Source organism: Canis lupus, chromosome 4 (assembly GCF_003254725.2).
Source record: "Canis lupus dingo isolate Sandy chromosome 4, ASM325472v2, whole genome shotgun sequence".
In the NCBI taxonomy this organism is placed as follows: Eukaryota; Metazoa; Chordata; class Mammalia; order Carnivora; family Canidae; genus Canis; species Canis lupus.
Genome location: NC_064246.1, coordinates 32,196,835 through 32,268,923, shown reverse-complemented (window position 1 = coordinate 32,268,923; position 72,089 = coordinate 32,196,835). Strand labels below are relative to the sequence as shown.

General features: G+C 36.8%; 1 pseudogene; it reads left to right on the top strand.

Moving 5' to 3' along the window:
• The first annotated feature begins 36,078 nt into the window (after positions 1-36,078).
• LOC112651995 (serine/threonine-protein kinase MARK2-like) lies at positions 36,079-60,181 on the top strand (annotated as a pseudogene).
• The last annotated feature ends 11,908 nt before the right edge of the window (positions 60,182-72,089 follow it).

The window sequence follows — 72,089 nt, the reverse complement described above, 5'->3', positions numbered from 1 at the left end:
CTATTTGTTTTTGACCCATTTGAGATCTTTAGGGGTGTAGTTCAATTTCTACACAGGTTTGAATTATCTAAATTTCCTTGTTATTGATTACTAATTTAACTGTAGTCAAAATGATTTGAATCCTTTTAAATTTATTAAACTTCACTTACATCTTCTATATCCTTGTTAATCTTTTGTCTCCCTGTTAGATCCATTATTTAATGTGTGATAGTAAAGTTTCCAAATATCATTGTTGACAATTCTATTTCTGCTTTCAATTTTGACAGTCTATCCTCATGTACACTAGGGCTCCATTAGGTACATTTCTGCTTATAACTGTATGTTTACCTGATGGATTGATACTTTCATCATTACAAAATGTCCTTCTTGATCTCTAGGGACATTTTTTTTTTTTTTTTTTTGGTTTTGAAATCTATTTTTTTTTTTTTTTTTTGGTATTTGTACAGCTACCCCAGCTCTTTTAGGTTGATGTTTGTATGGTATATCTTCTGTCCTTCTATTTTCAATCCTTATGTATCTTTCAAATGGAAATATTTCTCCTTTAAACAGCATTTAGTTGGATATTTTTTAAAATCTAGTTTGATAATATCTTCCTTTGATTAGATTGTTTAACTCATTCGTATTTACTGTTATTATTGATATTGTTGAATATATATCTCTTATTTGTTTTGTTTCATGTCTCATGTCTGTCTGGTTCCTCTGTTTCTCCTTTACTATCTTCTCTTACACTAAATGAATATTTTCTAGTATAACATTTAATAATTTAACTTGGATAATTTTATTAATCATTTAACAAAATTTTTTTAGAGTTTATTTATTTATTTGACAGAGAGAGAGCACAAGGAGAGAAAGTGGTAGGCAGAAGGGGAGAGAGAAACAGTCTCCCTGAAGTAAGAGCCTGACCTGGGACTTGATCCCAGGACCTTGGGATCATGACCTGAGCCAAAGGCAGATGCTTAACCACTGAGCCCTAACTTGGATAATTTTAATATTTAAATAAGTTTTTATGATTCTCTAGAGCTTATATCAATATCAATCTATCAGAATCTATTATAGAGGGCAGCCCGGGTAGCTCAGCGGTTTAGCACCACCTTCGGCCCAGGGCGTGATCCCGGAGACCCAGGATGGAGTCCCACATCAGGCTCCCTGCATGGAGCCTGCTTCTCCCTCTGCCTGTGTCTCTGCCTCTCTGTGTCTCTATGAATAAATAAATAAATAAATAATCTTTAAAAAAGAAAAGACTTTCTACAAAAAAAGAATCTGTTATAGATTTACACTAACTTAATTCCACTGAAATATAGAATTTTACTTGTATTTCTCTATTTCTTTCTCTCCTTTCCCTTATTATTTTTGCTATTATTATTGCAAGTATGATGCCTATCTATGTTACAAACCTAACAATGTGATTCTCATAATTATTATTTTTGAGGGTTTTTTTTTTATAAAAAGGGACGGGAAAACAGAAATAGTATATGCTTACAGAGTTTTTATTTTTTTAGCCTCATAATTTGCCATTTCTAGTTCATTTCTTTCTCTGGATTTAGATTACTATCTAATGTCATTTTCTTACTGCAGGACAGCTTTTTTCCTAGCTACCTTCTATGCTGTTAATTTGTATATTTTAGTCCTGACAGTACAATTACATACATATTATTTTATGCTATGGCTTTTTAATTAGTTAAAAAAATAGAGAAGAGATATGTAATTCTCTACAAAGTTACTTAACTGGTACTGTTTATTTTTCATACAGATTCAAATTATTGTCTGCTGCCACTTGCTCTCAGTCTGAAGAACTGCCTATAGTATTTTTTGCAAAGTAGTTCGACTTGTAACAAATTCTCTCCATTTTTATTCATCCAGGAATGTCCTTATTACACTTTATTTTGGAGAGAGTTTTGCTGGAAATAAGATTCTTGGTTGATAGGGTTTTTTTTCTTTTTTTCTGATAGTGTAACTTCTATCAATCTATCTTCAGATGTGTTGATTACTTCTGCCTCAGATCTTCTGTTGAGGTCCTCTAGTGAATTTTTCATTTTAATTATGTACTTTTCAACTTCAGGATTTCTATTTGGTTACATTTTATAATTTCTACATATTTATTAATATTTCCTATTTGATGAACTATATATCATACTTTTCTTTAATTCTTTGAAGTGGCCTCCTCCAGTTCTTTTAAATATTTATAATATCTACTTTGAACTCATTGTCTGCTAAGGCCAGCATTTGGGTTTCTCAAAGGCTGGCCTTATTCCCTGATCTTTTTCCTGTGTATGGGTCACATATAAATGTTTCTTTGGATGTCATAATTGTTTTTGTTAAAGACTATATATTTTAGATAAAACATTTTAGCAACTATAGATACTGATTCTCCTTTGTGATTTGTTGTTGTTGTTTGTTTGATTTTACATTTTTTTTAGTGACAAATTCATTGAAGTTTGTTACCCTACAGTGCCAGCCTCTAATGTCGCTCTTTAGAGGACATATCCTACAGGATGCACCCAGTCTCCCAGAGTGCCTAAGTTGGCCTGTCTCTATTGGTATCACACCCAGATGTTAGCCTCCACTTGCTCTATTGTTTCCAGCAATGACTTTGGGCATAAACTGTCCCTTATCATGATCTGATTAAAGTAGATTTCTTTTGCAGGGGTAGGGTCTTACCAATATTGAGGCTGGCTTGATACCAAGAGAATTCTTCATCACTGTCTCTCTTCTTGGTTCTTTCTGTTGAATTTCTAAGTCAGTCTACCATTTCATTTGTTATGGCTGTCATGGAGCTACCAGTCTCCTTTTAATTGTTCAGCATCAAAAGCTCCATTGTTTTTGATAACATCCTTAGGCATGAACTTCTTCACAGTCTGTTTCAAATAATGTTAGTCTCCTTAGGAACCAAGGTGGAACAATTTATTTTTAAGGTTTCCTTCTTCCCTAGAAAGAAATCAATGAAATTTGCTTGGAGTGAGAACAGCAGGTAGCTTCTTCTAGAGTGTCATCCCCATTCTAAGAACAGGACTCTGGGTAGTGATGGTAGCTGCTGATCTACTTGGTTTGCTCTTCCTAGTATGAAACCTTTGCCCTATAAGTGAGCTTGTTTAGAGGCTTCCAAACCAGTAGTTTAGGCCTACCGTGCCTAGGGTAGAGTCTCCACTCTATGAATGAGGGCTCAGTAGGAGAAAGTTGACCAGTCCTCTTGGAACTTTCCTAGAACAAAGCTCCTATAATAATAAGCTGAGGTGGTTATTGAGAGATACAGGTGGCCTAGCACCCCATCCCTCCACCCCCACCCCTCCACCCCCACCCAGGGTGAAACTATAGCCCCAGAGTATAATGTCAATCACTAAATTGGCCAAAAGAGGGGACAAGTGTGGGTTGTGGCTCAAAAAACATAGAGTTTCAATGTTTTTACAAAGACCTGATAGAATTCTTGAATACTTTTCTATTTGATGTACGCCCTTAGGAGAATTGCTAGAGAATTACAGTTTAAAAATAATAAATTCCAGCAGTTAAATATTTGTTTCTCCAGGGAGAGGTTCTAACATACTCTTCCAAGCATCATGACCCACATGTGAAAGAAAACCCAACTCTGTTTTACTGGAGACCCAGAACTCTTAACCACTCCACTATATTCACACTTTGTGAGTTTCTTTTCCCAAATGAATCTTTGGTCAGTCCATTTCTCTCAATACCTACTGCAACCACCTTACTATTATCACAAGCCATCATCTCTCTTTAGAACTATGAATATAGTTTTCTATTTGGTCTCTAACCTATTTCATTTTTTTCTAGTTCCTTGGAGACATATTTCTAAAACCCAAATTTGATGTTACATTCCCTTCTTTAAGGTCATGAATGATTTCTGATTGTCCTTAAAACAATGAAAACATAAACCAAGGACTAGACCCTACATTCTCTGCCTGTAGCTAGTTTTCTAAAACTAATCTTGTGCCTTTTTGCTTCTTGTGCTTTAGCCAGTATGAGCTTCTTATTTTTACGTGGATGTTTTCATTCTTACTATTGAGTTTTGAGAGGTCTTTATACATTCTGGATGCAAGTCTTGCCCATATATGTGATTTTCAACTATTTTCCTCTAATATATGTGGTATGTGCTGTTATCTTCTTCACCTCTGTGAGAAAGAGTCGTTACATTTTAGTTGCAATCGTCTCATTTCAATAAAGTTCACCTTTATTTTCAAGTAGATTATGCATTTTATCTCAGAATTCTATCTAATGCAAGGTTACAGAGATTTTTCTCCTATGTGTTATTCTTCAGAAAAGTTATTTTCAAAAGAGGGCAAAATTTAGGGGTACTCTTGGCAACTAGTGAGTAGAGACCAGGAATTCTGTTAAATGTTGTACAATGCACAGGGTAGCTCCACAGAAAAAAAGAAATATTCCTCCTAAAAAATCAACAGTACAGATATTGAGAAAACTTTTTATAAAGTTCTATAGTTTTAGGGTTTGTATTTATGTCTATGACCCATTTTGAGCTATATTTGTATAAGATAAAGGGTATATGATGAGGTTTATTAATTTTTTTTTGTTTATGAATGTCAAGCTGTTTCAGCATCATTTATTGAAAGAATATCCTTTCTTCATTGTATTGACATTGCTACTTTGTCAAAAGTTATTCCACCATATTTGTGTGATTTTACTTTGGAATTTTCTTCTATTTTATCATTTTGTCTCCAATATAACACAATCTTGATTTACTTTTGGTTTTTATTTTCTTGAAATAAGATATTGTTTTCCAGTCCTCTACAGGAAACATAACAGGAATATAAAGAAGTACTAGGAAAAGTGCATAAGAATACTAGGATACTTTTTGACTGTTGGGAAGACATGTGTTCTTCAGTGTTAACAGATGGTACAAATCAGCTCAACAGGTAGGAGATGGGCTTAAGTATTGGGCCAAAGATTCAGGTTGAAATGACTTAACATTTATATAGCTAGCTTGATTCTCTGTTCATATGGCTGTAGACACCCTCACTGGAGTGGCTTATACTAAGATTAGAGGTTAAGAGAACTTTTTTAACATTTAAGGAAATAGATCTTGTTTTATGTATATTCAATTTCTATCAGAAGCAAGAATGATAATAATGATATTAATATTTTGCATTGTTTCACTTATAGGGTTCCGTCAAATGTATTATCACACTTTTTACAACAAAAACATTTGCAAGATAGAAATTATTTTCCCTGTATTAGGAAAATGAAGGTAATATTGAGTCATTTCTCAAAGATATCTGTAGCAAGTGACACTTTTAGCATTTCAGAGTTTCCATGGATAAATAAATAAAGCATTAGCCAATTTAGTAGGAAATGAGTTATAAGCAACATTTAGTATCATCAAAATGAACATTTGCCTAAAAGTCAACTAAAAGCAGAAACTGTTAAGGGATCCAAACACTGTTGATATAAACAACAAGTGAATTGAAAGTGGGTGGCATTATATATGACAACATAATTGCTGTTAGTGAGATGAAATTAGGTGGGAATTATGGAAGAGGTCAAAGTTCAGTGAACTCTGGAGTTAGAAGCAATTAAGCAATAGAGCGAATTTTTCTGTTGAGTTTTAGGAAGACATATTTTATGTGTGAGAATATTTAGTTTATGGGACTAATTCCTGAGAGCTGCTTGAGAGATTGTTCCAGAAAAATGTTAAGTTTCTCAAAAAGTGTAGCGAGCAGCAGAACAACACATAAGCATATACATGCACGTACACACACGGTCTAACTTGGGCACATAAAAAGTTGTTTTTTGTTTTTTAAGATTTTATTTATTTATTTATTTATTTATTTATTTATTTATTTATTTATTTATTCATGAGAGACAGAGAGGCAAAGAAACAGAGACATAGGCAGAGGGAGAAGCAGGCTCCATGCAGGGAGCCCGACGCAGGACTCAATCCTGGGTCTCCAGGATCATGCCCTGGGCCGAAGGCAGCTGAGCCACCCAGGCTGCCATAAAAGTTGTTTTTAAGTACCTGCTATATGCTGGAGATTGTCAATTAAATTGAAAGATGATGATATTTTGTTTCTCCTTTCAATTTAGTCCCTTTAAATTTGATAATGACAGTAAAATTTTATGTTACATACAAAATAGACATTATCCTTCTTGTATTTTTGTGAAATATCATGGTGACAAATTAAAATATTTTCTTAAAATATCTAAACATCATTAAAAAGATAGCAATAAAAATTATATGAACTTTATAAGTTGTTCTTCAGGGTTACTCTGACGATTGAAGATAATTTTTGAGTTGCAAAGTCATTTTGAGTTCAGCGTTGACCCAATTTCATGTAAATTTTAAATTATGAATACTCACATTTTGGTCAATTATGAAGAAAGTTCTCCAGAATGATTTTTTTAATTGTTTATTTATTCATGAAAGACACACAGAGAGAGAGGCAGAGACACAGGCAGAGGGAGAAGCAAGCTCCATGCAGGGAGCCCGATGTGGGACTCGATCCCAGGACTCCAGGATCATGCCCTGGGCCAAAGGTAGATGCTCAACTGCTGAGCCGCCCAGGCGTCCCTCTCCAGAATGATTTTAGAAAAATACAAACGTTTCTGTTTCATGAAGGCATTAAGTCATATTTTCATAAGTAGTCTAGAGAGCAAAACATTGACCAAAGGCAACATGATATACTAGAATGATCTCACACAGGTCTTTAGAAACAGGTACATTCATCTCTCACGCATAGTGCTAGGTCTTGGAATAAGAATAAAGGTAGAAAAACCCAAGTGTAGTAAAAATATTGTGTTATGAATAAATGTATACAATTTCTCTTTCTTTACCATTTTCCACATACAATCTCTTGCTAGCAAGGGGAAACAGGACTGAGCATGTGGATTAAATGAAAATCCTTCTTCCTGTTAGGAATAGGACTCAGAATCTCCCTAAATGTAAGGTCAGTGGCAATCCGTGTGCGAGTTATCACACACCTCTCTGCACAATAATTGTTCCAGATTAGAATGCACAGCTGAACTATGCCCCATCAGGGCTGCCCATGGGGGTGCTATAGGTTTGACAGGTATAGATGAGGGCGGACTCAAAGGAATGTTACCATTTATTAATCTGACAAGGATTTGTGCTAAAAGGGGCAGGGGTAAACAATAGTTGAGGAATCTGGAAAATTAAGGCAATAGATTAATAGCTAGGAGTGCGGTATTCTTCCTGGGACTGTATTCTGGTCCAAGGACTTGGCTGGAGATTGTGCAGCACTGAGAACCTAAAGACCTGAGAACCAAATGGGGTCTGGATGGTCAGATGGGAATTCCATTGGTCCTTGTTAGATCTGAACAATCATTTTACGTGAGCCCCAAGGATATACGCTGTATTGCTACCGTGTGCATAGTCCGAAGCAAGAGACAGAGTGCTGTGAGTATGGTGGGTGGGACACCACATTACTCCATCTCTCTGATCCATGGCTTCCTATCAGGAGACTAATGTCAGTAATGCCTGCCTGACCTCCCTCACAGGGGAAGGGCCTGCTAGTATGAGGCACGAGTCTGCATTTTTTATGGCAAGTACATTGGATGAGAAGAGTAGTTATTCAAATAGCTGAAAGGACAACAGTGATTATATTTTCCCACAGATCTTGGGACTCACTTCACCTATTATCTTTTAAATAAATCAACACCAAAATCTCCAAAAAGAAATGGGAGTAATCATAATACTTGGTGGACTGTCTGCCGAAAGCAAAGTACCTAATGCCTGTGTGTCTTGGGTCAAGGGTAACCACAGAGAAAACATATCTGATTTTCTGCTTTGACAATACGGCATGTATTCAAGTAAACCCGCTACCAAAAAGAGTGTATTGGAACAACAATACCCTTTCCACACTTCAGAGGGTCAAAATTCAGAGTTCGATTCATAAAACAACAACAACAAAAAAAATCCGTCTCGGTGAAGATCATACCTTAACATGAAGGAGAAAGACAGTTGATGCAAATGGGAAATTCATTAAGGCCTATGGGACATAAAAACCTGGAAAATGACATGAGGCATTTTGATATTTTCTCCCCCTTTGTTTGGGGGTGGGGAGAGATATATCAGTATTTTGGTCACAAAATTTCTCTTTGAGAACACAATGATCAACAGAATAGATCTGAGCGTGAATCATGGTAGAGAGGGAAATTGATGCGCCCCTGACCTAACCCAGTTAGAAATCATTTAACTTCGTATTCTATGTGATAGGCTTTATTTTTGTTTTTGTTTTGCCTATTCGCATTCCTTTGCCTTAATAAATAGGCTCCCTCTTTGTCCTGGAGAAGCAGGAACAGGCTGATGGAGGAAGGGATTGCCACTCTCTGGGTCCGTGGAATTGATGGGCCACCCAGACCAGCCAGGTGCATCCTCGTTTATTGTGTAGATTAGGAAGCGTAGGAGTTCATCCTACTTGAGTCAACAGGGACTCATTTGTGGAGGTCTGGAGATCTGTGGAAAAGTTCCCAGTGGGTCTGTGTTACCAAAAGCCAAATCAGAGAGCAGCCAAGGTCACCAAAACAAAGAGAAAGCCCTTGCCATGGCCTCTGACAACCGCTTGGTGATTGCCTCAGAGCTGTGGCTCTGCTGCTTCTCTTGCATCAAAACGCCCAGTCTTCAGATTTGGGAGATTTTGGGAGAGAAGCAGACTCCCTTGGCAAGCGCAGGTACGATAAAGTTTCCTCACACCAACCATTCACATCTTATAGGTGAAAATTTCCACTGTGATTGCCAAGGGATGTGGAAACAAGTGCAGAAATTATTCTAATACCCAGAGTTCAGTTCAGGAAGATCAAAGTGCTTGGGGATAGGGCCCGTGTGTGTTCAGAGACAAGGGGAGGTGGCAGGGCTGATAAACGGAGTCAGGAAATTGTGCTTATTCACAGCTTTCAGAGAAGCTTGTCAGTCATCCTCTCTGCAAATTAGCTGGAAAATAGAGGCGGTTTAAGATCAGAAATAGAAAATTAGGCACCAGCGAAATAGGTCACTTGGACTCTGAAACAGAAAGACACAGGAATCGGCTTCAGCAGGGAGGAGGAAGCTGCTAAAAGCAAAGCACTAATTACTCAATCTGAAGAGCCCAAAACTGAATTTATTCCAACTTCTAGCTGCAGGAATTGAGAAACTGAGTGAAAAAAAAATGCAGGCACCCTTTAAATAAAATGAAGTGCAAGGTTATTTGGGGTGAGGGAGGGGGAAATTTAGTCACTAAATAATTTTAAGAAGATTCTGGTTATACTCCAAAAAAAAAAAAAAAGCTGATTGGTTAAATGTGACATATATTTCAGAGACATGTGGATGATGGAGATTCTGGTTTTGGTTTTGAAGCTTCCAGTATACAGGTGGATCACATTCTGCAAGAGGGAAAAATTTCCCAGGTATGGGTCATGTGATTTTTTTAAATTATTTTTTCTTATTCTCAAAGCTAATTAGGTATCAACAGCTGGAAGAATTGATGATACCTACAAGTTCCCACACCTTCAAGTTAACCCGGGCCAAATCTTAATTATTGTAATAGGTGAAGAAGATGACTTTTAATCATAAATAAAACTTAAATTGAATCTAGCCTACAAAAACTAGCTAATATATTTTATTCAACTGTGTGAGAGAATGAGTAAAATGGAAAAGACTCTTGTAGGATTTTAAAGGGTCCAGTGGTCTTTTATGGGAGAAATTGTGGATTATTGGAAATGTGTAGGTGTGTTTTATTTATCTGCTTATTTGGGGTCCTACAATGACTGATTTGCCTTTGGCATTTAGTGGGAAATCTTTAGATTTGCATGCATTGTATGTGTTTGCAATAGCTCTCTACAATTAGTTTTCCTATCTCAAATGCCCATTGCGCCCCCACTGAGAAATACTGAAAGCTTTAAGAAAAATCAAGGGCCAAAGAAGTGCCTCATTTGACTAGATCATAATAGAAGTTATGGCCCAAACACCAGGACAATAAATTATTGGGCCCAGAAAGTAAAACATCTTTTATATCTAGGGCTTCAGGGTCCCAAGCTTAAGGAAAAGAACGGAACATCTAATGAACATCCGCTGGACATAAATTGAGTGACTTTTCCACCTTGAACAGTTTTTTCCATCTGTTCAACAACTTTATGAGCAAAAAGAGATAATCCTCTTTTACAGTCAAGAAAACTGAAGCCAGAAAAGAGGGCAACTTGCCCAAGGGCACAAAGCTAATAAATAGCTCTTTTTTTTCTTTTTGATATTTATTAAACTTAGCTTCTCTAGCTATAGTCTGACATTATACAAAGCATCTTCATGACATAGAGTTAAAAAGATCTTTACAAGTTGAAATGTGGCACCCTTAATTCCAAATATTTTAATTGCAATGAGTTTACTTAAAAAGACACATTAAGGCAGCCCGGGTGGCTCAGCGGTTTAGCGCCGCCTTCAGCCCAGCGTGTGATCCTGGAGACCTGGGATCGAGTCCCACGTCGGGCTCCCTACATGGAGCCTGCTTCTCCCTCTGCCTTGTGTCTCTGCCTCTCTCTCTTTTTCTCTCTCTCTCTGTGTGTGTCTCTCATGAATAAATAAATAAAATCTTTTTTTTTAAAAGACACATTAAATACATGTTTGACACCTTTCTGTAGTCTCAATACCATAAAATACTATACAGATGTGAAAAAATCAAGTTCATGCACAGTACTTTGCTCCCCGTTAACAGCTTTATTTTGTGAAATGCACAGAGTAACTTAGAAATTCTAGCTTTTGAGTCTGGAATTTTAATGTATTTTCATGTATTGCAACAGATAAAAATTACAATACATAATTGAAAGTTTGGTTGAAACTGTCAGATGCCTAGGTATTTGGATAAAAGAAATATAAAACAAAGATTTGAGTCACATACAAAGGAAAGGCATCCTATCATACCTAGGGTGACAAAAGGATAAGAACCAGGGCCAGAATTCTAGGAACATCCCCATCCCCTTTCAACCAGAGCAGCCCCACTTAACAAATTGGTTTTCTCAGTGAGTTGGATTTAAAGAAGTAAAAATTAGGGAACCCCAGAGTTAAGAACTTATCATTGGGCTATGTTTTCTTGACTAGCTTTGAATTAGAGGTGTTCTTCCAGTGGAAATGTTATAAAAACATTTGAACAATTTATATTCCCACCAGGGGACCTTGTTACCGTGAAATTATTCTTTGTGATTCTGTTTTAGTGATAAACCAAAGTCTTTTTTTTTCTCCTTTTCTGTTAGTTTGTTCAACTTGGTCTACACTGAATACTAAAAGAATGGTGTAGTTTTTATGCCAATCCTATAAACATAGTTACTGAAGAATTAGAAATGATTAGCCTCACAGCCATCTGAAAATGTACTGTTAAATAGTAAGAACTAATTCTGAGAGCTGGAAACTCTTGTGAACAGCCCATTACTGTAATTGGCTTTTGTGCAACAAATGGAATATGTTCCTCAGGGCTTTGTAGGAGAATGAAATAAATTGAATATAAACTAGATTACCATCCCTTAAAGTACTTTTAAGTACTTTGTGTAGTCTAGTACTTCAAAGATATTTGCCAACATTATGGCCTCGCCCACATGTCTCATTCATTTGTTGTTTTTCTTATTAGAAGCTAGTAAACAGATCATTGAAGAACATCAGAGAGCACTAACTTAAGTATCCACATTATTAGATTCAATTTTATGCTAAATATAACATTGCATTTGCTTCTTTATCAGGATGAAGGTAAACCATTAATTTGTATTAATATCACCTTTAGAATAACTCTACAATCTTGGAGTTTTTAATGCATTCTTATCTATCTTTGTTGTATAGAACCTTAGTAAGTTTCCATATGTATTATCCCTTACATGGGAAAATTCGATATATGTACGATCTGATGATAGCACAGGGCTATTATTAATCATCAGGCATGCACATACCTTGATGACTATAAAATTTCACCTCTCATCTGTTTAGAAATTCAGGAACAATATGGTGTTGTTTTGGTTGGTCATAATATCCTAGAAGGAAGTCAAACCCTGTGTAGGACAAATGTGGACAGTCCTCAAGCTCCTCTTTAGTTTTGAGAGACTAATTTTTTGAGATTCTAAAAATGATTATCTTTCCAAAAAAGGAAAATATTAACTCTTATTCAATTTCACTTCTTACTCTTTCTGATTTCTCAGAACGTTCAACTTGAAATTCAATTCGTCACAGAGCTTGTATCAGTGTAATTGAGATCTAATACAATCTGAGTGAAGTCAGTATTTTTATAATAATTACTTTGCTGAAAAAAATAAAATAAAAATAAAAAATAAAAAAATAATTACTTTGCTGCAGGAGTGTTTTAAAATTTCAAGACCAACTCTACTATATCACACATACTTATTTCACAGCATGAGTTATTAACAACAACCCAAACCTATTCCAAGAAAAAAGGGGGAAATGAGACCTAAAAGGAGGGAGGGGAATAGAGGACATCTGTCATGTGATTTTGCAATTATTTATATTATTCCAAGTTGAGTGAGTTCCTTGTTATACCAGCAACTGTCTTTCCTGACTTGGAATTTGATGGCAGTGCTCAGAGAATGCTCAGAGAAGCTTCCCTGAGCACTTATCACCTTCTTTCCTTGACACTCACTCACATACAACATTGGTATCTCTCCTAATTTGCACAACTTTGCATTTCCTCCTTACAAGCAGAAGACAAATATAAGTGGGATTATGTGGCACACCTTCTATTACAACCTTGTCTGGTAATGAAAAATCTGTTCTCATGTCGTTATAGGTAAATCTTTTTCATCCTTTGATATTTCGGTATAATATCCCAGTAGAGTGAGATTATTCCTTTGTTTACAGAGACATTCATTTTTGATAAATATTTGAGCAGTTTCCAGGTTTTTGCAATTAAAAAAAAATCCCACTCTTGACAGCTTAGTAAATATATCTTTATGTACGTCTCAAAATTGACATTCTAGAATATGTGTTTAGAGGTGTGTCTTATTAGAGATTTACCAAATTGTGATTCGTGGACTGGGCACTGACATCACATGGGAGTTTCTGGAAATAAAAGGTTCCATGTCCCAGTCCAAACCTGCTGTTTTAGAATCGGCATTTTAACAAGTAATTCAGTGATTCAAATAAGCACTTATCCTCAAGAATCATATGTGTATCTTAAATACTGATAGCTATTTTTCACATAAGTAATGCCACTTTTTAATTTTTGCCAGATTATTTTAACTTTTTATTTACTTGAGTGCTAGTAGATCAAGCATCTTTTGTTATGTTTATGAGCTATTTGTTTTACTCCCTGCATTAAACATTTATAATTCCCCCCTTTTATTCCTGTTATTTGTTTATGCACGTTTTTCACTATAATATACAAATTCTGGATTGCCAGTTACATTTTGCACATAGTTTTTCCAGATGGTTGCTTAATTTTATAATGCTGTTGAACTAGATTTTGTTCTGCAGACTTTTGAAATGTTAGCACAATTGATTTATCAGTGTTTACTGATTTCTAGTTTTTTTCCAATTCAGATGATCCCTGGACCTCAGTCATCATAAGCTTAATTTTTTTAATAGATAATTTTACTATTTCTGAAAGTTACTTTTAATTTTGTGGATTATCTTACTTTATATTTTCCAAATGTTTTTCTAGTTGTCTCCAACCACTTATTGAAAAATCTGTCCATTCTTGCATTGAAAAGCTCTCTGGGTCATAAACCTAATCCCATATTAGAAAGGCTCTATTTTCAAACTGTTCTCTTCCATTGATGTATTGCTATTTCTGTTTTTATTTCCATAGTTGTGTAGTAAATTTTCAGATATGACATGGAAAAATCTTTTTCATTGGATATGTTTATTTTTTTTTTCTTGACCAAATTAGACAATATTTTCTTTCAGGCAGATTTTATAATTACATTGTCTAGTTTCATAAAATGGTCCTTTTGGGAAATTGGAGTCACAATTAACGTAATAATAAATTTGGAGAGGATAGGTTACACTATTTTTTTATACATGAGTACAATAACAATGTTTTCTTAATTATACAATACTATAATTTAAGAAAACACTGTTTTCTTAATTATAATATACTATATCAAACATAAATAAAATCTGCTTTATTTTCTCAGAGTCTCATTTTTAGGATGTTTATATCCTTATAAATTCATGCAGGATGCATTTTAGAATAAGAAAGAAATGTAGATAAACAAAATGTATAATCTCATGGTATATAACCCCCTTGAGACCTCCATCTTAACACTGAAACGTGTGTAGCATTTTAGATTGATTTTTGTAAATCTATATATTTTTTGAAAGGAGTAATAATATTGACAGTAAGACTTAGCATTTATTTTTATGAAGGGTAATACAAATGTTAAGTGTTTAATAGAATTTTCTCAATTATCTTCACATCAACTCTTAAAGGAAAGTACTAATCTTATTATGCTATGGATATATATACACTTATCATATATCCATCCATAACATCTATAAATCCATAAAAAAATTCCAGTGAACAAAGGATATGGTAATGTATTTTCTAGAAGAAATATAAATTGATAAGAAAAATATGAAAATACTTCAGCCTATCAAGATAATGACAAATAACCAAAGGGGACTTTAAAAAGTCCCCTGGGATTTTGATTGTAATTATGTTGAATTTACAAGTAAAGTTTAGAAGAATCAAAAACTTGAAGATGTTCAGTTTTCCAATGGTAAAAATAGTACATCCCTCCATTTATTCATGGCCTGTTGGACTTTTTTCAATTATGTTTTATATTTTTTAATATTGATATGTGGCATAACTTTGTTAGATTTAATCTTAGACATTTTTTGAGGATGCTTTCTAAAAGTTCAGTTTTTATATTTCAGTTTTCAAATTTTCTGCTAAATAGATACATTTTGTTTTATGTTGACATTGTACTCAGGGATCTTGTTATATTCATGTATTAATTCTATTAAGTTTTCTGTAGATTTTTGTGGATTTAATATGATAGAAACATGTTATCTGATGATAATGATGGTCTTATTCTTCCTTTCATTTTCTAATGCCTCCTATTTATTTCTCTAGCTTCCTCTATGCAGCAGCCAGAATCTCTAATACAATATCAAATAAACATAATTGAACAAGCACTCTTTTCTAATTCCTAGCATCAAGAAAACCTTCTAATATCGGCAATTTTTAAGCTTTTTTCAAGCTACAAGATTCCTTGTAGGTCAGAATGTGGATGATAAATATAGATGGAAATGGAAACTGGTTTAGAAAGCAATTTTGCAATACATCTCAAGATTTAAAAGTGCAGTTTCAGACTTTTGCATAGGTAGGCACTGCATTAATATTGATAATAGAAATCAATGGCAATGGTTAATTAAATCTGCTCATGTAATGAATAGGATACAATTATTAAAATAAATAAAGTGGATCCATAACTCCTACAAGGAATTAGTTTAATATATTGTTATGTTTATTTTTGAAAGTATAGAGCTTGAGAAATTTTTCTGACAAAAATGGATAACAAATATTCTCTTGGACTTCTCTTTCTCTCTGACTCTATCTCTCTGTCTCTCTCTCTCTCTCTCTCTCACACACACACACACACACACACACACATACACACACACTGAAAAGTTGGAGGTTTACCTCTTGGAAATGGAAAAAAATGGGTGGCATCATTTTTATTGTGCATCCTCTAACATTAAAATGTTTCTTCTAAAAAAAATGTTTCTTCTATAAATTTAAGATAATTTTGGAATAGAAATGTTAACTTTTTAAAAATTAATACAAGAAAAAAATGTAATTAAAAACATATTACCTTCCTAATTTTTAAAGTTAGCTATTCTGAAGTAAATCCTTGTTATACTGTAAAGTAAAGCCAGTATTATTTCCTTTTGTTTGCCAGTATTTTTTCCTGAATTCAACTTCATTGTCTAAATTTAGTGGAAATTCCTTCCAGATTCTAACACGGACTGTCTCAGTATTTCTGATTTTGCTCTGAGCTTTCATTACCATCCTTAACTTAGCAGGTGTTTTAGAGGCAGAGCGGATGACATACTCCTTCCTAGCTGCTTTAGCCAGAAACAATTTTAAAACTGAAAGCTATTCAACACGTTTTCAGATTTCCATTATAATTGTATATATTGCTTCAGCTTTTGTTTCAAAATTTGAAGGGGACTTCAGTGCGATGTGTAAATGATGAAATCCAACCATGTATCAAGACTCACGTATTAGGACATAATGATAAGCTATAAATGGCTAGTAGGTCACCTATACTACTAATTAGTCCCCAAGCAAGTGTTTTGAAGCCTCTGCTGGGGAATGTGCAGGCAGTAGATGTATAGTTAACTTCAGGACCTCATTTTTTGTTGGTCGTAGCCTCCAAGCCTCAGTGGCAACCCCCATTTGCGTGGCTGTAACAGTGGCAAACCTTCTCCTGCCACTGATTTTGAGATCCTGAAGATCCGACTGAGCAGCTCTATGCATAAGCTCAGCTACCACTCTCTGACCCGGGAAATACCACGTCTGCTCCTGCTCCTCTACATCTCTCACATGTAAATCAAACCGTCCAAGACCTTGGAATTTTTACATAGTACTCTTCCAGTTTTAGATGGTCAGTGATATACCCCTATTTCTAAACCTCACCCTTAGGCTTGGAAATTTAGTCACTTCATCTTTAGTCATCTCACTAAATTTCACTATCTTCACAATTGGTCATTTTGTAGTTTGTTTGATTTTGTTTTTCTTCCTCTTCTCCTTTGGAAGCTGCTGATTCTTAGTATAACCACTCTACCTAACAAGTTGCAGTAGTGGATTCTTATTTTCTTTTTTTTAACTCCAAAATTTCTATTTTCTTCTTCTTTGTCTCCTCCTCCTGCTTCTCCCCCACCTCTTCTATTTCTATCACTTCATTGTTTTCTCTCTGTGGTGAGACATCATTCTCACACTTTCCATTAGTTCTTTAGACATCATTTTCTTAAAAAAAATAGACATCATTTTCTGTAGCTCTTTGAACATATTAAAATAGCTTTTTATTGTCCATTTAACATCCACAGACACTTGCAGTTAGACGCAAGCCAAAGTGTTGTTAAGACCATTTAAAATAGACTGCAGGGGTGTCACTAGGATATGGGAAAGCTCAGAGGATAGGATCCATTGCCTCAGAATATTTAAATGCTAGAAAAAAATAAATCAAACTTCTCTTAGTAGCTTGAGAGGGCAGAACCAGAAAGACAGCCTAGAAGGTATCAGTAACAGGGTAAGGAGAAGGTAAAGTTTTATTATTTTTTTATTATGATTTAAGTAGGCTCCACACCCAACATGGGGCTTGAACTCACGACCCTGAGATTAAGAGATTTGACCAACTGAGCGAGCAAGTCACCTTGAAAAGGTAAAGTTTTAAAATAAGTATTCTTAATTTGGGTTTAGACATAATTCTGGAGTATCTCTAGAATCAGATTATTGTGTATAATTGGAAAGATGCAATTTACGTAAGACTCTATAGCATTTAAAACTCTTCAATGTGTTTGACAGCTGTTGTTTAAAAAACAAAGTATACCTCGATGTTAAAAATTCATGAGAGCAAATCTAAGAAAAAAACATAATTTGAAAAAATTCTAACAGTGCTCAAGCTTTTTCTTTTATTATTCCCTCCCCTTTTTAAATACCTCACTGCCACTGTCATCCAATTATTTAAACCATCTGGATCCCCTTTTTAGTTAAAAAACAGTTCCCATTTTTTTCCCCAAGCAATCATTTTTATTAAATACTATCATTTTTATTAAATACTAAGATTTAAAAACACATAATTAAGAAATAGGTAATAATCAGAAACAGTTCCCATTTTTATTGCTTATTCTAGTTTCTCTCTTACCTCCAATGTTGGGAGGAGAGGTCGTAAAAACAGTTACAGTGAAAATTTTTGACTCAAGGGAGAGTGGATTGTTCATGATTTCATATGTCATATAGCGACAGGAAAGGAGGTATTTACATTTGATAAGCATTTATAAACAAAGTCAGTATTCTGTTACAGGGCATTTAGAAAAAGATAATCCCTTGGAAACAAAAACATACATCCTCCAATTTCAATTATAGTAAGAAATAGCCTAATTGAGGGCAAAAACAGACGATTCCAAGGAGAAAGTTGACAGAAAATATGAACTAATATAGAGATCTGAGGGGAAAACTGAATATTTTAAACGGGACATGATTCCTTCAGGAATGGATCTTGGCTTAAATTGGACTTTGGGCTGCTGATGGTGCTCCCAAGGAATCCACCTTCCCTCCCTGGCTCCCAGAGAACACTGAGAGGTGACCAGTTGGGGTTGCCGTGAACCTATTTCTTACAACTGCTGAGCAGACAGGCAGGTATTGAGACTCCAGCACAGTCAGGAAGGAGGATGGCCAGATACCAGAATTGCCTCACTACGGATGAGGACCTGGGCAACCGTATTGTAGACCCTACTGAGCTTTCTTCTGCTTTATGCAACTAATTCCATACCTTCCATACTGTTGATTTTTTTTCAATGACATCATCAGTCCATTTTGATAACCACACTTTCCAAAATTAGGATACAGTACAATCCCGATCAATATCCTAATTAATCTATTTGGATATCTACAAAAAATATCAATTCCATTTGGAGCCAAAAAAAAAAAAAATCAAAGATAAAGCTTCTAGTTTGAAATGACATTTAGCTAGCTGACCATAGATGTACATTTTACTCCAATATTTATGAAACACCAGAGAAAGATAAAAATAAAACAGTCCCCAAGAGTAAGATCTAACTGCCTTCCTAAATCTGGGAGTTGTGAAACTGAGCTGAGGATTGCAATCTCATCCTAGTTTTGTGTGGCAAAAATGCTCACTTGAAAAATATAACAAAATAATTTGTTTTCCCTTCTCTGCCCCAAGTGTTGTTTTATTTCCAGAAACTTAGGACTTGTACTACCTAGAAAATGGAACAGCTGTTCCTCTACAGCATGAATAACAGTTTTAAAAGCTATTAAAACTTCACCACCTACTCTCACCTCTGACCGAACAGGTTTTGTGGGTTTTTTTAGATGTATTTATTTGTTTGAGAGAGAGAGAGAGAACATGGACATGAGCTGGGGAAGGGGAGAGAGAGAAGGAGAGAGGGAGAGAAATCCTCAAGCAGACTCTGTGCTGAGCACAAAGCCAGATTCGGGGCTCAATCACATGACCATGAGATCATGACATGAGCCAAAATCAAGAGTCAGATGCTTAATGGACTGAGCCACCCAGGCATCCATCTGACTGAACAGTTTTTATCTGAGAAACTGCATATACAGTAGTGATATCAACTAAGGTATGGAATATAAGGGAAAGGAGATTTGGTAGGAGAGGAGAGCAGAAAGACAAAGATGGTGAGTTTGTTTTGGGATATACTGATTTTTGAGGTGCTTATATGGTTTCCAAAGATGATACACAGTAAGATTTGTACATGTGTTTCTTGATTACAGGAAAGAAGAAGCATGAAACCCGTAATTTCTGTAATACATTTCTACTCACATCAATCCACTGAATTCCTGATTCTGTCCATCACTTTATTGAAATCCATTTTGTAAAGATTATCAAATAGTTCCTATTGATTAAATTCAATGACGGCTTTTCAATTTCTATCTTATGTCTCTTTTGCATTTGAAAATGTTGAAGTGTCCTCCTTGATGCAGACGCTTTAGGCTTTAACATTAAATTCCTGTTCTATATTAAGGTTTATTCTGTGTGTATAATGCATTTATGTACATATGTGTATATATGTACGTATGTGTGTATGTATATATTTCCTTCCAACTTACATACCCTTCCTGCTAATTAAATTTGGAATTTTCCAAAAACTGTCTTCATGAATTATATTCCTCTCTAGATGGTTTTCCCACCCTTTTGATACATCCTCATGCCTTATCTCTATGTTATAATCTGATACTATTCCAATTTTTATCTCCACATTTCCTTTAAGTTAATAGATTATTTTCCCAGTGCCAGGAGCATTTTCCTTAATACTCTTATTCTTTTGAGAGCAAAAGTTCTTTGGTTTATCTTGTTTTAAGACTTGATATGACTTAGGTTACATACATACAGAGCCCCTGTTTTTATCTTTCAGGTCCCAAATGATGAGATATCAGAAAAGTTTCCTGCTATTTAACGTTCACTATATTCCACTTCTAGCAATGTGGCAGGTGAAATATGCTTCCTGTACCAAAAACATTGAAAACTTTGTAAACTAATATGTAGTTGAATTAAATGCATAGCTGAATTCCCAATAACATGAAAACCTCCAGGGGTTAAAAGCAAAGAAGACATAGAAAACCAGAGCCCTGCAGGAATAGGTAACACATCTGGCAATATGGGGGGTGAGGGGGCGGAGATTGCTGCCAATTTCAGGAACGAAGGTGCAGGGATTCTAACAGTCTCATGTGGATAGGAGAGGACTTTTATAAAGAGGAGAGTTGGAATCAAACTTAACTAAGGCATTACTAGCAGAATTTTGAAAAACAGGTTGTTTGTGGTAGGTATCATAAGTGCTTGAGACTTAGGGTAAACAGGGCACAGAGGAAGAGGAAGCTATGGTAGTCACCATGCACCATGTCTACTTTTCTACTCTAGACCAGGCCATCTTGTAGTTTTTCTCTGTGCTGTTGTAAGAGCTAGTATTTCTTAAGTGCTTACCGTGTGTCAGGTATTGTTCTAAGAACTACACATGCACCAGATCATTGGCACTTGCAGTAATGATCTGAGGGAGGTACCGTTATTTCCACCTTACAGATGATCAGTCAGAGGCACAAACTGGTGAAGTCATTGGGCCAAGCCCATATACATAAGAAGACATAACTCTAGCCTTCAGATTAGGGCAGTATGAGTGCAATGTTCTTTTCATTGCCATTATGAGAAAATTCACCTAGAAGAGTTGAAGGAATCATACAATGAACAACCATTTACCCACGGGGAGCTGTTTTGTGTAATTCTGCTGAATAATTTGAAAATAAGTTTCAGCCATAATCACATTTCACCTCTACATGGGAGGGTTTGCTCTTACATACTGTGATGATGCCACTGTCATACGTAAGAAAATTAAGACTGTATCACACAACCAATATTCAGGCCATATGCAAAATTTCCCAATTGCTTTGAAAAATAGATTTTTATATCTGTTTTTCTTCTTATCAAGATTCAATGAAGGTTCACACATTATGTTAGATCTTATGTCTCCTTAGTTTTTTTTTAAATAGAAAAATTTCTCATCTTTTTTCTTTTCTCACAATATTGACTTTTAGAAGAAGTCATGCCAGTTGTTTTATTGAATTTCTCACATTCTGGATTTGTCTCATTTTCTCATGGTGTTGTGTAAATGGGTCTTCTATAAAGCCTGGTTTTTACCTATGTCGTTCTTCCTCTTCTTTAGGCTCTGGGAACCAAGTCATTTACCAAGGAAACATTCATTTTACAAAATAGTATTGCTTCTTTATCCTTAAACAGAATGGATAACATCTTAAAATGTAAGATTGTCTTTGGTAACTGTCACAATGACTGGCATCCTGGCCTGATTTTATTGAGTATGTAAGGGACGTATTGGCCTCTTCTTTTCCAGTGACCATCCTGGCAGCAGAGCTCTGCTAATATGCATAGTTAAAGTGAAATAACATCAGAGCACCTACTGTTACCCCTGGTTCACCATGCATGAGTCTGTTTCTGTATGGGTGTGTGTGCATGCACGGGCAAATGCACACACTCATGCTTTTCACAAAATCCTTATGTTATATTTATTATAATCCATCTTAGAAATAAAAGTATATAGGTATTCAGAGCCATTATTTAAGAGAGATTTGCTTAATTCTAAATCCTATGATATTTCCACAGTCCAAAATAGTAGTAAGGTGGGTTTCACCTCTTTTTTTCAACCTTGATTGGCTATTAGTGGCTGAATAGAATACAGTCTTGAGGAGGATTCTGAGGCCACATTTCACCCCAGGTTGAAAAAGTGGTATGAACAGTCCTCCGTGTCTGCTGTGAGCCCCAGGGAGGATAAATGCTAATCATTTAAAAAATGTTTGAGAACGCCATGTGACCCACAATGAATCAGCAAATTCTAGCAGGCTCCTATTTGGGGACTGGGGACACCACTTCTTTCTTTCTTCCTTCAAAGACAGTCATGGTCCTCCAAGATTTCTTCAATACAAAGTATGCATGTGCTGAGGTACTAACTCTTCCAGGGCACATGCACATTCAAGGTTGCTGGTGTTTGGGGGAATGCAATGAAGTTTATAATAGCTCCCTAAAGTAGACAAGAGGTTGCTATGTACACCTGCCTAGAAATAACTGCTACGTAAATGGTCCCATAATGTGTCCTCTAACAGATTCTACATAAGAGATCATTTAATGTAAAGCAGCTTCATGGGTCATTTAGATGAAATCCACAATTTTGTGAGTGAGAAGTGCTGATTAGATGCTTTCTATTGAATTCTTAGAAAGCTTCAGACCCATGGAAAGTGTGGAAAGGAAAGCAACTTTGTAGGATGCCTTCTCCAGGCTTCATTTACCCCACTGTACTGAAGGCATTATGACACGGTAGAGTCATTGCCTTGGAAACAAATGGTAATTAGGAATGGAGGCAGATGATTTGATTGCATTATTAAGTCTGAGGTAATTAGAGACATAATTTTATTCCTGGTAACATGGCTATTAAGTTAGAAGTCACCAACAGAGCCAGGGATGGAAAGATGTAGTTAATGCTGAAAATTTACTCTCCATTCTCTTTCAAATTCTGCTGTTATGTGGCATTTCCCAACCCAAAGCATTATTTCAGCACTGAAAATATCATAAAAGCTTATATTAAGGTATCACTTTACACTTTTTAAAATAGTATTACATCATTTACCTAACCTGAACTCAATAGTCTAACCCAATGAGTCAGTGAAGCTTGTTTCTTACAGATTTCACATTTCAAGTCGACATTTAGTGAGGTTAAATAATTGAGCCATTATTACCGGAATTTGAAGAGATAGAACAGGGTTCTTTTCTGTTTTTCCCCCCACATTATGGTAAGTATAGAAGTCACTGTGAAAAATAACACATTATAAAGAAATGTTGGGCAACCCAATGGCATGTATTATCATATAATTCCAAAGTCTTTTGTCTTTTCTCACTTGTTTGCTTTGTACCTCCACACTCTTCTCCACAAATCACAAAATGGAGCATTCTCTTTCATTATGGTAGGTCCTAGGGACCCAGGCACTTTTTTTTAAATCTCATTAATGCTGCTATTATCTACTATACCCAGTGGTATATGGGCAGACACCTTTCCGCTACCAAAATGACTTTGAAAACAAATAAATGTACTTTTCATTTTAAGGTTTTTTTATCTCCAGTTAAAGGATAAATTTTTAAACTATATGTGAGAATCACTTGAGGAACTTAAGACAACAGATTCTTAGAATCTGCCCCCAGAGAATGAGACTATGTTGGTCTTCATTTGGGACTCAGAAATATACATATTTTACAAGTACTGTGGAAAGATTTAATTCAAGTTATTTTCAGAACTGAGAAATACTGCAATTAGAGGGATAACAGAAATAGCATAATGGGAACATTACAAATGCCCTTAATCTTTCAAAGCCTTGTAGCTAGTATCTACCATCTATGTTCTTATCCCTTTTATAAGTTTCTTCCTTCCAACCATATCCCTAAGAGACCCCTCTAACCTCCGCATTTTGATACCACCTGAGGACAGATCATAAAGATGTGTCTAGTGGCTACTGAGCATCTCTAGAATCTCGGGACATGCTTGTCCATATACTACAAGGCTTTTATCCTTCACTGGATGACCCTCCCTGAGACATTATGGCTCAAATGGGTACTTCAGCACAAGTCACAAGTTCATTTCTTTCTTCTATTACTGACTAATATTGGAGTATTGCCATCTGTAATATGATATTATAAACCTTATTTGCCAGAGATTTTCAGAGGATCATTTGAGTTAAGACATTTTCTTTTTTTAAATAGGCTTCATTTTTAAAGTGGCTTTAGGTTTAAAGAAAAACTGAACAGGCAAAACCGAGTTTCCATATACTCTCGCCCAGTTACTGCCCCCCTCAGTTTTCTCCATTAATAATTGCATTTCCATTGGTGTGGGCCATTTGTAACAACTGGTGAATCAATAATAATAATAATACATTATTATTAATTAAAACCCATGCTTTAAATTTCATTTTTTGGTGTATTGTACATTTCTGTTGGATTTGACAAATACAGTGTCACACATTCAATAGTACAGTATCTTACCCAAGTTTTACTGCCCTAAAAATCTTCTGTGCTCTGTCTCTTCATCCCTCTTCTCCACCCAACCCCTAGAAACCACTGATCTTTTTACTGATTCTCTAGTTTTGCCTTTTTTAGAATGTCTTATAGTTAGAATTATATAAAATGCAACCTTTTTAGACAAGCTTCTTTCATGTAGCAACAGGCATTTAAGATTCTCTATGTCTCTTCAGGACTAGATAGCTCATTTATTTTTTTATTTTTATTTTTTATTTTTTTTATTTTTATTTATTTATGATAGTCACAGAGAGAGAGAGAGAGAGAGAGAGAGGCAGAGACACAGGCAGAGGGAGACGCAGGCTCCATGCAGGGAGCCCGACGTGGGACTCGATCCCGGGTCTCCAGGATCACGCCCTGAGCTGAAGGCAGATGCTAAACCGCTGAGCCACCTGGGCTGCCCCAGCTCATTTATTTTTATTGCTGAAAAATATTCTATTGTCTGGATGTACCACAGTTTGTTTATGATTTCAGGTAGCGAAGGACATCTTTGTTACTTCCAGTTCTAGACAGTTATGAAGAGAACTACTATAAATATTCATGTACAGGTTTTGGTGTAGACATACATTTTCAACTCATATGGGCAAGTACCTCAGAGCATGGTTACTAGATCATATAGTAAGCCACATTTAGCTTTGTAAAAATTGCCAAAATATCTTCCAAGATGGCTGTGCCATTTTGCATTCCCATTAGCAATGAATGGCAGTTACTGTTGCTCTATACCCTTAACAACATTTGGTGTTGTCAGTGTTTTTAATTTTAGATCCTCTAATAGGTATATAGTGGTATCTTGTTGTTTTAATTTGCAATTCCCTAATGACATATAGTATATGCTTATTTTTTTTATCTGTGTATCTTCTTTGGTGAGGTCCAGATCTTTTGCCTATCTTTTAATTGGGTTGCTCGTATTCATAATTGTTAAGTTTAGAAAAGTTTTTTTTTTTTTAAATCAGATGTGTGTTTTGAAAATATTTTCTCCCACTCTATGGCTTGTCTTTTGTTTCTCCTGGGTGTGTCTTCCATAGAGCAGAATTTTTAAATTTTAATGAGATCCAACTTATCAATTTTCTTCTCTCATGGATCATGCTTTTGGTGTTGATTTTAAAAACTCATTTCTAAACCCAAAGTTGCCTAGATATTCTCCTACATTATTTTCTAGAAGTTGTGCATATTACATTTAGCTCTGATTCATTTGGAGTTAATTTTTGTAAATGGTGTAAGGTCTGTGTCCAGACTCATATTTTTGCATGTGGATATCCAGTTATTTTAGCGCCATTTCTTGAAAATATTATCTTTTCTCCATTGAATTGCCTTTGCTCTTTGGTCAAAGATCAGTTGACTAGTTCTGTGGGTCTGTTTCTAGACTCTATGTTCTGTTGCATTGATCTATTTGCCTATCCTGTCACCGTATCACACTGCCTTGATTATTGTAGCTTTACAGGAAGTCTTGAAGCTGAACAATGTCAGTCTTCTGACTTTGTTCTTCCTCAGTATTGTGTTGGCTTTTCTTGGTCTTTTGATTTTCCAGATAAACATTAGAATTAGTTTTTTTAATATCCACAAAATAATTTGGTGGATTTTGATTAGGATTTTCTCCTACCTTAGACCAAGTTAGAAAGAACTGATATTTTAACAATATTAAGTCTTCCTGTCCATGAACATGGAATATCTCTCCATTTATTTAGATCTTGTTTGAGGTACTCATTCAGAGTATTGTTGTTTCTTCACAGAGATCCTATAATATGTTTTGTTAGACTCATACCCAAGTTTTAAATTTTTGAAACTAATGTAAATGGTATTAGGTTTCTAATTTTAAATTTCAGTTGTTCATTGCTGGTACACAGAAAAGCAGTTGTCTTCTGTATTTTAATATACATCCTATAAATTACTATAATTATTATATTACTATAATCACCTATTGTTTCAGAAATATTTTTCTTCATGCAATCTGTGAAAAAGATTTTATTTTGTCCTTACTAATATGTATGCTCTTTACTTCCTTTTCTTATGGTACTAGTTAGAACTTTCAGGATGATATTAAATAGCATTAGTGAGAGAATACATCCCTGCCTCATTCCTGAACTTAGGGTTATAGCTTCTAATTTCTCCAAATATATTACCTATAGCATTTTTTGGTAAATGTTATCCATTTGAGGAACTCTCCTTTTCCTAGTTTGCTGAAAGTTTTTATCATGAATCAGCATTGGAATTTGTCAAATGCATTTTCTGTATTTATCAATATAATCATGTTCTTTTTCTTCTTTAGCCTTTAGGTATGATGGATTGCAGAAATTGATTTCCAACTGTTAGTTAAGGCATATTTTAAATGTAGCTTCACACCCAAGTAACATTCAAAGACTAAGCATTGATATGTGCATTTCCTTGAACAAAAGAGTTATCAGATACAAAGAGTAATAGAACGGATAGTTAGGAGTAAGAGAAAGCCAGAGGAAAGTAGACTTTTGCTCTTGTTGAATGTTTTGCTTCAGGAGTGTTTCTTGCTGTGCACAGAACAAAGATAAGCTTGTTTTATACAAAGGAGCATAGTATCTTTAGTTATGTAATGTCTCTTGAGAAAGGGGAGAAGAAAGACTTCATGTTATATCATTTGATTGATTAGACTTTTATCCTCCTCTTCTTCAGAGTCAGAATTTCAAGACTGGTTCCGGAATTTTAGAATTTTAGATTTTACCAACTAGTAAAACCTAAGGCAAAAAATTGAGGTTTTACCTTGAAGGTTTTAGGACTAATTATGAAGGGCAGCTAAGAATGCAAAGAAAAGACAGCACAGCTCTTGTTCTGCCTACTACTTTAGAAAGGAGAGCCTCAAATGCTTAACTAGGTCTACTTTATATTGTATTCTCCAAACTAGTGGTGGTTATTTAGGTCACATTCAAAATTAAGACTTTAGATCTAAGAAAAGACAATTTGACCATGTATTGCATCCATGATCTCACAAACATACTTTAAATTGTACTTAGAACTATAAGATACAAATGGATAGGAAGCTAAGTTTGCCATCCTTGTAGAGTTGGTAGCCTATTTGAGGAGGCAAACTTTATACCATTGAGGGCTGAACCAGATATTACAGAAAATAAACATTTTAAGGAGTCAGGAAAGTGAAACCAGAGTAGGTTGAAGGAAAAAAGGAAGACTGAGAAATGGAAATTTGATTTGGGCTTGAGGGAAGAGTTAGACTTTGGGTGGAAAAGGTGTCCTGAAAACATAGGAAGGAAAAAAACAACAAAAAGGCAGATTGTGACTATCCTATGCTGCTTTTAAAGTATCCTCCCTCCTATCTCATAGTTTTATTCTTTTGTAGCTCAAATCTCTGCGTCATTCTCTTCTTTTTTTTTCTTTTAGATCGTTGTGACTAACCAAGCTCCTGATTATTGATTCTCATTTTTTCATACACGTTACCACCAAGCTTACCAGCTTACTCTTAGCCCTAACCTTTATCCTCGTTCAGGGTGATTTCAACATACAGATGCACCATCACCCTGGAAACTTGAAACTTTGTTGCAAGTGGTCAACAATATCCTCTTTCTGCCCATCTCAGCCATCAATTCTATGATCACAATTTCTGTTTTTTTCTTTTTTCTTTTTTTTGAGATTTTATTTATTTTTTCATGAGAGAGGCAGAGACATAGGCAGAGGGAGAAGCAGGCTCCCTGCAGGGAAGCTGATACAGGACTCCATCCCAGGACCCTAAAATCATGACCTGAGACAAAGGTTCAACCACTGAGCCACCCAAGTGCCCCCATGATCACAATTTCTAAGTTATAATCTCATCTCACTAACTCCTGCCTTTCAGCTCCCTTGCGGCAGTGTCCTGTATAAAACTTCTCTTTAACTTCATAGCAATCCCTCCTTTCATGGCTTTACTTGACACAGGATGGCTCTTGGATTCTCTCACACAGCTTGGATTCCATGGCTCATCATCATAGTCATAGTCTTAGAAGTCCTTGGCTAGCATCCATTTTTCTGCTTGCATTGGGGAAGCTCAACTTGACTGAAGAAAAAACACAAAACTAAAGAGATTCTTAATCTTAATCTCTCAAAAATTTATAATTATGGATGGCCTGGGTACACTTGCAAAAATGTTGGGAAGAACACCAGGCCAAACTCTACTTAGGGCTTAAGGTAGGCTTGCCCCTTATATTCTCTTATACTATATAGAGGTCCAAATGCCCTGAGTCTAAATATCTGAAGCTATTAATCCAACTAAAAAATGGCTAAATGAAATATGATCTTTCCTTCTGTCTTGGCAAATATACCTTGACAATGACCTGAAAGGCTAGTTTTCAACTGGACTCCTCAGAATTCTGTGGGAGCTGGCAAATGGAGAAAAAAGTCTAGGACTTGCCCCTTTCTCCTTTCAGTACCAGCTCTCTCCCATGTGACAAGGGTCTTGAGCATGTAGGCAACCTAGTGAACATATCCATTTACCTTGCTCATAGCAACTGCCCCTCAGACTCTCCTAGGGCTCAACATACATGCAGTCATAGCCTGATCTCATCTCAAGTGACGGGCATGGGGAAGATGACCAAACAGGACAATGAAGTAGTCTTGAGTCATTTGGACAGTGAATTCTAGGTAGCCAGGTCCCCAAAGCCTAGTTTAGAGGGTCAAGGCAGACTTTGGGTATGCACATCCCTTTAGCACCATGGCTAAGGAATGTGGTTGCCCAGCAAAAAGCCAGAGAAGGGACCCCTAAAATATGAGGTTGAGGGTCAAAGCCCTTTCTGGCAGGGTATAAGGGCTGTATTGGCTCAATAAGGCTCTAAGGAAAAACTTCATCATGTAGGCACAATGAGCTGGGCCAGAGGGAAGGCCTGTATCATGAAAAGATTATGATTGTTAATACCATCTATTACAGCAACACAGCATGAAGCCTGATACTCAAACCCAGTTTTCATTCAGAGAAGAGAGAAGATTTTAAGATTTTAAGCTTGATCTAAGATTCCCAGAAGCTTCTGCAAAAGATAGGGACACAAAAAGCCTTTTTTGGGGGCCCTCACTTACATAGTATGAACCAAAGATAAAAGGGCCATTTGTGATCAGATCTCTTCAGTCTCTCCTACTGCATAGTGCCTTGAAGCTTTGGTAAGTGAGCCCTCCAGTCTATGCAAGGGTGCACCCAGGGGGAGAGACAGTGTCCAGAGGCCCCCTGAGAGACCACAGTGAACAACAGACCGATACTGGTTCTCAGAGGCTAGTGATGACAACTCCATTAAGACGAACTTTGTCAGAGCACTTGGGAAACATCCCCAGGGGCCTTCTGGGCTATTCTGGGGCCATGCTCAATCTTGCAGGGATTTGGATCCCCCAGGAAGTAAGTTATGTGAGAGACCAGAAGCCAGGAGACATTAACAGTACTTCTTACTAGTCTTCAGGTTACAGTGGAGAGGCTGTACAGCCAACAATTTGACACCGGAGGTTTTTGTTTTGTTTTGACACGAGAGATTCTTAAGAATACACATGTTTGGAAAAAGGGATAGTGAAGAAATGAAGTTTGGTTGGCTGGAGGAATTGCCACTTAGAGTAATAGAGCCAGCTAAGTTTGCTCAGGAAAGAGGCGACGTGAACTAGCATTTTGTGATGCATATTTTATTCTAGGCATTTTATATATGAAGTTTAACTGTCTAAATAATCCAGTGAGATAGATATTATTCCTATAATACCAAAGTCTCAATCAGGTCAAGAACTTGCCCAAAGATACACAGTAGACGGAGATATGGTTCCTGAGCAATTTCGTCTCCTCTGTTTTGCTGCTTTCTGTAATTACAGAAGTCCCTTCCCTAAGAGAGTCTCCTGGCATCTTGGCAGCAAAGGTTATTTCATAAAGAAATTCTTGCATTCAGTGTAAATAGCAGCACTCTTCTGACCTTGGCTGTCTCATCTGTTTCATAGTTCTAGATATTAAATTACATTTCATTATGTATATGTCTGAAATAGTATTAGTTCTAGGGGGATATTAGAAGCTGCCACAGAAAGGGCCTTGTGTATTAAATTGGCATGTCAATCTCTAAGAGAATATCATTTTCATGTGGGTCTTTAATAAATAATATTTGAGTGTAAAATAGAATCTAAAGTATACTTTAAGATAGGTAGATAGATAGATAGATAGATAGATAGATAGATAGATGATATCAGAATACTACTTCTATCCCCTCTAGATATTGTCTCCCCTTCTCTCTATTGAACAGCTTCAATGCTGTGCTATCCTGTCTCTGAATCTCATATCTAGCCTCTGTCTCTGCTGCTTTTTTAAGCTCCATAGAAGAAATCTCAAAGCTGGCTTTCTTGACCGCTGCCAGAGGACAAAGATCTGGGTGATCATGGAAAGATAATCACCATTTCTGTTGCTTCAAAGAAGTCTCATCCTTTAGTGTCATGTATATATTAAAAAAAAATACCTGGCAGCTAATTGAATTGTGGGTTTTGATGCCACTTTTATGAAGCTATGTAAATCCAGCGCTAGTTTACCATGGTTGCCACCAATAGAGTGACCCCATTACGCCCATGGGTGAGGAGAGACATGGCTATTACACAGAGCAACTTGGTCATGAAATCCCTTATTTATGATCACATTCAGAAAGCCATGAACCTTTCCCACTTACTATCATATTTTAATTCACTGCCATACTTGTGAGCACACATATAAATCAGTACGCATCCTTAAAAGATAAATCTCACACCAAATCCAGGGCGAACAAGTGCATCCTGTTTTATGGAATCTATGTGACCTGACTGCAAAAAGCATTTTTGATTAATCAGAACTAAGATTTTAATAAAGAAACAGCAGGTGGGCTAACCACAAAATTAAAACTCCCAACCGTCTCAGAGTAATAAAGTCATAAATATAAAAGTGCTCAAAATATCTCATTTGCATCTTTAAATAACGTCCCTGTTTCACAAGGACAGGCACTGGCTTGACCAGCAGAGGGCAGTTTCTTATATATGTTGCCATTTTCTGGTTCAGTCTTGCTGCAGTATCTTTGTCAATCCTTTCACTGCGTAATAGAGCGGGGCCTGTGTGGTAATTAATTGCCATCTGCAGTGTGTTTTTACCAGTGATTTTTACACCCAATTGCTCAATTGCAATATCAAATCAACCGCATTTCAATATAGTCTGGAGAACAAAAATATGCCTTTGGTTTCCTAATCAAGTTTGGTCAATTTAAGGATTCTTTTTTGCAGAAACGATGTCAATTTATCTGTGTGACTGTGGTATAGCCTCCCCGTTAGTAGTTAAAATTTTATGGCTTTTTGAACAGGGCAGATCAAGGTTTGAAATCAGGCTCTGCTGTGGAGTGCCTGTGTTTCCTTATAGTGGTTTTGTTAATTACCCTGGTGACTTAAACTGGGCCTTTTTTTTTTATAGAAAAATGCAAATCATGACCTGATAGCCCAAGGTTGTATTGAGGTTTCAACATCTTAACAATTTATGGAATAAGCGCTTGAAGATTTTCGGCTTACCTGTGTAAGTCACACATATACCCGGAACACAGCCCCCCAGTAAATCTGCCTCAGGAATGTTTGAGCACCATAACCTTGCATTACACTAACTAAACCAGGCAAACAGTCGATAAATATGCGAATCTGTCGTTTTGGTGATTGTAAACATGGCAGAAGGATAATAACAAATGTACTTCATAGTTCATGATATGCTTTTACATGCATTATTCATTCTCCACACCAAGTCTTTAGCTAGGCAGGACAGATAGTAGGACCTTCTTTTCACAGTGAGGAAATCAAGCCTCAGAAAGTTAAGCTATTTGCCCAACATCACATGGTGATGATAGACACAGAGCTTGAACTTCATTCACTCTGATATGCAGTCCAAGGCATTTTCAACACCCATCTTGGCAGAGTCAGGGTATTCTTCTCTCTCAAGTGTCTACCTCTACATGCATAGTCAAGAGAATTAGGCCCAGTTACCTCCCAGTTTCCTTCTAGCTCTGACATACTGAGAAGACCTAGGACCTTTACCATGAAAGGGATGGCTCTAATATCAGTAGAGATTTATCACTGTACTTGTGCTATTCTTGAAAATGAGGCTTTAAGACTTAGAAACACCAAAGAAACCTCTTGGAGGGAAGAGAGGTAAAGAAAAAGATGATGAGGCCCTACTGACCCTGAGTCAGTTAATCATTAGATTGAAAAAAAAAAAAAAAGTCAACTGTTTTTTTTCTTTAATGCCCATTAAACATCACCTCTATCATTCTAAATACCATAATGTAATTCTACCAAATTTCTCTCTAAATCAATAAATTATGACACACCAAATGAACCAGCTGTCCCGCACTGCTATACAAACACTACCCCTAAAAGCAAACCAAATAACCAAATAACATTTACAAGTCATATTAGTAGTATTAATTATAGCAAACATACATAATACATTTTCTATGTGTTAGGACTGTCCTTCATCCTCTAAAGACATAATTTCTTATGATTTTTTTATCTCACAAGGTGGCTACTTTTAATATCCATGGTATGCAGCTGAGTAATTTATAAAAGGCTTCATGTCCATCTCTCTGGTGCCATGTGGTGTGTGTGTGTGTGTGTGGTCTAGGCCACCATCACTTATTTTCTAGTCACTGCAATAGTCTACATATTGGTCTTTTTCTGTCCTTACTCACGGACATATCAGTCTATACAAAGTATCCAGACTGATCTTTTAAAACATAAATGTAATTATGTCATTCTCATGGTTTAACCCTTTATGAGGTTCTCGTTCCACTTACAATGCTAAAAAGACATTTCTGACCACAACTACTATTGTAATTTCATCTTAGCTCATGCCTCTTCCTTCTTCGGTTATAAGGTTTCAAGCACATTGAAATTCTCTCTATAACTTGGCTGGATGAAGAAGGTTCCCACTCCAGGGTTTTTTCCCATGGGGTTTCCTTGCTGGAATGCTTTTCTATCCTTACAGTTGTTATTCCAATGCATATCTGAATTAATGTCATTTCTACATAGAAGCTTTCCTGGGTTACTTAGTCTCAAGTAGATACAATTAATTCTTTCACTGAATACCCTGTGTTTTCATTATACTTAATACAATTAGTAGTTATACACTTATGGACATGTTTATCATTTTGTTTTTTTTTAACAAAGAAAGGGTCTATGTCTGTTTTTTTTTCCACTTTATATCCAAAATTTCACACAGTTCCTTTAAGAGAATAGAAATGAATTTTTTTAAAGATTTCATTTATTTATTCATGGGAGACACAGAGAGAGAGGCAGAGACACAGGCAGGAAGAGAAGCAGGCTCCATGCAGGGAGCCTGATGTGGGACTTGATCCCGGGTCTCCAGGATCAGGCCCTGGGTCAAAGTCAGACACTCAATCACTGAGCCACCCAGGCATCCCTAGAAATGAATTAAATAGTAAAGTCAAGGATTCAACTTATTCATCCTTTCTAAATATGCTTATCCTTTTCTTCCCAATTGCTTTCTCCAAAAATGCAATTCTGTTCTTTAGATGAAATAAAAAAATATAGAACAACATGAAGCCATAATTTAAACAAAACAAGGAACAATAAATAAAAGTTGCACAAGGATAGCATAAGAATAAGGAATTAAATAGATGACTCTCATTCCTGTTATATAAGATTTTCACCCTCATTTTGTTTTTAATACTTGTTCACCAGATGTTAGCAATCCAGATATTCTGGATCTAACTAATAAAGAAATAACAGAAAAATTACTTGGGAAAGTGAACTAGCATCCACCCAAGAATTAAGAAGGTACTCAGGGATGAAATTGAGAAACCACTGGGCCCAGCATTTAATTGGAAGGGCCATATGATGTATGTCATAAAATCATAATTATGTGAATGAGGTAAATGGCGACTAGTTCACTCAATCCCAGAATAATAAACTAGGAGGCACTCTTCCCAACCCACAGCCTTGAAACTTGAAAGAATTACACATTAAACTTAAGGAAAACAAATAAACAAATTTTAAAATAGAAATATGTTTTAGAGAGTTTATATGAACTCATGGATATAAATATTTTGGTGTTTTAAAGGGAATGAGGTCATTGGGTATCTGTCATTTAGTATCTTAATTAAATGGCCTAGATCAAAGGCAGACTTTTTTAAAAAAAACATGTTCATGGCATATATTAAACACATATTTGATGCAATGTGTTAATTTACAACTTACTAGTGTGTAGTATTTTAGTCTATACATTGGTGCCAAATACTTTTTCTTATTTTACTGGAATCATGAAGCCACTTTTTATTTAAGTAGGGCAGATCTACCATTTATTAGGTGACTGCAGGAGTGATTGATCTTCTAGGGCTTATTGCTTCCAATTAATTCTGCCCTTCAGTGTATCAGAGCTTTCATCCTAAGAAGATGACTCCCTATTCTTTGCCCCAGTGACCACCCACTAGACTATTCTTCCAGGCGCTTTATTCTTATCTTACATCGCTTATTCATTTGATTATCAGTAAATATTTACTGAATACCTACTACAAACATACTAGGTGCTGGAGAAATTGGAGGGGAGGGCATAATTACATGATGCCATATCTTGTATGCATGCAAGAAAAACAAAAAATGAGTTATCACTATATAATGTGTGAAGTGCTATAAGAGAGATACATGCAAAAAACATAGGACAACTGAAAACAGAAAGTTTCAGAGAAAATGACATTTGAGTGTAATCTTAAGTGTTCATAGGGAAACACTTGGAAGGTGGGAAGAAAACATTTATGGAAGAGAAGCGATGTGCTTGAACATAATATAATATAATATACATAATATACTTAAGAAATGGAATTCATGGGGCACCTGGGTGGCTCAGTCTGTTGGGTGTCTGGCTTTTGATTTTGGCTCAGGTCATGATTTCAGGGTCATGGGATTGAGCCCTGTGTTGGGCTCCAGGTTCAGCAGGGAGTCTGCTTGAGATTCCCTCTCTCTGTCTCTCCCCTCCCCATGCTCATTCACTCTCTCTCTCTTTCTCTTTACCTGTCTCTCAAATCTTTAAATAAATGGAATTCACTTATGGGGGAAATGCCTGAAGGGAGAGGTAAGCCTCAGTTTAAGAAGTCATACTTAGAAGATGAAACTCTGTACCGAAGGAATAGAGACTGGGGCCACTAAGAGAAAAGCCTTCACTAGATTTTGAGAGAAAGATGGAGGATAGTTAAGCCTTCTGACTCCTAACTTGTTCAGCTGGATGGATTGTGGTGTCATACTTTGAGAAGGGAAGCACAGGAGGGGGCTCAGTTGAAAGTGTGCATATGTGCTTGTGAGGGAGAAAGTGTATGATGATGAATTCACCTTTGGACATGCTAGTTTTAAATACCTGTGCATTGGGCAGCCCTGGTGGCCCAGCAGTTTAGCGCCACCTTCAGCCCAGGGTGTGATCCTGGAGACCCAGGATCGAGTCCCACATCGGGCTCCCTGCATGGAGCCTACTTCTCCCTCTGCCCCTCTCTCTGTAATGAATAAATAAATAAAAATCTTTAAAAATAAATAAATAAATAAATAAATACATACATACATACATACATACATACATACATACATACATAAATACCTGTGGATCCGTTAGGCAGAGCTGTACAGCAGGCAGCTTGCTGCACAGCTATGGAGATGAAGACTGAAGTTTTAGCTAGAGATCACGACCCAAATGTCATATGAATGACAGTGAGTGCCATGGCCCTGGGGTGACATGTGTTGGAAGAACATGTGCTTAAAATGGAAAGACAAAGTAATGGTATTTATTCAGAAATGATAAAATAATGTAATTTTCATCGAGGAAAGTTATTGAATTCTGTTACAATGACTTCAACTTGGCAAATGGGAAAATACAAGCACATAGTAAACCTTCATGTGGTGAGTGAACACTTACCCCATGCCAGGCACCAAGACACACACAGGGTATATTTATACAAAAGCTATAAAAGTAACTTTCTAAGCAAAATTAAGTCTCACAGAACTATAAATTGTGTTGATTTCTAATTACTGTTTGCTAAAATTCAGGAGAAATAAGCTTCCAGTTCTGATGTAGCAACAGGAGGAGATGCTATGTAAGCAAGTTATTACGTCCTTGGAAAAGCTGAACCAATGTGGAATAGTTCTTGGCTTCTGATGATGGGTGGAGTGAGTTGAAAGCATGAGGACACAGTAAGACAGAGCACTCAAAGACGAGACTCCTGTCATATATCCGGCTGGTTTGAAATATGCATTAATATCTGTCTCAGCAGCTTGTCTTATGAAAGCAGTTGGGCCAGAAGCACAGCGGAGGGCAACCAATGACCTACAAGTAGTCTCTATATTGCATTTACACTAAGTGCAGGTGCCTGGTATTTGGGAATATCCTGCCTTGGGATCATGGATCAATATGACTACAGGAAGTTGGCAACTTTCTTCTCTGTTCACACTTTCTTGTTAGATAGAAACCTATTAGCAAAATAAATAGAAGTAGATAGCTAAATGGACACACAGACATGTACTGAATATGCAGGAGTCAAGGGGAAAGAAGGATTAGAATAGCACTGCTGCCCTCTGTCCCCATCACCCTGCTCCCAATCTTCTAGCCATCTCTGAAGCCATGTGGAATTTTAATACAGAGAGCTCTTCACACCTAAGCATATTCAAAGGTATTGGATTTTTCTTTGGCTATACTAAAAAGTAATATGAGGAGAGATAAGCTTGGGCAAGCCAGAAGCATTTGATGAATGTAAAAGGAAGGATTTCAGAGTTATCTGGCCAAAGAATCATTAAAAACAGTGGTCTGTTCATCAGAATAGACCCAGAAAAGCAACCACACCGCCCCCCTCGCCCCGCCCTGCCTTTTCAAAACTTGAATATAGCATAGAAGTAGAAGATTAGGGACATAACCAATGTCTTTGAATTTCAATTACTTAAAAAATAATTAAAATTGATTTCTTATATATTTTATTGTGCTGAGACTTTAGTCATATTTCTGGGCCTCTTCTTAACCATTTTATGAATTAAGGTATGTTGGCGACAGGGTCCTATGCTCATTTCCTTAGTAAATATCAAAACCCTCTTATGTCCTTTAATTCTTGTTAACTCTGTTAAAGTTAAGCTACAAAAGACCAACTGACCATTGAAGGATTGAAATGTTAAAGTACAGGCAAAATTTAGAACATGACAATATGGCTTTATATACACTTGGCTTAGCACCTTAGAGTAAATAGGCAAATAGTTCTACTGTCTGTTTCAATGGCTGAAAAAAATGAATAAATTTGGCATTCTTGTCTACCATATTTCATTAATTATAAAGTCTGGGAATCAAGAGACCCATGTTCTCACGCAGGCCTTTTTATGCCTGTCTCTATGATCTCAATAAGCTACACCTTTTTGGGGTTTCATTTTTCCCATCTCTGAAATGAGATTAGACTCATTTTTTTTTTCAACACTCACATTCTGTGAGTCTATGAACTAGTGTGGGATTCAAGAATCCCTAAGCAAACCTCGGCAGGAAAGAGTGGTGTAACCCTTGGCTCTGGCAGGGCCATAACAAGTTGCCACAAAGGATGATGAGATCTGCAGGGTCCAGCAGCTTTTCTGCTCCTGGATTCAAGGAGGTTTGCATTCTAGTTTGAGTCTCAGAAGCCAGGACCCCAGCCCTTGAATCAGGATTCAAGGAAGCACGTGCTCCTTTACCAGCCGCTCTCGGTCCTCTGCACCCTGCAACTGGCAGGAGCAAAGACTTCAATCAGATCCACAGGGTACCTGGTGCCACTGGGCATTATGTGCTTACGTCTCCACACAACACCTCAGCCAAAATCAAATCAGAAAGGCCGGATTGCAGTTGTCAGGGCATCCACTGGTGATCTCTGTGCTGAGTAAATATCGCACTTCCTGTGACACTTACTTGCCAAGATACTCCTAATGCTTTTCTAGCATGAGGGCTCCCAACCAGGAGCTCCGTCCTGAGAGATTGTGGCAAGCTCTGCTACACACCATTTCCCACACCTGTTTTTGTGTCCGTAAATTTGCAATTACTTTTCCTTCAGGCTTAGACTGATTAGAGCATCCGTCTTTCCCCTCCAGTTGTTTCACAGGCAGTTTTAATGTGAATCAGCTCAAAAGCCAGACCAGGTCAAATCTTTAGCTTTTAGCCTCCCCAATGAGCCTAGTTTAAGTTTAAAAAAGAGCCTCGAAGCCTTGCTGCATAATGCTGCTCCTGGCCTCTGAGCCACAAGCCGGGAGAGTTAGTAATGATCACAGTGGAGAATTCATTAAGCTGTCCTAATTGAGGGCTGGGGTGAGAGGGAAGGTAGGGTTCCAAATCTGACCTGCTTGGGCCTGGAGCCTGGAGTGGGAAGACGAGTTACCCTTCGGGAAACATCTAAGAACTAGAGGCTTAAACATTTTATTTTACCCTCACGGCATCTCTCTAAGATAAGAATTATAATCGGCATTTCACAGATGGCTCAGAGAGGTTAAGTAATTTGCCCAGGGTCACGTATCTATGAGTAGAAGAGTCATGATTAGAATACAGATCTTTCTACAGGCCAGTGATCCTTTTTTTTTTTTTTTTTTTTTTTTTTAATTTTTCCCTGTGTGCTAGCCTGCTAAGGAGAAAAACCCAGGCTCAGGGAAGTCCAAGGCAACCTGAAAAATAATTTTGGGAGCCTGCGTCCTATGGTGGCAAGAAGCTGGCTGAAGCCTGTTGCCACAGAGGTGGAGGCAGGAGCACGGAGAAGGAGCAGAGGGTGAGTCCGGGTGAGTTCTAGGCAGGGAGGGCAGGGAGGGAGCAGCCAGGGGTCAGGCTTTGCAGAGAATTAGCTGAGGCCTAAGAGTCTTCATCGAAAAGGCTCGACTTACCTTTCTCTTCCTAGCAGTGAAGACCCTGGAAAGCCAGCCACACGGCTGCTCCCACCTGCCTGCTAAATCTCACAGGCCCTGTACGGTCACAGCCAAGTCGCATGGAAATACATGCATCTTCCCGGACCTTCCCGCCCTTGAGGACCTCACCCAGGGCCTGGAGATCTGTCTCTTCTCAGCTGCCCGGCTCCTCCATCAGCACCACACCATCTCTCCACAGCTGTCTCTGAGTCCCCAAGGTGAAAACTGAATCTCTTATTGAAGTCCCTCAGCTCATTTATCAAGTCCCAACCACATGGTGGTTTCTGTGCAAGCTCTGCACTCCCTCGTAGACTCTCAGGTCCTTACGGGTTGAGGCACACATGGCTGAGGGAGCACATATTGGAGGTTTGAGTACATTCCCCTTCCCCCTCTCAGTGGCCTTCATGGAGACCATGCTCAGAAAATATGGGTAAACCTGTCCATCTTAGGCCTGCTGTTTCCTTCTTTCCCTTGGTGGAAGAGCACTGGCCATCCACTGCCTAAGTTTTCATTTAGTGAGCACCAGCTATGTGGATGGGCCGAGTCCTGGAAGGCTCTTCCTGTCGTGCTGAGACACTGGATGCTCCTCTTGTTTCAGGGTGATATGAATGGGTGTGGCACGGGGAAGTGACATGGTCATACCTATTTTTTAGAGAGGTTCTTCTTGATGCAATGTCAAAGGGAATGGAAGGAGTGGAGCCTGGCAGCAGGGAGAGCAGGAGGATGCTGGCAACATTTCAGGCATGAGGTGTTAAAGGCTTAAATCAGTCTTTATAACACAGGAGAAAAGAACAGAACTGTGGGTCTGTGTTCGTAGACCTTCACGGTCCAAATTTCACTGCCTGATTTTTTACAGCTGATAGTATCTGGCCATTCCTTCACTTCTACTCCATGGGGTTTGACTTTTCTCCTTTGGAGATTAGCCGACATCCTCACCAACACTTATTACTATTTTTTTAAAATTCTAACTATCCAAGAAGGTGTGGAGTGAAATCTCACTGTGATTTTAATTTGCTTTTTTCTAAGGATTATTGAGGTTTAGTATCTTTCCTTGTGTTGTCCGTTTGTACATCTTTTCTAGATAAATGCCTGTTTATACATTGTATGCTCAATCACATGAGTACACATAAAATAGATTTTATACATTTGCTTTTTAGATCATGTTGGAAAAAAATAGAGTTATAAACAATAGAGCGATATGAGCTTTTATATATTCCCAGGTATTAAACTTTACTGGAGATTTTTATTTCTTCATATGGTTTCCAGTCTTGTGTGCTTTCATTTCAACCTGAAGGACCTCCTTTAGGATTTCTTATAAGGCAAGGTTAGTGGTAATGAACTTTCATAGCTTTTTATTTATTCCTTAAAAAAAAAAAAAAAAAAAAAAAACCTTTATTTGAGAGAAAGAGAGAGAGAGCACAGAGGGAGAGGGAGAAGGAGAAATAGACTCCCTGCTGAGCAGAGAGCCCAATGCTGGGCTCAATCTCAGGAGTCTGAGATCATGACCTGAGCTGAAGGCACATGTTTAACCAACTGAGCCACCCAGGTGCCCCTATTTCATTTTTGCCTACATATGTTTTAATTTTTCCTTCATTCTTGGAGCATAGATTGGCTAGATATAGAACTATTTCTTGATAATTTTTTCTCAATACTTTAAATATATCATCATACTGCCTTCCTGTTTCCATAACTTCTGATGAGGAAACTGGGTGTTAGTTTTACTGAGGCTCTCTTGTGCTTGACCAGTCGCAGCTTTTTCTCTTGCTGCTTTTAAGATTCTCTTGCTGTCTTTGGCTTTTAGCTAGTGTGTCTCGATAGGACTGTCTTTGAGATAATCATATTTGACATTCATTGGTTTTCTTGGATTTGTAGATCTTTGTATTTCATCAAATTTAAAATGTTTCCGGTCATTATTTTAGATACTCTCTCTAATACTGCATGTGTGGTTCCACTTTCCAGTAGGACACAGGTCCCTTAGGATCTGTTCACTTTTCTTTGTTCTTTTTTCTTTCTGTTCTTCAAACACAATAATTTCAATTGTCCTATCTTCAAATTCACTAATTCACTGCATCTTTTGTCTGCCTCCTCCAATCAGCTGTTGAACTTTACTGGATCTTTTTATTTTAGTGATGTTTCTGTGGGGGGATGAGACCCTGAGGCCCTGATCCCACTCCTTTGCTAATATGATTCCCAATGCTTTTCTCTAAAGTAAGATTTTAGGGAGATGAAACATACCTTCAGAAAGGTGCACAAAGTTTAGGTATAGAGCTTGATAATATCCCACAAAAGAGCCTACTGGTTTAATAAGCAATCAAATAAATAGGATATTGCTTGCTTTCCAAAGTATCTCCTCTACCAACTTTCACCAACTCTCAAATGTGACAACCCTCTAACTTCTAACAGCGTAGGTTGCTCTATAGTCTTGCTAAGCTTTAGTATATTATATGTGTTCTTTCATTTCCCACCATATTTTACTCAATGTTATGTTTTAGGGATTCATCTATGAAATTGTGTATAGTTGTATACAATTCATTAATTTTAATTTCTGTTTTTGTTTTTGTTTTGTTTTGTTTTTTACAGCTTTTCCCTTTCTCTTGTTAGTGGGCATTTGAGTGTGTGCATTTGTTAACTATTTTCACTATTACTGCTGTGTGCCTTTTTGTACACATCTTTTCCTGGATATATGTGCCTATCCTTAAGAGAGAAATATCTAGGTTATAGGGCACATATTAATTTAGCTTTTGTTTTTCCAACTGGTTATACTAAGTGACAAGCCCACCAAAAATAGGTGAAAGCTGCATTGTACCACACCCTCATTAACTTTTCCTAGAGTCTGTGATTTGTTCCTTTTGGCCTTTCTCGTGTGTAAGTTTTGGCTCTCTGTCATTTCACACTAAGACGAGCAGAGTATGGGAGTTCTGAATCTTCCACATCCTTACTATCCATTTTAATCTTAAATATTGTAGTGGATGTGTAGTGGATCTCACTGTGGTTTTGATTTGTATTTCCATGATGAATAATAGTATTGAAAATGTTTTGATATGATTATTGGTTACTCACATACCTTGCTTTGTGAGCTCCCTTTAAATATTTTACTTGTTACTCAATTGAGCCTTTAATATATAAAATATTTAGTTGCATGAGTTATTTATAAATGTTAGATACCAATCTTTTGTCAGATATATTTTTGTGAATTTATTTTCTAGTCTCTGATTCATGTGTTCATTTTCTTAAGGGTCTTTTCATAACCAGAAGTTGTATATTTTAGTGGAATATAGTTGATGATTTTAATTTTTTTTCATTGTGTAACCTAAGAAATATTGGCATGCCCCAACTCATGAATGTAGCCTTCTATTTTGTTTTCTAAAAACTTCATGAATTTAACTCATGCATTTGATCTTGTATACATTTTAATTTTTATGATACAGTGAGATAAAAGTCAAAGTGTAGACAATTGGTGATATATGAAAAGAATGAACATTTTAGTTTATTTTACATTTCTTTACTAGTAATATATAAGGACAGATGTATATTTTTGTACATGAATTTTGTATATGGTAATGTTTCTTTTTAAAAAAAAATTTATTTATTTATTCATGAAAGACACAGAGAAAGAGAAGCAGAGATACAGGCAGAGGGAGAGGCAGGCTCCATGCAGGAAGCCCAGTGTGGGACTCGATCTCATATCCCAGGATCATGCCCTGACCCAAAGGCAGATGCTCAACCGCTGAGCCGCCCAGGCATCCCATATTGTGATGTTTCTTAAATTCAGTAATCAAGTAATTGTTTTGCAAATTCCTTAGATTTCTCTATGTAAACAATATTACCTACCAGTAAGGAGAATTTTATATATCTCCATTTTTATGCCTTAATACCTATTCTTTCTTTAATATCTCATTTATGTCAGCTATATCTTTTCTGATATTTTATCTAGTTGTTCTATCAATTAAAAGAAAGGAGTGTGAAAATCTTCAAAAATGACTACAGAACAATCTACTTCTTTTAATTACATCAATTTTTTATTCCTGTGCCTTTAAAAATATAATTTTTGTCTTCTTGAGTTGACTTTTCAATGATTATGAAATAACCCTCTTCATCTTATTCAAATATTTTGGTCTAAAATGTATTTTATCTGACACTGATATAGCAATTCTTGCCTTATGCTTACACTTTGCATGAGGTCTCTTCATTATTTATGTTCAACCTATATTTGTTTTTATACTTAAGAAGTGTTTGTTGTATGCAAGATATAATGCTTTTTTTTTTTACCAATTTGACCAAATCTCTGTATTTTTTGTCTGTATAGTCCAGTAACATTTAAAATAGTTATAGATATGATTGGATTTAGTTATACCATTTTATTCTTTGATTTCTCTTTGTTGCCAGACATTTTTCTCTCCCCATTCACCATTGCTTAGTTTCTCTTGGGTTATTTAAATATTTTCTAGAATTCCAATTTAAAGTATTTGTTGGCATTTTAGATTTGCCTTTTTTGGCATTATTTTCCTAACAATTGACATCAATGTTAATATAATAAACTTTTCAATTTAATAGATATACTATGGCACCAGTTCAAATAAACTGGAGAAACCTTGCAATATTGCATAGCCAGCTACCCCACCAATACTTTGTTCTAGAGTTTTCATATGTATTGAAATAAGTAAAAAATGAGCACATTAAAATATTATTTTTCTCTACACCTAGGTATAGTTTTCATTTTTATTCAGATTTTATTTTTGGAGTGATGTCAGCAACATGGCTGGATATGATTTCCCTTGTTTGTATCCCCTCTCAACAATAATAGTTTGGCATCATCCATGAATGAAGCTGCCATTATGAGAACTGTGGGATCCAGCACCATATGCTGAGAGACCCACCTACATATGCATTGGATAGTAGCTATACAGATCTTGTCTTAGTTGTGGACCCTGCAGCAGTTCATGAACTGGTTCTTTTACCCTTTAAAGGATGGTCTGGAAGTCCTGGAAAACATTGATGTAGACAATCACTCATGGATGAGAAAGCCTTTGTGATGTCCAGGTCTCCAGAAGAGAACTTCTAGTACTCCACTGGCTGGGAGTGGGGGGGGGTGGGGGGGCAAATGTCACTATTCAGTGCAAAGAGAGATCTCAGCCCATGATTTCTCTCTCAAGGGAAAGAGAGAGCATTAATTTGCATGTTAACACTTTAAGTATTTCACTTCATTCTCTTCTTGCTTGCATGATTTCTGAGAAATCAGATAGAATGCTTATCTTTTTTCCTCCATAGTTACAGTATTGTATTTTCATTGTATGGCTTCTTTCAAGATTTTTCTTTGTCTTTGATTTTTCTGTAGTTTGTAAATTTTATGCCTTGGTATAATTTTATTGATATTTATCTTGCTTGGTGTTCTCTAAATTTCTTGGATCTATGATTTAGTGTCTGACATTAATTTTGGGGAAAGTCTGTCATTATTATTCCAAATATTTCCTCTTCCTCTTTTCCTTTTGTTCCCTCTGATATTCCCATTATATGTATGTTACACCTTTTGAAGTCTGTAAGTCTCACAATCCTTAGATAGTCTGCTTTTTTTTTTTTTTTTCCAAGCCTTACCTTTGCTTTTTGGCTTTTAAGGATTCTAATGATATATCCTCTAGCTCAGAGATTCTTTCCTGAGCCATATCCAGTCTTGTAATAAATCCATCAAAGATATTCTTGATTTCTGTTAGAGTGTCGTTATCTTTTTTTATCTCTAGCATTTCTTCCTGAATTTTTTTAAAGGTAACAAAGGCTTTTTTTTTTTTTAATTTCATTTATTTATTCATGAGAGATACACAGAGAGAGAGGCAGAGACATAGGCAGAGGGAGAAGCAGACTCCATGCAGGGAGCCCGACATGGGACTCTATCCCGGGACTCCAGGATCATGCCCTGGGCTGAAGGTGGCGCTAAACTGCCAAGCCACCCTGGCTGGCCTTGAATGTTTTTTTTAGTATTTCCATTTCTCTACTTACATCGCCCATGTGTTCATGCATGCTGTCTGTTTTATCCATTAGAGCCCTTAGTATATTAATCATAGCTGTTTTAAATTCCAAGTCTGATAATTGTACTATCCCTTCTATATCTGGTTCTGATGCTTGCTCTGTCTCTCCAAATCATGTTTTTTGTTTTTGTCTTTTGATATGCTTTGTATTTGTTTCCTGATAGCTGGACATGAAGTGTTGTGTAAAAAGGATTATTGCAAATAGACCTTTAGTATTATGTTGGTGAGGTGTGGGCAGAAGGGAAGTGACCTATAGTTCTATAATTAGGTCTCAGTATTAGTGAGCCTATATTTCTGTGCTGTTAACCTTACAAATGTTTCCTAGATTTCTCCCACACACACCTGAGGTGAGACAAGATGTCTATAGTGGCCTGGAGTTTGGTATTTCCATTTTCAGGTCAGTTAGGCTCTGATGATATCCCATCCAGTAAGGCTCTCAGGACAGACCTATTCATGAATTATTCAAAATAATTCCTTTTGCTCTCCCCTTTTGCAAGGGGGGAGGTGGATTTTTTTCTCTGATATTTACTGTAGGAATCTTGTCTAGCTTCTAGATGTAAATCTCACAATACTGTAGAAGTCCCACTATGAATGGGTCACCCTGGAGTTTTTAACTCTCAGAGTTGTTCACATTGCCTGCAGCAATTTTTCAATTACAGCTCAGGTTTTCTACCCCGGCACTGATTCCCACAGCAGTTGCTGCTAATGAGTCTATGCTCAGATAGGTCATGACTCCCTGTATTCACCTGTCTATCTCTCCAATTTTGGTGGCAGCAGGTTTCCCTGTATTCTTCTCTCTTAAAGAACCTAGAAGAGTAGTGGATTTTTGTTTGGCTTTTTACTTGCTTGTTGGGATGGAGTGTTAGTTTCCAAACTCCTTCCATGCACAATTGGAAATCTTTTTTAAATGGGGAACAGATTAAAGGTTACCGGGGTTTAGAGACAATGGAGAGGGGGGCAAGTAGGGGTAATTATAAAAGGGCAATGCAGCATATCCTTGTGGTGTAGAACTGTTCAGTATCTTGATTGTCATGATGGATATGTGAGCCTACACATGTGATAAAGTTGTGTAGAATAAATACAGAAACACTATAGTTTTTACTTGAGCTAGAGATTCCTGTGAGGCAAATTAATAATCAACCATAAATGACTTCCAAGTATTATCTTGTCACTCTAGAATTCTAAGAGTCAGTGGTTCAATATCTACTACAGAAAGTGAAAAGTAATTTGACATGAAATTATGACAAGGGCCAAAAGTTGAACTGTATGCATATAAGATTATGATTTAAGTATCACAAATGTCTCTAATAGTTTAGGACTATGAGGTTTTTTAATTTATGAAATTATGTCTTCAATGGCCAGCTTACTTTCAGAATGGCTATTGGTATATTCAAGCTATTTTAAAATATATAAATATAATATCTGACATTACCAGAAATATTATTCTTTATGCCTCCCTTATATTCTATTTTATACAAATCATCTTGCTGATTTCAAATAAAATCTTATATAACTTAAAAGAATAAATATAATTTATATAGGGAAAACATTTACCTGGCATAAAAAGAAGCAGGCAAATATAATCCAAAATGAGAACAATTCATTCCAATGGACTCCGAACTAACCCAAATGTTAGAATTTGAAGACAAAGGCTTTAAAACCATTTTTTATGATTGTATGTTTTATGTTCAAAGAATTAAGTAATGATATAGGAAATAAAACAAAAACTGAAATAGAACTTACAGAAATGAGAACTACAATGTAGATGAGAAACACACTGGATTCATTAAAAGGAGAAGGAAGGAAAAAAAGCAAAAGGAAGAGCAATGAAGAAAAATGGCAATAGAAATTGTCTACAATGAAATACAAGAAAATGTTTGAAATGAACAGAATATCAGTTGGGAGAAATCACAGAAGTCGTAATATGTGTTATAGGAATCCCTGAACGCGAGGAGAGAAAGGGTGGACAGAAAATAATTTTTGAAGAAATAATGGCTAAAACGTTCCAAATTAATGTTAGTTTTATTATATTTACACTGTCAGTATTTTATAACATTCCATTTTCTTTGGCAAACATTAATTCTACATTTTAAAGCTATTAATTCTGTAGTTGAATGTATTAATGCTCTCTACCTGTCTTTTTTGCCATTATTTTTGCTTTATTTTCTTGGTCAGCCAAAATACATCTTCCAGTGACTTATTTAGAAGGTGGCTAAAAGTAATATTTCTGGAATTTTGCACATTCTAAAACGTTATCTGTTTCCTTTATGTTTGAATGACTGTGCATACAATTCTGGAGTCAGACTTTTTTTTTTTTTTTGAGAATTTCTAAGCATTCAGTTGTCATTTAGCATTGAATATGGTTGTGGAGAAGCCTGAGGTCAACATTATTTTTCTGCTTTTAAGTGACCTGATATTTTTCTGTCCAAAGCTGGATGTAGTAAGATACTTATTTGTGTTGATATTCTGTGTCCTATTTCCATAGGAATGTATTCTAATCCTACCCTGCTAAATGTATTCCTATGGAAATAGGACAAAGAATATATTGAATTCTCTATATTAAGACCTTGTTTCTGGAAAGTTTTCTTGAATAATATCTTTAAAAATAGGTCCTATTTTAACATTTTTCTTTAGTTACCTAACTTACACAATTTCTGTATCTTCATTAGCAAATGGAGACAGGCCAGAAGTTGAGAACCGGTTGTATATCCTTTCCACAGATGTCAAAAATTTTGGAAGTTATTGTTGAATTGCTATTTCTTATTAACTTTCTTATTTTTGGATGATTTTCCATTAGACAACGAGGGAAAGGCTATCTTTCAAATATCTGAATTAGAAGTTCTCAAAGATAATTTGCAAGTCTTGGGGAAAAAATCCTGTATTCTTACAAATGCTTCTAGACCACAGGTTTTGCAATGGAAAAGCCAAGATTTTGATGCTCTCATATCCTGGATTTTCTGAGTATCTTGCCTAAACTTAGAGAAGGCAGGGAATGGCCCTTTAGCCTATGGGTAAAAGGAGATGTAATATCATATAAATACATTTGTTTATACTTTGAAATAATATCTCCATGTGATGTAAAATTGCTTCTCCAAAAGGAGATAAGCAAGAGAGTCTAGGGGAGACAATCTGTCTAGGCCTAATCAAAGGCAGAAAGAGCATCAAGTTGGCTACTTCCATTTAAATATTCACTGACATGGGGATCCCTGGGTGGCTCAGCGGTTTAGCACCTACCTTTGGCCCAGGGCGCAATCCTGGAGTCCCGGGATCGAGTCCCACATCGGGCTCCCGGCATGGAGCCTGCCTCTCCCTCCTCCTGTGTCTCTGCCTCTCTCTCTCTCTCTATGTCTATCATAAATAAATAAATCTTAAAAAAAACAAAACAAAATAAACATTCACTGACCTTGCAAGAACAACAGCAACAAAATCAGAGAATTAAAATTTGTAGTAAAGGCTCCAGAGAAATGATGCAATTTTTTTTATCTTCCACTGATTTATATTCACAACTTTTCTTTTGGCCTGAAATGCAAGGCCACTTCTGTGACTGCAGAGATCAATTTATCAGAGCAAATGGATAGCTGAATGTATTGTACTGAGCAATCCAAATGGAAGGCTTACTTTGAACATGCATGTGTAGGTGTGTGGAAGCTAATCCTTTGGAACAGTCCTCAAGACCAACTATAATAGACTCTAAAGAATGTGATGATTGATAAAATATGGACGGGGATGGAAAATATGAGAATGATGCTTAGATGTCTTGTTTGGACATCTGAGTGGATAGTTACATCTTCCAGTGAAATAAAAAATACAGAAGCAGCAGGTTCTGAGAGTGCAAAATAATGAGTACAGCTTTGGACAAGTTAAGTTTTAGGTGTCTGAGGGACATCAAGGTGATGTCCAGTAGGCAGTTGGATATATGGTATAGTGCTCAAGAGGGAGATGTGGGCTGGAAAGATATTTGGAAGTCATCAACATCATATCAAGGACTTGTCAAGTGGTAACTCAAGTGAAAGCCCCAAGATTCATTTTATATCCAACAGACCAAATAAAATACCAGGAAATTCTTTGTGCAAATGGTGCGTTTCTCTCTGAGGAACAGCATTCCTATAGTAGGAAAACTTTAATGTTTTAAAACTCATTGCAGTCCCCCTGTTTTTGTTAAGTGATAATACGATCCCTGTCCATGTGCCATAAAAATCTATATATGACCAGGAAAAGTCATGATAGAGATAATAAAAAACATAGTACACAATATTTTAACTTAATGAAACCAGCTTAGGGACTTTATCCTGGACTCTGTAGTAATTGACATAACCTTTAAGGAAAGGGATTTGTGAGAAAAAGTGGGAAGTAGAAGACTTTAAATATGTGTGTGCAAGAGTGTGTGGTGTGTATTTTTTTTTTACTGTAGTGAATATAAATAATATACAATCTACCATTTTAGCCATTTTGAAGTACATTTCATGGCATTAATTATATTAACAATGTGCAACCAACCCTGCTATGGCAAGTCATTACTAAGTAGGTACAGGGTTGCATTAGTTTCACAGCATATATATGTTGTGCTCGAGATTGTGAATCCGAGAAACCACCAAGGAGCCGACACCGATGCAAGTACACAAGGGTTTATTTACAAGCTCGAGCCTGGGTCCAAGTATACCCGACACAGCGGAGCAGGGACTTGAACCCCAAAGTGGGTTACAGCTGGGTTTTTTTATGGGCTGGTCTAGGAGATCTTCAGAAGGGGTGGAGGATTTTTTCCATTCCAATATGGGGGAAAGGGTGGGGGAGTTTCTTAAGATCTGATATGGGATTCTCTGCTGAGGGCATTCTGAGCTTTATTGTCTTTCTGATATGGGATTCCCTGCCTAAGACATTCTGCAGTTTTTCCTGTAAAGTTCAGCTCTTATTCCCAGGGACCTAAGATGGCTGTACTTGTGCTGATGCTAAACTTGAGGTGGAATGGCCTTAATTTTTCTCGGCCTCCACAATATACTGAATGGGCCCAGTGTTTCCATTTGGCATGAGAATATAATGTTCTGGAACTAGGTATTGATGTATGTATCTGAGGCAGAGGTTTGTCTTGAAAAAGAGCAAGGTAAAGTGGACCTGGAGAGGGTTGAAATCTAACCCCACCCTGCTAAGTTTGAGATCTGCCGCCTGTGTAGAAGACATCTTTCAGGGCTTAAATTCACACTCTGTAAAGTGAGATAATAGTATCAAAAGTATAGGATCGTGGTGATGATAAAATCAAACTATGTGTGTAGATGTGTGACTTATCACAAAATGGACACTTGTCCATATGTCCATTTGACCTATGTCCATTTATTTCAACTACTAGTCTCTTTATCTGAAGCCTAAAGTAAAATTGGTTTGTGTTGGACATTATCTGTTAAGCAGCTGTCCCCAGGCAGTGCCTTCCCCTTAGGAGTTGGGCCATCCCACCAGGGAAGTGAAAATAGTTGAATAACAATAAGCAGTCAAGTGAATAGCAAAGGCTTACTGTGCTTTAATTGCCTAAGGGCAAGTTCATTTGTAACACAGAATATAATATAAATAGACATTGAAATGTAGCCAAGAGATTTAGGAGGATCTAAAGGACATCCATGGAATTCAGGGAGAAGTTGTCAGAAAGGTGTGTGATTTAATGAGTAAGAAATAGGGACGCTGGGTGGCTCAGTGGTTGAGCGGCTGCCTTTGGCTTGAGAGCTGATCCCAGGGTCTGGGGATTAAGTCCCACATCAGGATCTTTCATGGAGCCTGCTTCTCTCTCTCTTTCTCTCTCTGTCTCTGTCTCTGTCTCTCTCTCTCGAATAAATAAATAAAATCTTTAAGAAAAATGAGTAAGAGATAATGAGGCTATAGTTGAAAAGTCACAGCAGGATCCGGGACCATATTGAGGAATTAGGAGAAAGATGAAAGACAGGAAGTGCGGGAGGCAGAAAAAGAGAGAAGGAGAAGAGAGATGCTGATTTCATCAGATTCACTCATGCCCCATGTCTTCTTTTTCTAGGGAAAGATGCAAAGTTATGTTCATCCAAAAGCCAATGACACAAGGCAGAGGGTGCCCTGATTTCAGTTTTCTGGAGACAAAGCTTTAGGAAGGAGGAGTCCTGGGAAGCTGGTGGGGTATGGCTGCGTATTTCAGAGATGAAGGGAGAAGGAATGTCACCTGCTGACCAAAATTGGGTCATTATAACTCTGTCAGTGCTTAGAACTGAAAGACTGGATTAAGCCACAAATAAAATTTGAAACTTAATTTTATGTAAAATCATAGGTATTATAAAAATTTTTGGTAGGTGTTGGGTGATAGAAAAAATAGGAATGGGGAAACAAAATTTTAGTGTGAGAGGAAGGGCCTGACACAAATGTAGGAAATTCAAGAAGTTGAATCTATTTTCAGATGTCCCCGAACGTGAAGTCAGTAGGCTTCTTGAGCTTCCCCAAGTGTCCTGTTTTCACATAGGTCGAACTCACTTTAAAATAAGGATCAATTACAAAGCTAAGTTATGAATTCTGTGAAACTTAAGTCATATTTTCTCAAAAACACAATGCTGTGCATGGTAAATAGCTCCAATGTTTTCTCCATAAATACCTCATTAATCCACAATGTGGCAGGGAATAAAACTACCAGTAGTACTACAGGTAGGCAATGTATCCTCCCGTGATGTCTCAAGGGCTCTGGTTTAGAAATGCTGCCTTAATTGGATTATAGTGAAGGTGCATTTAACTGTGGAAATTCAACTAAACATTAAGGGGGAAGTTAGAATAAGACAGCAATAAAGAGAAACTTTTTAAAGAGCAAATGTTGGTCCCATCTGACATTTCACTCTAAGAGATTATGTCTAGGAGTGAGCAGGAGGCGGTGGCATGACACTCTAGTGCCTTCAGTGGGTCTCACGCCCATGTAGCTACCTTTCATAATGTGATTATGCTAAAAACACCACTAAAAGGGATCCCTGCGCTAAAGGTGCACAGAAGGCTTTTTGAGTTGGGAATGTGGGGAGATGTTTCTCCATGGAAGAGAAACATCCTCCATGGAAGAGTTTCATCTCCTGGGAGCTACATTTGTCTTCAAGATTTATCTCTTGGAAATTATTGGTTTCTTCTTCCATGAAAATGAGTTGTCCAATGAGAATATCTCTGTTTCTCCCTGAAGACTCCCACTTTCCTCCACAATGACCCAAATTTCTGGACTCCCAACTCTGGTTTCTGAGCAGAACCATGAAGCTATGGCAACTCTCTGAGCCGTTCTGCGTGTACTCCCCTTCTCAGCAACAACTGCCACAGGGCAGTGTTGTCCGATTCTTTCCTCTGCCTCCTACCAGGATGCCCCTGCCCCAATGGATAAAATCGCACTACTGCATCTACATGGTGAGTTTAACAGACATCTGAGGACTGGATGAAGTTTCTAACTCTTAATAAGTAACATCCTTTCTATGAGTAAAGGCATTGCTCCTCAGAAATCAACTCTTCTACCTCAGTGGCAAGATGTACTTGTAAAGGCCTCTGTATCAAAAGCCGATTCCAACTTAGTAACTAAATCCTTTTGCTCATAATAATGGGAAGAGCTGAGGGATTATTATGAAACCAACCGAACTTCATTCTGCTCGCCACATGACAGGCCAAGAAGTCAAGAGCCAGGGGTAGGAAAAGGGTAGGAAAGTGACTTTGTTTGTGTAAAGCCAGCTCACTGAGCAGATGGTAGACCATTGTCCCAAAGACCCATCCCCCCCCACCCCAACCCCCAGCATGAAATTTGAGTTTCTCTCATGTTAGCAAAGTGGGGAAGCGGAAGCGACTTGGAGTGAAAAGGTGACTGATGTTTGTAGAAAGCAAAGAAGGTCATGTAACCTTTTGTCCTGGGTAAATTAATCTGGTCATATCATTCCTGCAAATCTTAAACGTAGCATAGTCATTTATGCAGTACTTCCTTATCTCCTTAGGTGAGATTAGTTCCTGGTAAGAAAGCAGTTTTTGCAAGTCTCAACTGTAGAGCAAAATTTCTTCAGGGATTAGCATGCCTACCTGCAGAGCTAAGCAAAAGTTTCTAAGCTGTAGGTCACAGCCACCATGGAAATAGAAGCAAAATGGAGTCAGATATGCTAATTTTCTCAATGTTACAATTACAGCCACTGAAAATGGTGATAGGAGAAAGGTCTTTGTGTTGGACAAAGTATGGTAGGAGAGGCTTTGACCTCTATCAGAAGAAAAGTAGTACCCACCGCTAGGCCTGGCACATGGCATATGGTCAGTCAATACTGTATTGCAGGACCATTGGCGAGAGCAAAATAAGAAACCCTGAAGGTGGAGAGGCCCACATATTTCTTGATGTGAATTACTATATGTATAGGAATCTAAGTTAACCTTCTATTATAGTACCATTATTTTATGAACTACTGAGGAAGAAAGAAATGTAGTCAACTTTCGACACTTGCTTTCTCACATAGAAATTTTGTTCTAAATGTATTTAGATGTAGAGTTTCGATATGGATCAGGGTGTTCTATAACTTTCTGAATACACGATATCTCCGTTTCTCTGCTTGGCCACAGAAGATTATTATTTTATTTTTTTTAGAAGATTATTTTTGAGGATATTTTAAATGGCAACTAAATCCAACACAGCTAGTGCTAACAGTGCAAATAATACATAGTTAAAGCCACCATGCTCGGCTACAGCTGAGCGTGCACATGTCAGGCAATAACAACCTACAGTACTTGTAGCTCCTGGCTAGCAGCAGTGCCTGGTAGGTGCATGCTGAGACACTCCATCTACTTTAGTAGATGGTAGTGACTACACTGGTAGTAGTACTAGATGTAGTAGTTAGTACTAGTTAGTACTAACAATGTTAGTATCAGGCAATAACAACCTGTAATACTAGTAGCTCCAATACTAGTAGCAGTGCCTAGCTGGTGCATGTTGAGACACTCCATCTACTGCAAGGGATATCAGACTTCAGGAATTTGTACTATGTGAAAAAAACATGCATCTTAGAATTTTTGAGATAGCATAGATTAAATAGACCAAGCTTTCTGTTTTTATTGTTGGGAACTTAATAAACATAAGGGTGGCTTTTCTCCAATAAATGATGTGCAGATATTGGGAGAAGAATTAATTCTGAGGAAATTGATTCTGACATGTTGAAATTTGTCACCATGACAGGAAAATCTTTACTTCAAGGGATTTGCTGTCTGTACCCAGTAACAGATACCAAGCTTCCATTAGAGAAAGAATACAGTGATGTAGTAAAATCTTGAGCACCTAGAGGACAAGCTACCCCTTTAATAATACTGATGGCTAACACCTGCGTAGGTAGAGTGCCTCCTACGTGCCAGGCCTTGTCAGGTATTATTGCTACTAAACTTCAGAGTAATTGTAGGAGTTAAGAATCATTGTTAGCACATTTTATTGATGAGGAACTGAGATGCAGAAAGACTAAATAATCCACCTGATATTCCATAGCTAATAATTAGAGGAGCAAAACTCAAAATGCAAAGCTCAACTATTTTTCACTCTGCGATGCTGCCCCTTGGCAAGTTAGCTTGAGCCGGTAACCTTTCTCTTATGTGCCAGGTGTTCATAAATTAGGCATTTGTGAGTTGGGAAGTCACTGCGCAACTCTGGATTTCTATCAGACGCAATCATGATTCTCCACTGGCTTCACTATGGAACCAGTCAATGCAGGTATAACTTGGTATCAGAATGTTTGAGAGTGAGTAGTTGCAAAGCACTCGTTTGTTTTTCTTTATATGTTCTTCCTAGAAGTTTTTAGTTTATGGGCTGTGAAAGCTATTTTCAAACAATTTTAATAGATGTAGTTGTTAAATTTTTAATTAAATAAAAAGTATCCTTATAAAAGCAAAAGAGTTTCCTTCTCCTATTGCCCATTACTTTAAGGATAAATCACCATTAACACTTTGGTGTGTATCCTCTATGATAATTTTTATATTCATATACACGTAAATTTTTAAGTTTTATAAAAATTATATCAGACTACTCATATCGTTATGAGACTTGTCTTTTTACACACCAATATAATATCAAAACATAAACTCAATATGCTCTGTTTCAGTTGGAGGGAAATTATTGATTCATGTATTCTAAGGAAGGATTGAATAATTAAACCACAAGATCAAAATGGTGGAATTTGGTCTCAGTATCTCCTAGAACTCTCTCTAATTTCAGATTCTCCAAGATTGTCAAAGAATCTCATTGTTTCTATCATTGAAAAGCGAATATTATCTACAGAATGGGAAATGTGGCCACCAATACTTCTCAAATAGAGTATTAGGGAGAAACTTAGGGAAGTTATCAGTTCCACTTCAAAAAAATCTGTGGCATGATTCAGATTGATTAGGTATCCATTTCTGGAGCAACCAACTATATGTAAGACTATACAATTATATCTGTTCAGGTACCCAAGCCTGAAATGTTCAACAGCGGCTTACAGGATATGATAATTACAAATATGCTAATCTACATTTTAACCATTTAGTTCGGGGCAAGAACTGGATGTAGTTTCAAAAAGTATTGATGTTCTCTTCGTATCTCTAAAAAAAAAAAAAAAAAAAAACAAGGAAAAACTTTATCTGGATGAGCAAAATGATAGGAATTTAATTCATTAAGCAGATGTATCATAGGTAATTTGTTATCTCTTTGTGGATGGACATTCATCTTAGCTCATCTTATTTATCATTACAATATTTTCTAGTATTATAAATAATGCTGCTGCTATGATCATTCTTACATATATATCTTTGTGTCCTAGAAGCATTTCTATAGAATTGTAGAAACGGAATTGCAAGCTAAAAGCACATGCATATTTTAATTTGATACATACTATAAAACTCCCACCAAAAAACATTTGTCCCAATTTATACTCCCACCAATGGTGAATGATTATGCCCCTTTCATATGTCCTAAGAACTATTGGATACAATTAACTGGAAGGAAATTAAGTGTTTTCAGAAATGGATTATAAATTCATCACCTCAAGATTATCATTGAAATTTCTAGCTCTGCTTTCACATTCTATGAAAGTTATATGGCTTTGGGAGTGAATTGGCATTGAGTGTGATATTAAACTTCAGAAAATTCATCGACCTTTTTTACACAAGGGAGAAAAAACAACATGATCTCAAGTGGGATGTAGAGAGATGGCTTGAGTTCTTTCAGAGAAATCAGAACACTCTAAGAAAGGATTTCTTGAAATCTGGCTTTAATTATTGAGGATCAGTTCAACCTTTATTTGAATTTATATGTGGTCTCTTCTTCTGATGAATAGTGATGGTCAGTCTTCTACATTAGTAATCACTGCATGCAGTGATGACAGTGAAAAGTGGAAGTAAAAGATGTACCAAAGAAAGCCTCACTCACATTGATGATATATTTGTATATTTAGTTCTTTAGATGACTCAATTATGATCTTAACATGTGCACTATAACATAAGTTTTTCTTAAAATATTTGTACAATTCACCTGGAGATCTTGTTATAATGCATATTTCAGTTCAGTAACTTAGGGCTGGAGCCACCAGTCTACTTTACTAACAAGCATTCAGATGATATTGAGGCTTCTTCTGGTCTTTGGATCACACTACAGCAAGGAATTGGCCTAACATATCAAAATGGAAATGTTTATGCATTATTATATTAATTTTACAGATAAGGATATCAATGCACAGATAATTTTTTTTTCCTAATTATGTCTTAATTCTTGAAGCCATGATTGAACCACAGGTCAGCTTGAGATAAACCCTAAGAAACTCTTAACTCTGGGAAACAAACTGAGGGTTGCTGAAGTGGGGGTGGATAGGGGTCTGGGGTAACTGGGTGATGGACATTAAGGAAGGCATGTGATGTGATGAGCACTGGGTGTTATATACAACTGATGAATTATTTAAAACTACATCTGAAACTAATGGTGTACTATATGTTGGCTAATTGAGTTTAAATTAAAAAAAAAAAAAAAAGAAGAAGAAGGAATGTAGAAATACATATAGAATGACCTTTACTCCAAGGAGTTCACAAGATGATTGAAGAAACAAAATGGAAACAAGTTAATAGGATATAATGATACCTCTGCAGGGGCATGGACAAGGCTTGCTGGGGCCACCAAAACCAACCCCAGGTTTTGAAGGGAGCCTGCCAGTACATTCTTTTAAAAATATGTAATTATTAATAGCCAAGACATTGAAGCAACCGGGTGTTCATTGATAGATGAATGGGTAAAGAAAATGTAGTATAGGGATCCCTGGGTGGCGCAGCGGTTTGGCGCCTGCCTTTGGCCCAGGGCGTGATCCTGGAGACCCTGGATCGAGTCCCACGTCGGGCTCCCGGGGCATGGAGCCTGCTTCTCCCTCCGCCTGTGTCTCTGCCTCTCTCTCTCTCTCTCTCTCTGTGTGTGTGACTATCATGAATAAAAATTAAAAAAACAAAAAAGAAAAAAAGGAAAATGTAGTATACACATACACACACACACGAGTGGACTATTACTCAGCCATAGAAAAGATAAGATCTTGCCATTTGTGACAATATGGATGGACCTAGAGGATATTATGCTAAGTGAAATGAGAAAACAGAGAAAGACAAATACAATATGATTTAACTTATTTGTGAAATCTAAAAAGCAAAACAAGTGAATAAACAAATAAATAAAAAGCAGAAGCAGACCCACAAATGCAGATAACAGACTGGTTGCCAGAGGGTCAGAGAGTGGGCAGATGGGGAAAATGTGAAGGAAAGTTAGAGATAACAGGCTTCCAATTATGGAATGAATAAGTGACAAAGATAAAAAGTCCAGCATAGAGAATATAGTCAATTGTATTGTAATAGCATTGTATGCTGACGGGTGGTCACTATAGTTATGGTGATCATAACATAACACATAGACTTTTTATTTTTTTAAAGATATATTTATTTTTTCATAAGAGACACAGAAGGAGAGGCAGAGACACAGGCAGAGGGAGAAGCAGGCTCCCTATGGGGAGCCCGATGCGGGACTCGATCCCAGGACCCCAGGATCACAACCTGAGCCAAAGGCAGAAGTTCAGCCACTGACCCACCCTGGTGTCCCTCCAGATCAGGTTAATGTGCAGAAATAGAAAGTAGATATGTGGTAGCTTAGGCCTGGGAGTGTGTGTGACATAAGATTTGAAAGGGAGATGATACCTCAAAGGGCATGGGGTTTATCTTTCAGGCGATAAAAAAGTTTTAAAACTGATGTGGTGATGGTTGTAAATATACTAAAAATCATTAAATTGTATACTTTAAATATAGGAACTGTATGGTGTGTGAATTCTATCTCACTGAAGCTGTAAAAAAAAGATGAGAAAGCCACTGTTGATCATCTTTAACTTTATAGGTTCACTTCTTGCGATGACCTCAACGGAGCCATTGTTTTTTTCTTTTCTAAACCCCTGTTTAGTCCATGGCTGGGCCTCAGAAATGTATTTGCTATTGAGGTTTGAAGTCTTCCTAGTTCAAAGAGCTGGTTTCTGATGACCTGAGAGATATTGACCAAAGGTACCTGTTTCCTCCTTCAAATACATCTCATTGGCATGGTGGGATTTCTGTCTGTTTAATTTTTATTATTTTTTTTTCTTTTTCTTTACTTTGTTATTTTTCTCACTTTTAGTTTTCTTCCCTACATCTCTTTCTTTATTTCTTTTATATTCCTTTTATCATTAGGATTTTTAAAAACATTTTGTCTGGCACTGTGTTTTGACTCCATTACAATGATCAGTTTGTCAAATAGACTTGGAAATGATTTTCTTTCCAAATGATTTGGACCAAACTTATCACCAGCTTTTTCCAATTTTAAGCCTACCTTGGGACACTTTGAGTGAAAGTCCAGCAATGAGTCCAACATAACTGCAGGGCCTTTCAGCTATCTTTGTTGAGGAGGAGATCCATGTTGGCAAATCTTCATCACAATCCCCAAGGGTAACTTGACCAAGGTGAAGCTGGCCCTGCACATCTTGACTGGGAAAGAGGGAGCCATGATGATCAGCTTCCAGAAAATACCTATGAAGTCAGAATCTGAAAAGCTTTGAATCATCCCAACATAGTTAAAATTGAGGGGTTCAAAACTGAGAAAGCACTCTACTTCATGGAGTATGTTAGTGGAAGAGAGATTTGATTACCTAGTGATTCATGGCAAATGAAAGGGAAAAAGTCCTCAAGTAAATTACATTAGAAAGTGTGTGCTGTGTAGTACTGCCGCCAGAAGTGGATTGTTTGTAGAGACCTTAAAGGCGAAACACCTGCTCTTGGATGCTGACAGGAATATCAAGTGTATCAATTGACTTCATCAACAAACTCACCTTTGACAACAAGCTGGATGCCCTCAGTAACAGTTCCTCTTTTGCTGCTGCCCAACTATTCCAAGGTAAATCTTATGATGGACTACAACTGGAGGTGTGGAGCCTGAGGGTTATCTGATATACAGTGCTCATCTGATCCCTGCTTTCTGGTACACAGAATCTCAAAAATCTAGGAGGGCAGGTACTGAGTGGAATATGCCATATTCTCTTTTATTTGTCCTTGAAGTATGAAAACCTGCTCAAGAAATTTCCTATTCTCAATCCCACCAAAAAAAACACTCTTGAGACAATTATGAAAGATTTATGGATGAACGTAGGTCACGAAGAGGAACTAAAGCCTATTTGGAGTTATTGCCTGATGATAATGACCCCTAGAGGACTGAGTTGATGGTGTCAGTGGGTTACATAAAAGAAGAGATCAAGGATTCACTGATGGACCAGAAATATGAGGTGATGATCACTCATCTGCTCCTTCACATAAGAGATCTGAGCTGGAGGGCTATACCATCACCCAAAAGCCCAGTCTTTAGCATTCCTTCCTCATCCCACATAGTACAATACAGCCTCTCTGCCATAGCCAGTGGGGTTTCAGTGATCATGCTGGTCCTGCTATTCCCATCTCTAATTCTCAGAATACTCGGGGTAGTCTCAGGAGGACCAGGAACCAGAAGAGAAGGGCAGGAGCACACTTGCCACCCCCCTGCCTACCTGTTCTGAAGAGGAAGACGATAACTCATGTTCTATTCACAAATCATGACCTTTCCACCTGCACAAATCAAAGCATCAGTTCCTCACTTTTGGAGGAGGCTAACCTTGACCAGGCCTCCATCCAGAATATGAAGGGACTATGTGAAGGCCTGGGGTCTCCATGGTTACTGCTTCTGCTGCAGTTGGCAGGATTTGCCCCACCTGCATGAGAAACCCATGACAGCCTTGGTACAACCCAGCCAGGCCTCTGGATGGTGCTCCACAGACACTAATGTTGAGGTGCCATGTCAGCACATCCCTGTCAACCTGTCTCTGTGGCTTCCCTCTCTGCCCACACATCAGCAATGCTGTAGCCCCAAACAGGAAACTCCTTCCACACCAAGAAGTTCTGATAGGTGGATAACCAGCAGAATTTTCCCCGTTGGAAATTCTCCATATGACTCCATAGAGGAGTCAGGGCCAGCAGGGGACCACTGGTAACTGCTTCTGCAAGTTCAATTTCAAGTTTATAGAGACATCTGTAATTCAGGTTTACCAGAAGGATCCTGCATGAACCCGAAAGCAAAGACCTAGTAGAGATGCTCAAACTTTACATGGTAGGCTTGGGCTGCAGAGGCAATGATAAACTAATTTCTAGATGCCAAATGGCACTCACTATACTTTACATGGAGTATGAAGATCACAAGCTCCATAGGGTCTATTGGGACATCTATAAGGTCCTGGACGCAAACAGCTGCAATACCAAATAAACAAAAAAATACGTGCTGCTCAGTATACATAGCTCCCAGAGCCACAAGGACTACATACAGGGAAAGATGGAGCATGCAAAGAACCACAGAGATCACTCAATGGATTCCACTTACATGAATATGCAGCACGTCAATGGTCTTCCAAAAACATTGCCCCTACAATAACCATGGAGGCAAAGCCATGGAGCCACCAGAAAGACAAGAGGAGAGGAAGTGTGGCCCTAGCTGCTAGGCCAGCCACCCTGCCCAGACTGGGAGAAACTGCAGAGATTGGACTGTTGTACTTCCCCTGGGCACCCCTTCATTCCCCTGACTCTCCCCATTTTGTTTCTGTTTTTGTTTCTCTGTTTTTGTGGGGGTTGGGAGGTGGTTCTGTTGAAATAATCTCTCTTCTCTCTCCTCATGTGCTACCTTTTGCTCCTAATGTCTATTAGTATTTCTTTGAACTGACTAGAATAAGCCATTCTTTATAATAGACTACATAGTACATAGTAAATGCATTTACATCATGCCTTCTGGTGCCAAAGGGAAGAAGCATATAGATGTAAAAATTTCAGATCAAATGGTTTAAATGGTAATCACTTAAAATCAGGGGTGACATGAGAAGACAGGAAAAACTCTTAGTTGCTTCTGCAAAGAAAAATAAATATCTTTTCCCTGGAATAGATATAAACCAATAAAGCTCAGCCAAATGACCTCATGACCATAAATGTTCTCCAGGCAAACACTAAAAAGTGTTAAGATGAGCATATCTAACCTATTGGAATAAAGTTGTTCAGTGTAAGAGCCCCTGCATTCCATACCTTTAGAATAGATTAAATATTTTATCTTCAAAGGAACAATAATCAGATAGGGAGAGTAAAGGGATTGGCTTTATTTGATATTTGATTTACTTTCCCTGCCATTTCAATGAGTCACCTTTGGTGTTCAACTCCTGTTGTAGCACCAGAATCCTGAGTGATGAGGAAAAAAAGAATGGTTTCATTTAGGAGAAGTAAATATTCCAGTAGCTGTGAACTCAGGATTTAAAAATCATTCTAACTTGCTGAAGGCAAACAAACCTAGCATAGAGTCAAGTGAGAAGCAAATGGTAGAAATACTTATGTGAGTCCAATCCCTGGGTATATAAAGTGTGTGGCTAATCTGTGGCTTGCCTGTTATTATCTGCCTCATTCTTCCCCCATTTTCCCCAGGACTTCTTAAACCACTGCCTTTCCAATCTTGCCTCTATAGACCAAGTGATTCCTTCATTTGCTTCATTCATCTAATAAATATTAACTTAGTGGCCACCAAGTATGGTGCTCATCTGCGAGCATACAATATTTAAAATAATTTATACCAGACAAATGCATAAGCAAAATATACTGTGCTAAGAACTATTTTAGGGTAGCTACTGACAGCACTTGAAACAGAGAATTATATCATTATTTATGGGTAGAATAACCAGCAGATAACCAGAAATATGAGCTATAAATATATATGGAACCACATTTTAGGAAGAAAGAGCTGGCACAAATTCACAGAGCCTGGAAGGTTCTCTGAGATAGGTAATGGCATATAATTGGGTATAACATAGTTAGGACATGTGGCAGAAATGGTGGCAGATGACATAGCTGAGATCAGATAAGCTGAGATCAGATTCTGAAGACCCCTAAAGAGCTTGGTCTTTAGCCTGGAAGTGAATCATCAATGACTGTGATCAGATGAAATGTAGATTTTAGGATGATCATTCCATTTTCAGGATGGAAAATACACACTAAACATTCCAGCTTCTGATTCTTACATGATACGTAGAAAAAGAATTTTGAAACCACAGCCTTTGCTAACACATATTAATTACCAAAGTTGTTGCTTTTTTAAAAGTGACACATTTTTAGTGAAACTACTGGTAAGTACAATTCTCCCCACTATTCAGTAGACTCTAGGAAAATGGGGGGAATTATTTCTACATATTTGAGAATTAAAGCAGGAGGTAATATGGTGAGTACAGAGACTCAGAGTGTCTCTCTTTTGAACTTCAGTGATTGCCAGTAGACAAAGATACTGAAATACAACTCATACTCAGGTGAAAACAACTGCTTATGGGAGGCATAATTTAGAATGCCAGTCCAATCTCAGGCCTGTGTTTGATGAACTTTCTCTCTCCGATAACCCCCAAATATTCAATAAGGACTCTGTCCCCAAGCCCTGGCTGCAGATGATTGTACCAATGATGGATACATGACCTAAGGACAGTCAAGCCCTTAAACTGATCTAATACACCCATTGCCTAACTCGGTAAGATACTCTCCCTTTCGACATAGACCAGGGTCTGTGAACAACCATCTTTGGTATTACCAGGTCGCTTATTAGAAATGCAAAATCTCAAACTCTAATCAAGACCTCCTGAATCAATACGCGTTTTACCAAGGTTCCCAGGTGACTCATATTCATATTACATTTTAAGAAGCACAACTCCAGACCAGCAGGTCTGACTCATGAAAATTTAAGTTAAGAAACACTGAAAATAGGAGAGTTATTATCAGACTAGAAAGAAACACTTATAGAATTTAACTGTGTTCATGTTCATAGCCGACCTTGTGACTTCTGCTACTAAAAGTACCTGGAGCTACCTCATGTCTAGACTTTCCCTCTAGTTCCAAGAATTTAGATTCCTTCTGTAGTGTTTCTGTTTTTTTTTTTTTTTTAAGATTTTTTTAAAATTAATTAATTAATTAATTATGACACAGAGAGAGAGACAGACAGACGGAGAAGCAGGCTCCATGAAGGGAGCCCGACATGGGACTCGATCCCGGGTCTCCAGGATCACGCCCTGGGCTGAAGGCGGCGCTAAACCACTAAGCCACCAGGGCTGCCCAGTGTTTCTGTTCTTAAAATGTTTTATAAAAGTCTAATTTTTCATATAGATATTCATATAAACTTTTCTTATCTTGGAACCGGCTTAAGATTATTTGTTTCCTATGACAAAGTTGCCAAAATAAAACACTTCTTCCAGTAGTAATCACCAAGGAGTTAACCTGAACAAATCTCCAATTTAATCCAGTAATTCTAGTAAGAGCAACAATTTCTCTTGTGCATAAAATTAGCCACAATTCATTTCCCCCAGCCTGAGCTGGTCAGTGAGGAAGAAAACAGATCGCTCTCACTTAGGACATGCATTAATCTCCTTAGGCTAGCAGGATGGTATTCCTTGTACAGAAAAGGGACGTTTACTCATGACCTGTGTCAAGAAGCTGTGTCAAGAGAAAATTGTTCTCCCTTTTCAATCTTTGCTGATTCTTTCTAGGGAAAAGAGGGAGTCTAATGCAGATACTCCAAATTTAATAGCAGGAGGTTTGGCTTTTTCCCAAGACCCTTGCCTGGAAAGTCTGCCTTTATATTAACAAGTCCTCTATTTTTTGTTTTCACAAACTTCTTCCAAGAAAGTAGTATCTACATGAATATTCTGTCTTGACCCATCATTGAAAGATATTTTACCTTGAGCTAGTTATTTAACCTTGCTGCTTCTCCATTTCTTTATCTATGATTGGGGTACATAGAAGCCCTGTTATTCCTTCTATACAATGTTATGCCATAATCAAATCCAATAAATCACACAAACACACACACACACATCTGTATATGTGTGTGATGTATATGTATTTATATTAGTAACTATATATGTATACAATTTTCAATGTTAGTTATATAAATGCAAGATATTCATAAACTTTTCTGTAGTATCTTGGAGCTTTTTCAATATTTTTAGAAATGGAGTTTTTTTTTTTTAATTTTTATTTATTTATGATAGTCACACAAGAGAGAGAGAGAGAGAGAGAGGCAGAGACATAGGCAGAAGGAGAAGCAGGCTCCATGCACCGGGAGCCCGACATGGGATTCGATCCCGGGTCTCCAGGATCGCGCCCTGGGCCAAAGGCAGGCGCCAAACCGCTGTGCCACCCAGGGATCCCAGAAATGGAGTTTTTTGTTTAAAGAAAATATTGCATATTTAATAAGTAAAAGAGCTGATGGTCTAGTTAAAATAGCTATGTGGTGATGAAGGTATCTAATGTTCCAAGAAATTGACTCTTTAAAAATTAAAGAGAGTCTAAATGTGGGGTTTTCTGAAAAAGAGTGTGAGAATCAGATTTCTGTATAACTTGAAACATCATATATTCATCTCCACAGCTATTTATAGAGTACCTGAACTCTATTATCAGGAACATGTTGGAAGATCTCAGTTCAGCCGGGAGGGAGTCTTTTAAAAAAAATAGATGTGATACTATATAGTATTGCTAATTGATTTTTGAATAAGTGTCATTGGAACACAAAGCTCTGATCAATTATCCCTGCCTAATGAAAATAAGGGAAACTTTATTTGCCTCACGATGGTTGAGGAGAATAGAAGTGAAGTTCTATCTGACTTAGACCTTTAAGAGTTTGTAGGAGATTTTCTGTGATATAATGATCAGAGTGCAGTCCAAGCAAGGGAAAACACAAGTAGGTAAAGCCACAGTGATATGAGCGAGTGGCTTCAAAAACAGCATATAGTCTGATAAGGTTGGAGCTTTGTGTATGGGGGAGAGGAAGACAATGGTAGAGAAAAGCAAAAAGATATGCTGAGACCAAGTTGTGAAGAGATTTGACTTTCCCGAAGCCCTGTCTTTTGGCAATAAATATTTCATGAAAGAAAACAAAAAGGCCAAATTCGTTATTTTGGAAAAGTCTCTGTGGCAAAAAGAGTTCACTGGTTGTCTCCTTTCACTCCTGAAGATTCACAAATCATTCTGTCGTCCAACTCTGAATTCTCCAGGAATGTGACCTGGATAGATTGCATCAAGGTGCTGCCTTGACCTCTAGAGTCCATGGAGGATCCATCAATGGGAGGCACCAGTGGGAGACCTGAGGGGTAGAGGAGAGGCAGTTAGGCTATTCTTTGCCCTCCAGCTTTCTCCCTTATGGGTCACCACTGGTGAGCTCCATCCCTGTATCAAAGGCCACACAGTTCCCACTATGTGGCTTTCTTTAGATTCAGGTGATCAGTTCTTCCGTTTCCTTTTCTTCCATTAATTTAGTTATTCTTTATTTACACCAGCATGGACTTTATTTACATCAGCATTTTAATTGTATTCACTGGGGATATAATCTGCTACTATCATGTGTTTTCAAGTAAAATTGTCAGACTTGGCTCTAGGAGGTCCTCTTGATGTGTCCTGTCATTTCTTGAGCATTTCCTTACTTTGAGACTCAACACAACATTCTAGGCTCCTCTTGTACTTTCAGTGCCCCACCTCTAGAATCAGTCATTTCTCCCTGGAGCTCTGGTTCCTCTTAGGAGCTCAAGGTGTCCTCCTTTTGGTTGCATTGCTGCTTCTGGGACTTCTTGGAAAATAGACCAAGGGAAGGTCTACCAGTTTATCTTGGGAACTGCATATCTAATCTAATACTAATGGATTCATTCTAATCTTCTCCTTTCCATATGTTTAATTCAGGAAACTGGTTGTCATTATTCTGTGTATGTATTTATTTATTTGTCTGATCTCAGAATATATGGAAATATATGAGTTAAAATTACTAAGTCCTGTAACTGAGAAAAGGAAACTTTTCAGGAAATTATAGTAGGTCTCTGCTGTCACTAGCATAGGGTATTGCACGATTTTGTACCAGTTTCCCTAAAACTCTGTGACACCTTTGCTAACAGATCTTTTATTAGAAATTCTTTAAGTATCCAATTCGACTCTACCATCTGCTCTCTACTGGGGCAATAACTGATAGAATGTGCTAGAGAGTGGTTGCTTACAAGTGGATTAGGTTACGTAGCAAGAGTCAATCTGCCCTAGATTTTGTCTGTCTGCAGACAATGAGAACTTCCTGTCAACAACAATGGATTTGTCTAGTTCTTGAATTATACAAGAACAAAACTATAGTAAGCTAGGCAAGAAGAGCATTATATCATGAAACGTACATAGAGATCTAGGGAGAGGCATCCGCCATTCATATATTCCAATCAAATAAATATATAATGTCTTAGACCAGCTATTTATTCCCATTCTGATTAATTACATTCTCCACTTGTATCTAATCTGGGGACTACCTGGCAATTCCTCTACAGCTACTCCTTCATTGGCAAGACACATGAAGGAACATAGAACATTTCTTCAAAAAGCCATGTCATAATGTGGCATAAAGAAATGTTGGGCTAGGAGCACCTGGGTGGCTCAGTTGATATAGTGTCTGACTCTTGATTTTGGGTCAAGTCATGATCTCAGAGTCTTGAGATGGAGCCCCAAGTTGGGCTCCAGGTTCAATGGGAAGTCTACTTGAGACTCTCACTCTCCCTCTGCCTCTCCACACTTCCAACCCCTAACCTGCACTGTTTTGTGCACACTCTCTAAAATAAATAAATCTTTAAAAAAAGATTAGGCTGGAAAACCTGAAATTCTCTAGTAACTACCTAGATGTGTACATTTACTCTCTTAAGTGCTTATAGACATTTCTGGAAAGAAGAGAATCAGAGCTGAGATCCTAAGGCTGAGAAAACATTAGCTAGTTCAGTAATTGAAGTTTTTATTAACTATGTGACAAGATTTTTCTTATATTACATTTTATAATAAGAACAGTATATCAATCATGGTACTAGAAAATATGGAATTCCTGAGCACTACAGTTAAGAATTTAAAGAAGTACAAATGTTCTTAAGGGAAATGAAGTGATTTACATTGCATTTGTATAAATTACTTATACTATCAGAAACAAACTCTTCTCATTAAATCTAAAAAAATGATAAGAAATGACCAATAAGAGTTATGTTAAATCATTTTATTACACCATTACTTTTAAAAATTAAATTTTGAAAACTTGTGAAAATGTTCAACATTGATAGATTTACTAAATCTACTTTGATGAAGATTTTATAGTTATACTTTGGTCAAATAAATAATGGTGGACAATTACAACACATTAAAAGATAAAAGAAGGATGTAAAATGGGAAATTCAACTATTAACTCAGATTAAAATTATTAAGAATTATAGACACAATTCATCAGAGTTTGAAAAGTAATATTGTAAATGTAAATAAACATAAATTGGTCAGTTTGGGAAGATACTAGTGAATCAAATTATTTTTTTGAAAAAACAGGTAATTAATTGGAAAAAATAAAAATTGTCTACATTTTTTTGCTATTAAAAATATGCCAGTAGGTAACCAAGTAGAAGTTAAAGGGAAATTTTTATTTATAGAAGCATTCCAGGTAATATAAGAAGAATAGAACTAGATTATCACTCTTTTTGTTGCATTTAATGAATTAATGGATGTAAGCATTATTTTTCAGTAGTCGCTAACATCACCAAAATAGAGATAACTAGACATTATATATATGCCTTGATGGGGGAATATAATACTATCTATGAATATGAAATATTTTCCCCCTCTGCAAACAGAGTCAGGTCAAACTCTAAACCTGTTAATTTAGAGGAAACATAGATGAAGAGGAACATAACAAGTAACTTCTTGATGATATAATCACTTTACAATCTCTACAGTAAAACTTAAAAAAAAAAAGATCAGAAGAGAATGAAAAGTTTGGGGAGGAGAACTCATAGATTAAGAGAGATATGAAAACATTATTAAACAATGGATAAGTTCTATTTTTGTTATTAGATTCTGATTCAAACTATTACAGAAATTAGAACATGAGTCAATAGGACAAATTTGATGAAATAAGGGGATTATTTTATTTTTAGTTGAAGAGTGGTCTGGAGAATGTGTTAAAAGAATTCTTATCTTGGGGAGCTTTGGTGGCTCAGTTGGTTCAGCATCTGACTTTTGATTTCAGCTCAGGTCATGATCTCAGGATCATGGGATCAAGCCCCACATCGGGCACCCTAATCAGCAGAGAGTCTGCTTATCTCCCTCACCCTCTGCCCTTCCCCCTGCTTACACACACTCTCTCTATATATATCTGTTAATAAATAAATAAATAAGAAATAATTAAGTAAATAAATCTTTTTTAAAGAGTTTCCACCTTTTATTGAAATAATTCCAGCTAAAATATGATATCTGGAATTTGCCTCAAAATCATTTCATAGAAAGATAAATAGGGGTATAAAAGAAACAAAACTAGCTATGATTTAATTATTATAGAACTGGGTGATGGGTACTTGGATGCTTATTAGACTAGAAGATCTAATTTTGTATATAATTGGAATTTTCTATAATAAGATATAAAATAAGCAAACAAATATATAAGGTAAATATAATGTGGAACACCAATTCAGTAAGGCAATTGAGGAAGGAAAACAACCTTATATTTTTCTCAAAGTGAACAAAGATTTCTTCTTTATTATTTACATGTTTAAAAAAATGTCTTCCTTTTGCCTGACTTACGAATTTCTTGCAGCTCAAATTTCAGTTGCATTTGCTTTCCTGCCATTTCTCTATCAGAAGTCAAGGCAAACCAAGAAACTCAGAAAAATTATCATTGTATTTGTCATGACCAATTTCAAATATCAAGAAGTCTGCTGCTTTGTATCAGATTTTCTAACTGGATAGAGTTGATATACAGGAAGGCCATCAATGTTACAGTATTAAAATTTTAACAAACCAATTTATTGAATTTCATATAGTTTTTCTTTTGTAAGAAGTTTTTGATTGATTCTCTTAAATCTTAAGATACATACCAATAGCATCTGTAGTCATGAAAACTTTACCTAGTCATTTCCAGTATTCATATTTTTCATTTTTTACATTTATCTGCTTGAAATGGTGATAAGTGTGAAATATTGGTGAAGACAATAGCCATTCTTGTTTGTTCTTAACTGGTTTTCAAATGAAGGACTACATAATTTATAATTTTAATAATATCAATTATTATTTAATCATTTAATAATTGCTATTAAATGATTTAATAATATCAAATATTAAAATAATAATAATACATTAATTTTAGTAATACTTTTAGGACATATACATTTTTTCTAGAAGTTTACTTTTAAATATGAAAAGAATGACTTCCATGAAATTACTTTCTTCCCCAAAATATTATAAATTGATTTAAGCATGTTATATAATACATGTAAATCATAAAAAATCATCATCATCATCATCAAAACAAAGACCCAAGTACCAACAACCAAATTAAGAAATATAATATAGTCTTTAAAACCTACTGAAATGCATTTTCGTTACCTATATGGTGCATTTTCTGTTTTGCTTTATTTTCTGATTATAGATTTTTTCATGCTCATTAAAAGTAATTTTTAAAATACCTAAAAATATAAAGAATAAAATGAACAACCTTCAGGTTACCGCCCAGCAATGAGCACCCCTAACCTTTTGTGCACTTCCAATGTTTAGCAATGTTTAGCATAAACAAAACATATGTTTATGTGTTTACAAAATATAATCCTACTTTTTTAATGGGATTTTTTTTAAAGTTTATGATTTTTAAAATATAATTATTTGAAACATTTACATGGATTCTCTGGGCTCTATACAAATTACTATATTTTTCTCTCTTTTATTTTGAGTTAGCTATATAGTCTATGTTTTTATTCAACATATATTTTTTTAAGATTTTATTTATTTATTCATGAGAGACACACAGAGAAAGAGGCAGGGATCATGACCTGAGCCAAAGGCAGTTGCTCAACCACTGAGCCACCCAGGTGTCCCTTATTCAACATTTTTAATGTCAGTTAATAAATGTTATCATTTTCTTCTTCAAGATCAGACACTACAAGCCAAACTGAAGACCCAAGTCTGTGTGAAATTGTGCACTTTTGACACTCTGTTGGTGGTAATGTTGGTTTTTTTTAAGTCAGACTTTACAAAGTCAACTGAAATTTTACAGGAGACATTAAGCCAGGTACTGCACTTGTACAGTATCTGTACTAGACATCACACTTGTCTATGTTATAATTCCAGTTTACCACTTTTTTCTTAAGTCTGATACATTGAGAACCACAGAACAAAGTTAAAATGACAATTATTTATTGAATGCCTGGCCGCTCTAGCTAATGGGGTTGAGAGTCTCCTGCATTTCTGGTTTCAGCTGCAGGTTCCCAAGCTAGTGATGCTGCTGATAAAGGGTGGCTTTGGCAGGGAAGAAGGGAGAAGGACAATATGATTTGGGGAAGTATAAAGGTTTAATGGAGAGGATATTTAGAGCTGAAAGAGAAATGCCTTCAGAGTCTCTGACACCTCACTTAAGTGGATTCCAGGCTATCATCACCACCCTTCTTATCAAATATGACCAGAAGAGGTCAAAAAGAAAAAAACAAAAAACAAAAAAAACAAAAAAACAAAAACAAAAAAACCAGCCCAGCCAGCAATGCAGAACAAACTTTCAAAGAATTGAAAGTATAAGCTTTGGCATGGAGTTTGGACTGGGAAATGGGTAAAATTATTGAGAGGTTATTTTGACCTCACATTTTTAAGTATTGCACTAATTTTTTTTTTTCCCCTCTGAACTGCCTTCTAGGCAGGTTTTCTTAACTCTTTAGTTAAGAAATGCAAAGTACCTTGAATACTTGATAGGAGAAAAGAAATTTGGGAAAACTTAATTTAACCTTCTGAGCCTATATCTGGAGATTCTTCATGCACAGAGGGATCTTACTTCTGCCATGAACACGTCCTGCCACGGCCCATTAGACCTCAGCAAGATAGGCCAACCTGGCTTAGTCCTCACGTACACCTGAGCTCAAGTCTCTAGAGCTTGGCTGAGCTTTGGTGAAAATTTTCTGTGCCTTCTCCATGACTGCATTGTATAATTATTCCTTTTCCACTATCTCTGTTCCCCTCCCCCCGCATAAGCAACTCTAAATTCACCTTTTTAATCATTATTGTCAACAGTTGTTTGGTTTAGCTTAACATGAATGATTGATGTTTTTACCCTCTTGGACACACACAAGGAGTCTGTACCAAAGTAATTAATAAGAAGTATTGTGAGCCCAGCACTTCGTGGCTCCTGTTTTGCCCTGGCAGTTGTTAACTCCCTGGGTGCCCATGAAGCGATACCCCTCTTTGGCCTGTGTAGCAGTGTGAACGCCACCCTACAATTTGTGGATCTCAGATACCTCCTGTGCAAGGACCCCAGGTCTTCTTTTTTTGGTCAAGGTTAGCGTGACTTTTCCTCAATGCTGCTGTCTCTTCCCAGCTCCCTGCCCTATAAAATTTCATGCTGGAACT